The 71,219-nt window shown below is 46.8% G+C and overlaps 1 protein-coding gene across 1 annotated transcript; it reads right to left on the reverse strand.

Moving 5' to 3' along the window:
• Window positions 1–20,872: 20,872 nt before the first annotated feature.
• Window positions 20,873–40,303, reverse strand: LOC144487567 (synaptojanin-2-binding protein-like; the record flags this gene model as incomplete). The annotated part of the gene is made up of 5 exons (XM_078205650.1): window positions 40,251–40,303; window positions 30,845–30,918; window positions 27,221–27,316; window positions 23,672–23,741; window positions 20,873–20,947 (listed from the first exon to the last, which is right to left on the reverse strand). Coding segments are annotated over exons 2-5 (308 nt in total), but the record flags the coding sequence as incomplete, so codon positions are not given.
• Window positions 40,304–71,219: the final 30,916 nt, after the last annotated feature.

Below are 71,219 nucleotides of genomic sequence, written 5' to 3' on the forward strand. Positions count from 1 at the left end.
GATAAGGAGTATAGTAGTACAGGTGGATAAGGAGTATAGTAGTACAGGTGGATAAGGAGTATAGTAGTGTAGGTGGATAAGGAGTATAGTAGTATAGGTGGATAAGGAGTATAGTAGTACAGGTGGATAAGGGGTATAGTAGTATAGGTGGATAAGGAGTATAGTAGTACAGGTGGATAAGGAGTATAGTAGTATAGGTGGATAAGGAGTATAGTAGTATAGGTGGATAAGGAGTATAGTAGTGTAGGTGGATAAGGAGTATAGTAGTACAGGTGGACAAGGAGTATAGTAGTATAGGTGGATAAGGAGTATAGTAGTACAGGTGGATAAGGAGTATAGTAGTACAGGTGGATAAGGAGTATAGTAGTACAGGTGGATAAGGAGTATAGTAGTACAGGTGGATAAGGAGTATAGTAGTATAGGTGGATAAGGAGTATAGTAGTACAGGTGGATAAGGAGTATAGTAGTGTAGGTGGATAAGGAGTATAGTAGTATAGGTGGATAAGGAGTATAGTAGTACAGGTGGATAAGGAGTATAGTAGTACAGGTGGATAAGGAGTATAGTAGTATAGGTGGATAAGGAGTATAGTAGTACAGGTGGATAAGGAGTATAGTAGTACAGGTGGATAAGGAGTATAGTAGTACAGGTGGATAAGAAGTATAGTAGTACAGGTGGATAAGGAGTATAGTAGTGTAGGTGGATAAGGAGTATAGTAGTATAGGTGGATAAGGAGTATAGTAGTACAGGTGGATAAGGAGTATAGTAGTACAGGTGGATAAGGAGTATAGTAGTATAGGTGGATAAGGAGTATAGTAGTGTAGGTGGATAAGGAGTATAGTAGTGTAGGTGGATAAGGAGTATAGTAGTATAGGTGGATAAGGAGTATAGTAGTATAGGTGGATAAGGAGTATAGTAGTGTAGGTGGATAAGGAGTATAGTAGTGTAGGTGGATAAGGAGTATAGTAGTGTAGGTGGATAAGGAGTATAGTAGTATAGGTGGATAAGGAGTATAGTAGGAAAGGTGGATAAGGAGTATAGTAGTACAGGTGGATAAGGAGTATAGTAGGAAAGGTGGATAAGGAGTATAGTAGTACAGGTGGATAAGGAGTATAGTAGTATAGGTGGATAAGGAGTATAGTAGTGTAGGTGGATAAGGAGTATAGTAGTACAGGTGGATAAGGAGTATAGTAGTACAGGTGGATAAGGAGTATAGTAGTATAGGTGGATAAGGAGTATAGTAGTGTAGGTGGATAAGGAGTATAGTAGTATAGGTGGATAAGGAGTATAGTAGTACAGGTGGATAAGGAGTATAGTAGTATAGGTGGATAAGGAGTATAGTAGTATAGGTGGATAAGGAGTATAGTAGTATAGGTGGATAAGGAGTATAGTAGTATAGGTGGATAAGGAGTATAGTAGTATAGGTGGATAAGGAGTATAGTAGTATAGGTGGATAAGGAGTATAGTAGTATAGGTGGATAAGGAGTATAGTAGTATAGGTGGATAAGGAGTATAGTAGTATAGGTGGATAAGGAGTATAGTAGTGTAGGTGGATAAGGAGTATAGTAGTATAGGTGGATAAGGAGTATAGTAGTACAGGTGGATAAGGAGTATAGTAGTACAGGTGGATAAGGAGTATAGTAGTACAGGTGGATAAGGAGTATAGTAGTACAGGTGGATAAGGAGTATAGTAGTACAGGTGGATAAGGAGTATAGTAGTGTAGGTGGATAAGGAGTATAGTAGTGTAGGTGGATAAGGAGTATAGTAGTATAGGTGGATAAGGAGTATAGTAGTATAGGTGGATAAGGAGTATAGTAGTACAGGTGGATAAGGAGTATAGTAGTACAGGTGGATAAGGAGTATAGTAGTACAGGTGGATAAGGAGTATAGTAGTATAGGTGGATAAGGAGTATAGTAGTATAGGTGGATAAGGAGTATAGTAGCGTAGGTGGATAAGGAGTATAGTAGTATAGGTGGATAAGGAGTATAGTAGCGTAGGTGGATAAGGAGTATAGTAGTACAGGTGGATAAGGAGTATAGTAGTACAGGTGGATAAGGAGTATAGTAGTATAGGTGGATAAGGAGTATAGTAGCGTAGGTGGATAAGGAGTATAGTAGTACAGGTGGATAAGGAGTATAGTAGGTAGGTGGATAAGGAGTATAGTAGTACAGGTGGATAAGGAGTATAGTAGTACAGGTGGATAAGGAGTATAGTAGTACAGGTGGATAAGGAGTATAGTAGTACAGGTGGATAAGGAGTATAGTAGTATAGGTGGATAAGGAGTATAGTAGTATAGGTGGATAAGGAGTATAGTAGTATAGGTGGATAAGGAGTATAGTAGTGTAGGTGGATAAGGAGTATAGTAGTATAGGTGGATAAGGAGTATAGTAGTATAGGTGGATAAGGAGTATAGTAGTATAGGTGGATAAGGAGTATAGTAGTGTAGGTGGATAAGGAGTATAGTAGTATAGGTGGATAAGGAGTATAGTAGTATAGGTGGATAAGGAGTATAGTAGTACAGGTGGATAAGGAGTATAGTAGTATAGGTGGATAAGGAGTATAGTAGTACAGGTGGATAAGGAGTATAGTAGTATAGGTGGATAAGGAGTATAGTAGTATAGGTGGATAAGGAGTATAGTAGTACAGGTGGATAAGGAGTATAGTAGTATAGGTGGATAAGGAGTATAGTAGTACAGGTGGATAAGGAGTATAGTAGTACAGGTGGATAAGGAGTATAGTAGTACAGGTGGATAAGGAGTATAGTAGTATAGGTGGATAAGGAGTATAGTAGTGTAGGTGGATAAGGAGTATAGTAGTACAGGTGGATAAGGAGTATAGTAGTATAGGTGGATAAGGAGTATAGTAGTACAGGTGGATAAGGAGTATAGTAGTACAGGTGGATAAGGAGTATAGTAGTACAGGTGGATAAGGAGTATAGTAGTACAGGTGGATAAGGAGTATAGTAGTACAGGTGGATAAGGAGTATAGTAGTACAGGTGGATAAGGAGTATAGTAGTATAGGTGGATAAGGAGTATAGTAGTACAGGTGGATAAGGAGTATAGTAGTACAGGTGGATAAGGAGTATAGTAGTACAGGTGGATAAGGAGTATAGTAGTACAGGTGGATAAGGAGTATAGTAGTATAGGTGGATAAGGAGTATAGTAGTATAGGTGGATAAGGAGTATAGTAGTACAGGTGGATAAGGAGTATAGTAGTATAGGTGGATAAGGAGTATAGTAGTACAGGTGGATAAGGAGTATAGTAGTGTAGGTGGATAAGGAGTATAGTAGTACAGGTGGATAAGGAGTATAGTAGTATAGGTGGATAAGGAGTATAGTAGTACAGGTGGATAAGGAGTATAGTAGTATAGGTGGATAAGGAGTATAGTAGTATAGGTGGATAAGGAGTATAGTAGTATAGGTGGATAAGGAGTATAGTAGTATAGGTGGATAAGGAGTATAGTAGTATAGGTGGATAAGGAGTATAGTAGTATAGGTGGATAAGGAGTATAGTAGTATAGGTGGATAAGGAGTATAGTAGTATAGGTGGATAAGGAGTATAGTAGTATAGGTGGATAAGGAGTATAGTAGGAAAGGTGGATAAGGAGTATAGTAGTACAGGTGGATAAGGAGTATAGTAGTATAGGTGGATAAGGAGTATAGTAGTATAGGTGGATAAGGAGTATAGTAGTATAGGTGGATAAGGAGTATAGTAGTATAGGTGGATAAGGAGTATAGTAGTATAGGTGGATAAGGAGTATATAGTAGGAAAGGTGGATAAGGAGTATAGTAGTACAGGTGGATAAGGAGTATAGTAGTATAGGTGGATAAGGAGTATAGTAGTATAGTGATAAGGAGTATAGTAGTAAGGTGGATAAGGAGTATAGTAGTACAGGTGGATAAGGAGTATAGTAGTACAGGTGGATAAGGAGTATAGTAGTATAGGTGGATAAGGAGTATAGTAGTATAGGTGGATAAGGAGTATAGTAGTATAGGTGGATAAGGAGTATAGTAGTATAGGTGGATAAGGAGTATAGTAGTACAGGTGGATAAGGAGTATAGTAGTACAGGTGGATAAGGAGTATAGTAGTATAGGTGGATAAGGAGTATAGTAGTATAGGTGGATAAGGAGTATAGTAGTGTAGGTGGATAAGGAGTATAGTAGGAAAGGTGGATAAGGAGTATAGTAGTACAGGTGGATAAGGAGTATAGTAGTACAGGTGGATAAGGAGTATAGTAGTACAGGTGGATAAGGAGTATAGTAGTACAGGTGGATAAGGAGTATAGTAGTACAGGTGGATAAGGAGTATAGTAGTGTAGGTGGATAAGGAGTATAGTAGGAAAGGTGGATAAGGAGTATAGTAGTACAGGTGGATAAGGAGTATAGTAGTATAGGTGGATAAGGAGTATAGTAGTGTAGGTGGATAAGGAGTATAGTAGGAAAGGTGGATAAGGAGTATAGTAGTACAGGTGGATAAGGAGTATAGTAGTACAGGTGGATAAGGAGTATAGTAGTATAGGTGGATAAGGAGTATAGTAGTGTAGGTGGATAAGGAGTATAGTAGGAAAGGTGGATAAGGAGTATAGTAGTACAGGTGGATAAGGAGTATAGTAGTACAGGTGGATAAGGAGTATAGTAGTACAGGTGGATAAGGAGTATAGTAGTATAGGTGGATAAGGAGTATAGTAGTACAGGTGGATAAGGAGTATAGTAGTGTAGGTGGATAAGGAGTATAGTAGGAAAGGTGGATAAGGAGTATAGTAGTACAGGTGGATAAGGAGTATAGTAGTACAGGTGGATAAGGAGTATAGTAGTACAGGTGGATAAGGAGTATAGTAGTATAGGTGGATAAGGAGTATAGTAGTATAGGTGGATAAGGAGTATAGTAGTACAGGTGGATAAGGAGTATAGTAGTATAGGTGGATAAGGAGTATAGTAGTACAGGTGGATAAGGAGTATAGTAGTACAGGTGGATAAGGAGTATAGTAGTACAGGTGGATAAGGAGTATAGTAGTACAGGTGGATAAGGAGTATAGTAGTACAGGTGGATAAGGAGTATAGTAGTATAGGTGGATAAGGAGTATAGTAGTATAGGTGGATAAGGAGTATAGTAGTACAGGTGGATAAGGAGTATAGTAGTGTAGGTGGATAAGGAGTATAGTAGTACAGGTGGATAAGGAGTATAGTAGTGTAGGTGGATAAGGAGTATAGTAGTACAGGTGGATAAGGAGTATAGTAGTACAGGTGGATAAGGAGTATAGTAGTATAGGTGGATAAGGAGTATAGTAGTACAGGTGGATAAGGAGTATAGTAGTACAGGTGGATAAGGAGTATAGTAGTACAGGTGGATAAGGAGTATAGTAGTACAGGTGGATAAGGAGTATAGTAGTATAGGTGGATAAGGAGTATAGTAGTATAGGTGGATAAGGAGTATAGTAGTACAGGTGGATAAGGAGTATAGTAGTGTAGGTGGATAAGGAGTATAGTAGTATAGGTGGATAAGGAGTATAGTAGTACAGGTGGATAAGGAGTATAGTAGTGTAGGTGGATAAGGAGTATAGTAGTATAGGTGGATAAGGAGTATAGTAGTACAGGTGGATAAGGAGTATAGTAGTATAGGTGGATAAGGAGTATAGTAGTATAGGTGGATAAGGAGTATAGTAGTATAGGTGGATAAGGAGTATAGTAGTATAGGTGGATAAGGAGTATAGTAGTATAGGTGGATAAGGAGTATAGTAGTACAGGTGGATAAGGAGTATAGTAGTATAGGTGGATAAGGAGTATAGTAGTGTAGGTGGATAAGGAGTATAGTAGTATAGGTGGATAAGGAGTATAGTAGTACAGGTGGATAAGGAGTATAGTAGTGTCGGTGGATAAGGAGTATAGTAGTATAGGTGGATAAGGAGTATAGTAGTATAGGTGGATAAGGAGTATAGTAGTACAGGTGGATAAGGAGTATAGTAGTACAGGTGGATAAGGAGTATAGTAGTACAGGTGGATAAGGAGTATAGTAGTACAGGTGGATAAGATGAGGCGCTTCCGTGCCTTCAGCAAAGTTTCCTCAGCTATTCCACTTGCTTCCACTCGGAAAGTATTTCCCAAGTGCAGGATTGGCAGTTCCGGTCCTGTAGGAGATGATTGGGAAATGAGTTCGGAACTTGTGAGATTTTTGTTTCAGCCGCAGTTCGAGCTCTTTGTTGGAATCCACTTTCGGAAAAAGAGAGGGTGTTCCCGTTTCCAGTCATAACTCCCGCCCCTCTTTCCCTTCAACAAAGCTGCAGGGAAGCGAAATGCCGCCTGTTTCTGCGGAGTTACAATGAGTGATTGGGGCAACCCACCCCTGTGTCATGTTCCCGCTCGAATCCTGCATCACATTTCTTCCTAATCTGACAATAAAAAAGTTTGTTTATTAGTGTCACAAGTAGGCTTACATTGACACTGCAATGAAGTTAGTGTGAAAATCCCTTACTTGCCACACTCTGGCGCCTGTTCGGATACACTGCAGGAGAATGTAGCATGGCCAATATCCCTTATCTAAACATTGCAAACTATGTTCGCATCCGTGTTCTTGTGACATGGGCTCCACTTCTTACTGAGTAGAAATCGAATTGCCACAATGCCACCCTATATCTTTCAGAAGTGGGACGTACTGTAAACATTGTAGATAATGCTGAAGACAGTTAGGACCACTTTGTTACTCTCTCTGCTCTCTCCCCGAGCTGTCAGTTGGAGTTTATTGAAAGTGTATTTCACATGTAGCCAAGGGCTGCTATTCATGAACGTTTATCTATCATCAGCTCGGGTTAATAACCAAATCTTCAGCTAATGGGTCCACAGTAGATGGTTTTATTCACAATGTCCGAAGATCCATTCAAAACTCCAAAGTCATGGTTTGACAGAGAAAGAGGACACATTGATTGTTCGATCAGTTAATGCAACTTTTTATCTAAAAAAACAAATTACCCAAGTGATGACTTGGGCAGAGCAGGAGCCCATACCAAGCTGTGATACAACCAGAAAGAATGCTTTCTGTGGTGCATCTGTAAAAGTTGGTGAGAGGCATCGCTGACATGCCAAATTTCCTTAGTCTTCCAGAAAGTCGAGGTGTTGGTGGGGCTTTCTTAACTATAGTGTCGGCATGGGGGGGACCAGGACAGGTTGTTGGTGATCTGGACACCTAAAAACTTGAAGCTCTCGACCCTTTCCACTTCATCCCCGTTGATGTAGACAGGGGTACGTTCGGTTTTGTTAACACAAGGGGCAGCATTCTTTGGCCACACTCTCAAAACCGGAAAATCTTGCCAGAGTGCAATTGACCTTTGCGTGGTCTGCACCCCCCCCCCCCCCCCGCAGCCCCCCCCCCCCCCCCCGCCCCCTCACCCCCCCCCCCCCCCCCCCCGCCACCCGCCCACTACGATCCCTTTGGCGGGCGGGACGGGAGGTGTTTCACAGATGCGGTTTCCTGTAAGGTCGTGGTTGTCTTGTTACTTTTCTCCTCCTGTTTGAATTGTAATCCTGAGTGTTTTACCCCGACATGAACACGGGTTAAAAACATGGGCGGCATGGACAAGTTGGGCTGCTTCCATGCTGTAAATCTCTGTGACTGATGCGAGGCAGGAGAAAAGGGTGAGCAGTTTCCACCTTCACTGTCTCAGACGTATGTTTGGCATCTCTCAGCAGGACAAGGTCACCAGCTCAGGGCCTTAAAGCCTGCTAATCTTGGCAGCATCTTCTGATCCCACTGTCCTCTGCAGCTGAAGCCGCAGAGACTGCCATGCCAGGGACAGGACTCCTGAACTGCATTTGACAATGTTTAACACAGAGCTCAATACCAAGGCACAAACCATCATCTTAAAGGACAGAAGGTTGCCACTTATTTACCAAGTTAACTGTCATGGGGAACTGCCTTCGAGTGGTCATGCTAACATCACAAAGCCAGGACTGGTGGCTGAGAGGGTTTAGAGTTAATATGCTTTGGACAGATTGATAAAGCTGTTTCATAAAAGCACACAAACCATCAGTTTAATTTCCCTTCACTTTTTATTCTCCGCTTCCCATTTTAATCCCATAAATCGAGAAATAATCCGACAACAGTAAAACGATGAGTAAAATAAATGGCTGCAGAGTAAAGGCAACATCTTCTTCAGTTTCAAATCACTAACAGGTTAACATGATCATTGGACAGGCAGAATTAAAACCCAAGGACAGCTGGGATAGTGACTTAGTATAAAATGTTTCAAACTCCTTCCCAATCACTCCCATTGTCCACAATCCCAATGGATCAAACACATTCCCATTCGCTCCCATTCTACACAATCACAATGGATCAAACCCCTTCCCATTCACTCCCGCTGTACACCATCCAGGACAAAGCAGCCCCGCTTGATTGGCACCACGTCTACAAACATCCACTCCCTCCACCACCGACGCTCAGTAGCAGCAGTGTGTACTATCTACAAGATGCATTGCAGCAATTCACCAAAGATCCTTAGACAGCACCTTCCAAACGCATGACTACTTCCATTTAGGACAAGGGCAACAGATACATGGGAACATCACCACCTGCAAGTTCCCCTCCAAGCCACTCACGGTCCTGACTTTGAAAAAATATTACCGTTCCTTTGCACTCGCTGGGTGAAAATCCTGGAATTCCCTCCCTAACGGCATTGTGGGTCAACCCACAGCACGTGGACTGCAGCGATTCAAGGAAGCAGCTCACCACCACCTTCTGAAGGCAACCCGGGATGGGGAGTAAATGCTGGCCAACCAGAGATACCCATGTCCCACGAATTTCCTCCGGGTGCTCTGGTTTCCTCCCACAGTCCGAAAGGCGTACTGGTTAGGTGCATTGGCCGTGCTAAATTCTCCCTCAGTGTACCCGAACAGCCGCCTAAGTGTGGCGACTAGGGGATTTTCACAGTAACTTCATTGCAGTTTTAATGTAAGTCTACTTGCGACATTAATAAATAAACTTTTAAACCATGCTGCACCTGTCCTGGGAGTGATTGATGGAGTAAGAAGTCTCACAACATCAGGTTAAAGTCCAACAGGTTTATTTGGTAGCAAAAGCCACTAGCTTTCGGAGCGCTTGCTGCCCCTTCATCAGGTGAGTGGGAGTTCTGTTCACAAACAGGGCATATAAAGACACAAACTCAATTTACAAAATAATGGTTGGAATGCGAGTCTTCACAGGTAATCAAGTCTTAAAGGTACAGACAATGTGAGTGGAGAGAGGGTTAAGCACAGGTTAAAGAGATGTGTATTGTCTCCAGCCAGGACAGTTAGTGAGATTTTGCAAGCCCAGGCAAGTCGTGGGGGTTACAGATAGTGAGACATGAACCCAAGATCCCGGTTGAGGCCGTCCTCATGTGTGCGGAACTTGGCTATCAGTCTCTGCTCAGCGATTCTGCGCTGTCGTGTGATTGATGGAGACAGTGTCGAGGGAGCTTTACTCTGTACCTAACCCCATACTGTACCTCTCCTGGGAGTGTTGATGGGGACAGTGCAGAGGGAGCATTATTCTGTATCTAACCCCATGCTGTACCTGACCTGGGAGTGTTTGATGGGGAAGATTGTAGAGGGAGCTTTATTCTGTATCTAACCCCATGCTGTACTTGCCCTAAGAGTGTTTGGTGGGGATAGTGTAGAGGGAGCTTTACTCTGTATCTAACCCCATGCTGTATCTATCCTGGGAGTGTTTGATGGGGACAGTGTCGAGGGAGCTCTAACCCCGTATCTAACCCCATGCTGTACCTGTCCTGGGAGTGTTTGATGGGGGACAGTGTAGAGGGAGCTTTACTCTGTATCTGACCCCGTGTTGTACCTGTCCTGGGAGTGTTTGATGGGGACAGTGTAGAGGGAGCTTTACTCTGTATCTAACCTCGTGCTGTACCTGTCCTGGGAGTGTTTGATGGGGACAGTGTAGAGGGAGCTTTACTCTGTATCTAACCCCGTGCTGTACCTGTCCTGGGAGTGTTTGATGTGGATAAAAATACAGAAAAAGTAAAGCACGCCAAATGCTTGAAACATTCAACAATTAGTCAGCCTGAGTGAAGTGGAACAGAGGGCAGGATTTTTTGGATGTCAGGGTTTCCTGGCCCCCCACAAAGTCCCACTGTCAACGTCACACCCCTGTTGTCACCGAACGCTCCGTGGAGTATAAACTGACGAGAGACAGGAACTGATTAACCTGCAGACCAGCAGCCTCAGGCACACCAGCTGGGACAGCAGCCAGTGCTGTGGAAGGATGTGCCCTTGCAGCCTGCAGTAGGTAGGCCGCAGATTAATAAGACCTGTTCACTCCCTTACTCACCATCAGTAAAATCCCCCAATGTCAGGATATAGTCTCCACTTCCCCCCCCACCTCCTTCCCAAGCTTTGCAGGCTGGGAAAATTCTCCCTTCGGGTAAAACCGGTTTGGGTGTAACCCTTAATTTGTTAGCTCTTCCCACAGATACCAACTGAGCTGCTAGGAGTTTCCAGTTTTTGTGTGAATTATGCTAAAGTAAAGTTTGTTTATTAGTCACAAGTAAGGCTTACATTAACACTGCAATGAAGTTATTGTGAAATTCCCCTAGTCGCCACAGTCCGGCGCCTGTTCAGGTTAATGCACCCTAACCAGCACATCTTTCAGAATGTGGGAGGAAACCGGAGCACCCGGAAGAAACCCCCACGGGGAGAACGTGCAGACTCCGCACAGACAGAGACCCAAGCTGGGAATCGAACCCAGGTCTCTGACGCTGTGAAGCAGCAGTGCTAACCACTGTGCTACCGTGCTGCCCAGAACCCTTAGGAACATTAACATACAGAGGGATCTGGGTATGCAGGGTCCATAGTTCCCTAAAACTGACAAGGTGATTAAGGAAGCATACGGCATGCTCGCCTTCATCAGCCGGGGCATTGAGTACAAGAGTTGGGAAATCATGTTGCAGCTATATAAAACCTTGGTTAGGCCGCATTTGGAGTATTGCGTGCAGTTCTGGTCACCACACCACCAGAAGGAAGTGGAAGCTTTGCAGAGAGTGCAAAGGAGGTTCACCAGGATGTTGCCTGGTCTCGAGGGTGTTGGTTATGAGGAGAGGTTGAATAAACTAGGATTGTTTTCACTGGAAAGACGGAGGCTGAGGGGAGACCTGAGAGAGGTTTACAAAATGATGAGAGGCACAGACAGGGTGGATAGTCAGAGGCTTTTCCCCAGGGTGGAAGTGTCAGTTACAAGGGGGGCACAGGTTCAAGGTGAGAGGGGGAGAGTTTAAGGGAGATGTGCGGGGGAAGTTTTTCACACAGAGAGTGGTGGGTGCCTGGAACGCACTGCCAGAGGAGGTGGTAGAAGCAGACACATTAGCAACATTTAAGAGGCATCTGGATGGGTCCATGAATAGGGAGGCAAAGGAGGGATATGGACGGAGAAAGGGCAGAAGGCATTTTTTAGTTTAGTTCGGGCATCATGATTGGCACAGGTTGGAGGGCCGAAGGGCCTGTTCCTGTGCTGTACTTTTCTTTGTTTGGAACACAGTAACCAGGTCTGGAGTGGATCCAGGAAATTCCAATTTCTGACACCAGTCTGTGAGTGCAGTCAGCAGAGAAACCTGTTTGTACTGATTTAAACACCTGCCTACTCATGTAAAACTCTTGTTTTTGATAAGGATTAAAGGAGATTCAGCGTCACACTGTATTCCTATCATGATGTGGAGATGCCGGCGTTGGACTGGGGTAAGCACAGTAAGATGTCTCACAACACCAGGTTAAAGTCCAACAAATTTATTTGGTATCATGAGCTTTCGGATCGCTGCTCCTTCCTCAGGTGATGAAGGGGCGGCGCTCCGAAAGCTTGTGCTACCAAATAAACCTGTTGGACTTTAACCTGGTGTTGTGAGACTTCTTACTGTGTATTCCTATCAAGCTTTCCATTAGAACCAGAACTGGTTAAAGATGCCCGGGGGGTTAAATCAATTGGATGATAATTTGATTTAATTAGAGTTTAATCAAAGGCACCATGCTACTCAACAGCAACAACAACTTTCATTTATATAGCAACTTTAGCCAAGTAAAAAAATCCCCAAGGTGTTTCACAGAATCATTGTTAAACACAGTAGACACCAAGCCACATGAATAGGTACCAGGCAGCGTCTGAAACCTGAGTCAAGAGGTAAGTTACTAAGAATATCCTAAAAGGAGAGAGATATAGACAGAGTAAGGGAGGGAATTCCAGAGCTTAGGATAGTTAGGGACACAATTGGCAATGTCGGAACGATGGAATTCAGGGTTGTGTGTGAGGCTAAAATTGACAGGAGTGCAGAGAGCTCAGAGGGTAAACACGGACACTCTGGTCAATGGGTCCAGTGTCCTTAAACTGCCTTTTAATCCCATTTCTCGATCGGCAGCCGGAGATAAATCAGCCTCTCGGCTATTAGGGATCAGCATTCACATAAGCCAATCGAGATGTTTGGCTTGATTAAGCATTAGGAATGTGCTCCTGCAGTTGATCAGCGTTTGGCCGGGAATGTCGGGGCACAGCCTGGAAACGGAGGATACTGTTCCCTGTGCTACACCTGCCGGGTGTATTGTTGCCAATATTGTAAATGACACAAGGTGGGAAGGCAAGTGGGGAGGATGACACAAAGGCCGGAATTTTACCGCCCCACCCCCCCCCCGGCCACAGGAATCGGAGTGGGCGAGGGGCGGATAATGGAAAGGCCCGTTGACCTCGGGCAAACTTCTCGTTGACCTTCCTTTCTCTAAGGAAAGATATACTGGCATTGGGGGCAGTCCAGAGAAGGTTCACTAGGTTGTTCCCGGGTGTGGAGGGATTTTCTTATGAGGAGAGATTGAGAAGGATGGGCCTGTACTCATTGTGTGTGTGTGTGTGTGTGTCAGTGTGTATGTGTATGAGTATGCGTGTGTGTGTGAGAGAGTATGTATGTGTCAGTGTGTGTCAGTGTGTGTTTGTGTGTCAGTTTTTCAATCCATCACACAAACCAGCCTCCCATCCATTGACTTTGTCTACACTTCCCGCTGCCTCGGCAAAGCAGCCAGCATAATTAAGGACCCCACACACCCCGGACATTCTCTCTTCCATCTTCTTCCGTCGGGAAAAATATACAAAAGTCTGAGGTCACGTACCAACCGGCTCAAGAACAGCTTCTTCCCTGCTGCTGTCAGACTTTTGAATGGACCTACCTCGCATTAAGCTGATCTTTCTCTACACCCTAGCTATGACTGTAACACTACATTCTGCACTCTCTCTTTTCCTTCTCTATGAACAGTATGCTTTGTCTGTGTAGAGTGCAAGAAACAATACTTTTCACTGTATACTAATACAGGTGACAATAATAAATCAAATCAAAATCAAAATCAGTGTGTGTGTGAGAGCGTGTGTGTCAGTGCTTGTGTGTGAGTGAGTGTGAGTGTGTGTCAGTGTGTGTGTGTGTGTGAGTGTGTGAGTGTGTGTGTGTGAGAGCGTGTGTGTGTGAGAGAGTGTGTGTGAGTGTGTGTGTCAGTGTGTGTGTGTGTGAGTGTGTGTGAGTGTGTGTGTGAGTGTGTGTGTCAGTGTGTGTGAGTGTGTGAGTCAGTGTGTGTGAGTGTGTGTGAGTGTGTGTGTGTGTGTGTGTCCAGGTTGGGAAGGGGGTGTGGGGGGGTGGGGGGTGATTGGGGATTGGATGGGGTGTAATGAGGAAGGACAGCTAGGCTGCAGTGGGATCACGAGCAGGCCAGTGTTTCAAAGGCAGAACCAGACGCTGCCAATAAAGGGGCAGTGAGTGGATTCACACGGGAGGCCTGGAGACAGCAGAAGCAAAACGTTAACCTGATGAAGGGGACTGATAAGATAAACAGGGTTCAAACAGAGAAACAACAGTGACGGTACAGAGCTGGGGACCTGAGGTGTGGTGCAGAGTTAGATCAGGTTTGCTACAGCCTTTCTGCTTATTAAACACAATTACGCAGCTTTTAGAGCACAGGCACAGGCCATTCGGCCCAACAGATCACTGCTGATGCCTATGCAAATCTTGGCCCTTCATCCCATCGAATCATAGAATCCCTACAATGCAGGAGGCCGCCATTTGGCCCATCGAGCCTGCACAGACTTTCCAACAGAGCAACTTGCCCAGGCCCTATCCCCGTAACCCACCACGTTAATTCCCTAACCTACACATGCTGTGACACCAAGGGGCAGGTTACCATGGCCAATGCACCGCACCCGCACATCTTTGGACTGTGGGAGGAAACCGGAGCACCCGGAGGAAACCCACGCAGACACGGGGAGAATGTGCAAACTCCACACAGACAGTGACCCGAGCCGGGAATCGAACCCGGGTCCCTGGCGCGGTGAGACAGCTGTGCTGACCACTGTGCCACCGTGCCGCCCTGGTTCAGGTAACGAGGCTGAGCTTTTGTTCCTGTCCTCAGAGAGAGACCGCCTGCCGGCCGGCGTGCCGAGAGTTTCCAGCAGCTTCTGTTGTGATTTCCAGTTTCCAGCAGGCAAGGTATTATCCAGCAGTTTATCTCATCACTTTAGTAGGATATATATTTGCTCGCTGCTCCTGATTAGATTGTGCTCAACGCGATGATTAAACAAGTTGTGGGACAGAGATTTGCAGACGGGCTATTTTTATCCAGAGTTTACAGAAATCCTCATCCTGATTTAATCCAGTCGAACACACCCAAATGAAAAGGTTACTGTTTTGTCAAGATCGAGTGGGACTCCAGTAATAATGAGAGGTTTCATTGGTACAGGGTGAAAACAGTATCGCAGGTCACTGGAAATTCAGGACCTTTCTGTGGCTGGAGACCAGCCAAACACTGATGGACTTGGAATCCCATTTGGCTGATGAAAATTCCAGGGGGAACTGGTTAGGCCTGGATGACTCTTTGGACCAATAGGATGCCAGCCTATTTAAAAATTCATTTATGGGATGTAGGTGTTGCTGGCTAGACCAGCATCCACTGTCCACCCCTAATTACCCTTGAGAAGGTGGTGGTGAGCTGCCATCTTGAATCACTGCACTCCATGTGGTGTAGGTACACCCACAGTGCTGTTAGAGAAGGGAGTTCCAGGATTGTGATCCAGCAGCCTCGAAGGAAGAGACTCTATCGGAGATTCGGTACAGACCCAACGGACTGAATGGCCTTCTTCTGCACTGTACGTATCCTAGGATTCTATGATAAGTCGTGCATTTGTATAGCGCCCCTCAAAATCTCAAGACATCCCAAAGAGATTTACAGGCAATGTAGTACTTTCAAAGGATAGTTACTGTTGCAATGTATGAAATGTAGCAGCCAATTTGCACAGAGCAAGATCCCATGAACAGTGATATGATAATGACCAGATCATCTGATTTTCGTGGTATTATCTGAGGGACGAATATTTGCCAGAATATCAGCAAGAATCCTCCCTGCTCTTCTTCCAAATATTAGCCATAGGATCTTTTACACCCACCTGTGAGAGCAGATGGGCCTTAGTTTCATATTTCATCTGAAAAACAGCACCTCTGACAGTGCAGCAGTCCCTCAGGGCTGCACGGGGAGTGTCAGACTGGATTATATATTTCTGAACCTCAAACCTACAACCTTCAGATACAGAGGTGAGTGTCCGATCTACTGAGCCTTGGTTGAGATAGAATCACAGAATCCCTACAGTGCAGAAGGAGCCCATTCAACCCATCGAGTCTGCACTGACTCTTCAACAGAGTATCTTCCCCAGACCCTATCCCTGTAACCCCAAATATTTATCCCACTAATCCTGTTGACCTATATATTTTGGAACATGAATGGGTAATTTAGCATGGCCACTCCACCTAACCTGCACATCGTTGGACTGTGGGGGGAAACCGGAAACGTCCACTGTGCAGAGGGAGAGGAACACTGGAAAAACACTGTGCAGAGGGACAGGAACACTGGAACCAACACTGTGCAGACGGAAAGGAACACTGGAACCAACACTGTGTCCAGAGGGAGAGGAACACTGGAACTAACACTGTGCAGAGGGAGAGGAACACTGGAACTAAAACTGTGCAGAGGGGGAGGAACACTGGAACTAACACTGTGCAGATCAAGAGGAACACTTCACCCAAGACTGTGCAGAGGGAGAGGAACACTGGAACCAACACTGTGCAGCAGGAGAGAAACACTGGAACCAACACTGTGCAGAGGGGAGGAACACTGAACTAACACTGTGCAGAGGGATAGGAACACTGGAACTAACACTGTGCAGAGGGAGAGGAACACTGGAACTAACACTGTCCAGAGGGAGAGAAACACTGGAAGCCAACACTGTGCAGAGGGATTGGAACACTGGAACCAACAAATGGCAAATGGAGTTTAATGCGGAAAAGTGTGAGGTGATTCACTTTGGAAGGAGTAACAGGAATACAGAGTACTGGGCTAATGGTAAGATACTTGGTAGTGTGGATGAACAGAGGGATCTGGGTGTCCATGTGCATAGATCCCTGAAAGTTGGCACCCAGGTTGATAGGGTTGTTAAGAAGGCGTACGGTGTGTTAGCTTTTATTGGTAGAGGGATTGAGTTTCGGAGCCAGGAGGTCATGCTGCAACTGTACAAAACTCTGGTGCGGCCGCATTTGTAGTATTGCGTACAGTTCTGGTCGCCGCATTATAGGAAAGATGTGGAAGTGTTGGAAAGGGTGCAGAGGAGATTTACCAGGATGTTGCCTGGTATGGTGGGAAAACCGTATGAGGAAAGGCTGAGGGGCTTGAGGTTGTTTTCGTTAGAGAGAAGAAGGTTAAGAGGTGCCTTAATAGAGGCATACAAGATGATCAGAGGATTAGACAGGGTGGATAGTGAGAGCCTTTTTCCTCGGATGGTGTTGGCTAGCACGAGGGGACATAGCTTTAAATTGAGGGGTGAGAGATATAGGACAGATGTTAGAGGTAGGTTCTTTACTCAGAGAGTAGTAAGGGTGTGGAATGCCCTGCCTGCAGCAGTAGCGGACTCGTCAACATTAAGAGCATTCAAATGGTTATTGGATAAACATATGGATGATATTGGAATAGTGTAGATTAGAGGGGCTTTAGATTGGTTTCACTGGTCGGCGCAACATCGAGGTCCCAAGGGCCTGTACTGCGCTGTATTGTTCTATGTTCTATGTTCTAACACCGTGCAGAGGGAGAGGAAGACTGGAATTAAGACTGTGCAGAGGGAGAGGAACACTGGAACCAACACTGTGCAGAGGGAGAGGAACACTGGAACTAACACTGTGCAGCAGGAGAGAAACACTGGAACTAACACTGTGCAGAGGTGGAGGAACACTGGAACTAACACTGTGCAGAGGGAGAGGAACTCTGCAATTAACAATGTGTAGAAGGAGAGAAACACTGGAAACAACACTGTATGCAGAGGGAGAGGAACACTGGAAGCCAACACTGTGCAGAGGGGAGCGACTCTGGAATCAACACTGTGCAGAGGGAGAGGAACACTGGAACTAAAAATTTGCCGAGGGAGAGGAACACTGGAGCCAACACTGTGCACAGGGAGAGGAACACTGGAACTAACACTGTGCAGAAGGAGAGGAACACTTCAACCAACACTGTGCACAGGGAGAGGAACACTGGAAGTAACACCGTGGAGAGGGAGAGGAACACTAGAACTGACACTGTGCAGAGGGAGAGGACACTGCAACTGACACTGTGCAGGGGGAGAGGAACACTGGAACCAACACTGTGCAGAGGGAGAGGAACACTATAACCAACACTGTGCAGAGGAAGAGGAACACTGGAACTGACACTGTGCAGAGGGAGAGGAACACTGGAATTAAGACTGTGCAGAGGGAGAGGAACCCTTCAACCAACACGGTGCAGAGGAAGAGGAACACTGGAACCAACACTGTGCAGAGGAAGAGGAACACTTGAACCAACACTGTGCAGAAGGAGAGGAACACTGGAACTAACACTGTGCCGAAGGGGGAGGAACACTGGAACTGACACTGTGCAGAGGGAGAGGAACACTTCAAGTAACACTGTGCACAGGGAGAGGAACACTGGAAGTAACACCGTGGAGAGGGAGAGGAACACTAGAACTGACACTGTGCAGAGGGAGAGGAACACTGGAACTGACACTGTGCAGAGGGAGAGGAACACTGGAACTGACACTGTGCAGAGGGAGAGGAACACTTCAGCCAACACTGTGCACAGGGAGAGGAACACTGGAACTGACACTGTGCAGAGGGAGAGGAACACTTCAGCCAACACTGTGCACAGGGAGAGGAACACTGGAACTGACACTGTGCAGAGGGAGAGGAACACTGGAATTAAGACTGTGCAGAGGGAGAGGAACCCTTCAACCAACACAGTGCAGAGGAAGAGGAACACTGGAACCAACACTGTGCAGAGGGAGAGGAACACTGGAACTAACACTGTGCAGCAGGAGAGAAACACTGGAACCAACACTGTGCAGAGGGAGAGAAACACTGGAACCAACACTGTGCAGAGGGAGAGGAACACTGGAACCAACACTGTGCAGAGGGAGAGGAACACTGGAACTAGCACTGTGCAGAGGGAGAGGAACACTGGAACCAACACTGTGCAGACAGAGAGGAACACTGGACCCAACACTGTGCAGAGGAAGAGGAACTCTGGAACACTGTGTGCAGAGGTAAAGGAACACTGGAACAACACTGTGTCGAGGGAGAGAAACACTGGAACCAACACCGTGCAGAGGGAGAGGAACATTGGAACAACACTGTGCAGAGGGAAAGGAACACTGGGATTCACACTGCGCAGAGGGAGAGGAACACTGAAACTAACACTCTGCAGAGGGACAGGAACACTGGAATTCACAATGTGCAGAGGGAGAGAAACACTGGAACCAACAATGTGCAGAGGGAGAGAAACACTGGAACCAACACTGTGCAGAGGGAGAGGAACACTGGAATTAACAATGTGCAGAGGGAGAGGAACACTGGAAGCCAACACTGTGTAGAGGGAGAGGAACACTGGAAGCAACACTGTGCAGCAGGGGTGAAACACTGGAACCAACACTGTGCAGAGGGGGGGGGACTCTGGAACCAACACTGTGCAGAGGGAGAGGAAGACTGGAACATAACACTGTGCAAAGGGAGAGGAACACTGGAACCAACACTGTGCAGAGGGAGAGGAACACTGGAACAACACTGTGCAGAGGGAGAGGAACACTGGAACTAACAATGTGCAAAGGGAGAGAAACACTGGAACCAACACTGAGCAGAGGGAGAGGAACACTGGAACTAACAATGTGCAAAGGGAGAGAAACACTGGAACCAACACTGAGCAGAGGGAGAGGAACACTGGAAGTGACACCCTGGTGAGGGAGAGGAACACTGAAAATAACACTGTGCAGAGGGGAGGAACACTGGAAGCAACACAGTGCAGAGGGAGAGGAACACTGGAGCAACACTGTGCAGAGGAGAGGAACACTGGAGCTAACACTGTGCAGAGGGACAGGAACACTGGAGCAACTCTGTGCAGAGGAGAGGAACACGCGAAGCAACACTGTACAGAGGGAGGAACACTGGAACCCAACACTGTGCAGAGGGAGAGGAACACTGGAACCAACACTGTGTACAGAGGGAGAGGAACACTGGAACCAACACTGTGCAGGGGGAGAGGAACACTGGAACCAACACTCTACAGAGGGAGAGGAACACTGGAGCTACACTGTGTCGAGGGAGAGGAACACTGGAACCAACACTGTGTGCAGAGGGAGAGGAACACTGGAATTAACAGTGTACAGAGGGAGAGGAACACTGGAATTAACAGTGTACAGGGGGAGAGGAACACTGGAACCAACACTCTACAGAGGGAGAGGAACACTGGAGCTACACTGTGTCGAGGGAGAGGAACACTGGAACCAACACTGTGTGCAAAGGGAGAGGATCACTGGAACTAACATTGTTCAGAGGGAGAGGAACACTGAAGCAACACTGTGCAGAGGGAGAGGAACACTGGAACTAACACTGCAGAGGGAGAGGAACACTGGAACTAACACTGTGCAGAGGGATAGGAACACTGGAACTAACACTGCAGAGGGAGAGGAACACTGGAACTAACACTGTGCAGAGGGAGAGGAACACTGGAGCAACACTGTGCAGAGGGAGAGGAATACTGGAACTAACACTGTGCAGAGGGAGAGGAACACTGGAACTAACACTGTGCAGAGGGAGAGGAACACTGGAACTAACACTGTGCGGAGGGAGAGAAAGACTTTGGGACTATTCCACCATTCACTTTGATCACAACTCTTGTGCGCTTCAATTTCTTTTGCCCGCCTTTGGTTCCACTCCCTCATCCCCCTTGCTGTGGACTCGTTATGATGAATTAATCATTCTTCCGTTGCTGTTAAATTTGGTTCGGGGGGAGATGTGAGACGTGGGAAAAAGATAACTCCCTCCTCTTTGAAAAGTGTGAGGGGATTCCTTAAACCCAGCAGAGCAGGTCGTCCTGTACTCAAGAGGGCAGAATGATTTTGCTGCCGCACACAGCAAGCCTCTCTCTTCCCACCACAACACCACTGTTTAATCCGATTTAAACTGTATTAGTGAGCTTCAGCTTAGAAGGAATGGAATAAAGACAGACAGTGAAGCTTTAGCACACTAATCAGCTTAACTGGTAAACTGATTTCTAATTAATTAATTATTAAGGTGGAGGCTGGGGCTGGAACCAAGGTTTGTTCTGTTTGTCTGGTTTGGAGTTAGAACTGAGAAGCTGTGTGATCGAACAACGTTATTCTTTGTCCTCCTCACAGGTGGGACATGACGAGTGGTTGGATTTAAAATGGCAACAGATCTCACACAATACTTACCTCTCATCATCCCCGTCACAAATCCCGGTATTAAAACACTGACCCGCTCAAGAGGGGCGGACAGAAGCTGCCCTTCTTACCTGGCTTCATCATCCCGAGCGATCAGCAAGGACATGTGGTTGGATGCTGAGGCCATGCGAAGGATATCGACAGCCCTGTAACAGATCAGAACACAGCTCACTGCAAGGGGGGCCTCTAGAAGCTGTTCCGTCTTAGACAGTCTGCTGGCCCCGGGGGGGTTGGAATTGGCAATAACTCAGCAAACCAGCCTCCCATCCATTGACTCTGTCTACACTTCCCGCTGCCTCGGCAAAGCAGCCAGCTTAATCAAGGACCCCAGGCACCCCGGACATACTCTCTTCCACCTTCTTCCGTCGGGAAAAAGATACAAAAGTCTGAGGTCATGTACCAACCGACTCAAGTTTCTTCCCTGCTGCCATCAGAATTTTGAATGGACTTACCTCGCACTAAGTTGATCTTTCTCTCCATCCTAGCTATGACTTAACACTACATTCTGCACCCTCTCCTTTCCTTCTCTATGAATGGTATGCTTTACCTGTACAGCACACAAGAAACAACACTTTTCACTGTATACTAATACATGTGACAATAATAAATCAAATCAAATCAAAAAGTTCCATCAAGGCAGCTTTTCTAAGTTTGGCAGGTGGGATTGCGATGAAGATGGTGCTGAAAGTGACTAGAATGGTTGACGAGGGAAGGGCTGTGTTTGTGTCCACATGGACTTTAGTAAAGCGTTTGACAAAGTCCCTCATGGTAGGGCAATAGGTTGGATCTCATGGGATAAAGGGGGAGGTGGCTAGATGGGTGGAGAACTGGCTTGGTCACAGAAGACAGAGGGTAGTGGAAGGGTCTTTTTCCGGCTGGAGGCCTGTGACTAGTGGTGTTCCGCAGGGCTCTGTATTGGGACCTCTGCTGTTCGTGCTTTATATAAACGATCTGGAAGAAGGTGTAACTGGGGTGATCAGTAAGTTTGCAGACGACACGAAAATGGCTGGACTTGCAGATAGTGAGGAACATTGTCAGAGGCTACGGAAGGATATAGATAGGCTGGAAATTTGGGCAAAGAAATGGCAGATGGAGTTCAATCCAGATAAATGCGAAGTGATGCATTTTGGTAGAACTAACATAGGGAGGAGCTATACGATAAATGGCAGAACCATAAAGGGTGTAGATACGCAGAGGGACTGGGTGTGCAAGTCCACAGATCCTTGAAGGTGACGTCACAGGTGGAGAAGGTGGTGAATAAGGCATATGGCATGCTTGCCTTTATAGACGGGGCATAGAGTATAAAAGTTGGGGTCTGCTGTTGCAGTTGTATAGAACGTTGGTTCGACCGCATTTGGAATACTGCGCCCAGTTCTGGTCGCCACACTACCAGAAGGACGTGGAGGCTTTAGAGAGAGTGCAGAGGAGGTTTACCAGGATGTTGCCTGGTATGGAAGGGCTTAGTTATGAGGAGAGATTGGGTAAACTGGAGTTGTTCTCACTGGAAAGACGGAGGATGAGGGGTGACCTAATAGAGGTGTATAAAATTATGAAAGGCAAAGATAGGGTGAACAGTGGGATGCTTTTTCCCAGATCGGTGGTGACGTTCACGTGGGGTCATAGGTTCAAGGTGAGGGGGGGGGAGGTTTAACACAGATATCAGAAGGACGTATTTTACACAGAGGGTGGTGGGGGCCTGGAATGCGCTGCCGGGCAAGGTGGTGGAGGCGGACACACTGGGAATGTTTAAGACTTATCTAGATAGCCACATGAACGGAGTGGGAATGGAGGGATACAAAAGAATGGTCTAGTTTGGACCAGGGAGCGGCACGGGCTTGGAGGGCCGAAGGGCCTGTTCCTGTGCTGTATTGTTCTTTGTTCAAAAGGAAACAGTCTCTCTGTATCCACTCCATCAAAACCTTTCATAATTTTAAAGACCACTATTAGGCCTTCCTTCTTCCAGAGAGGAGAGACCCAGCCTGTCAATGTCAAACCTTTCCTGATATATAAACCCTCACATTTCTGATATCATCCTTGTCATTCTCCGCTCCCACTCCAGTGCCTCCATGTCCTTTTTATAATGTAGTGTCCAGAACTGCACACTGTACTCTAAGTGTAACCGAATGAAGGTTCGACACAGGTTCAGCAATAACTTCCCTACTTTTCAATTCTATCCCACTCGAAATAAGGCCAGGAGTTTGGTTCATTTTGTGGGTAACCCGTGGCATGATTTCCAGTGATTGAATTGTAATGGTGTTCTGTTTGCTGAACACCATCATCGCTTTGGTCATTTACTCTATCTGGCTTTCCCTCCCTTCACAGGCCTTCCCTTTTGTTCTTCCTCCATTCTATCCCCCTTCCCTCCCTCTGATCTTGCTTAAAACCTGTTTCCTTCATGGCTTTTTTCCGGTTCTGATGATAGATCATTGACCTGCAATGTTCACTGCGTTTCTCTCTCCACAGTTGCCGCCTGACCTGCTGAGTATTTCGGGCATTTTCTGTTTTAATTTTCAGCTTTCCAGCTTTTGCTTTTGTAACAACAACCTGATATTGGGTTGGGCTATTTATCAGGCGTCACAGCCCCTGACTGTAACAATTTGCCTTTCTGTAGCGCCTTTAATGTCGCGAGCCCGGGATCCTTCACAGGAGTGTTGCCAACAAAATTTGACCCTGAGACACAAAAGGAGATATTAGGGTAGGTGACCAAAGCCTGGTCAAAGAAGTTGGTTTGAGGAATCTCTTGAGGGAGGAAAGTGAGGTAGAGAGAGCGAGACAGAGAGGTTTCGGGAGAGAATTCCAGAGCTTAGGGTCCAGGCAGCTGAAAGCACAGCTACCAATGGTGGAGGAAAGTTTAGCTCTAGGTTATATACCTCTCATTTGTAACTCCCGCCAGATCCTCTCCATTCACTTCCAGGATTAAGTCACCAGCCTGCAAGCGACCTGAAACAGAAACACGTATTGGAACTGGGGTGTGACTGACAGCAGCTTTGTTCCATGTTACCATGAGTTCTCTCAGTCCCAATGTTTCTCCTATCCAGAGTTGGGGCCATTCATCTGGACACAGATTTGTTCTGTCCTCGTGGCATCCATACCCGGAACAGGATTTTTGCAGTTAATCCCCACTGAGCGAAAATGAAAACATTCCTCATCATAACTCAGATTCAACCCGCTGCACCCCCCCCCCCCCCCCCCCCCCCCCCACCCCCTCAACAGACTTAGATCTGGACCCAACTCTCTCAGTTCAGAAGCTAGGCCTGGGCCCAACACCTTCAAGTCTTGAGTCAGATCCAGGTACCGAACACTTTCACCTCGTCAGTCAAACCTCCTCATAGCTGGAACAACATGGCGTGCATGTCTGATCCACATTGGATAATGGTGGACAGTTGGATTACGGGCGGCATGGTGGCACAGCGGTTAGCACTGCTGCCTCACAGCGCCAGGGACCTGGGTTCAATTCTGGCCTCAGGTCACTGTCTGTGTGGAGTTTGCACATTCTCCCCGTGTCTGCATAGGTTTCCTCCGGGTGCTCCAGTTTCCTCCCACACTCCAAAGATAAGAACATAAGAAATAGGAGCAGGAGTAGGCCATCTAGCCCCTCGAGCCTGCCCCGCCATTCAATAAGATCATGGCTGATCTGATAGTGGTTCAGTTCCACTTACCCGCCCACTCCCCATAACCCTTAATTCCCTTGTTGATCAGAAATCTATCTACCTGTGACTTAAACATATTTAACGAGGTAGCCTCCACTGCTTCAATGGGCAGAGAATTCCAGAGATTCACTACCCTCTGAGAGAAGAAGTTCCTCCTCAACTCTGTTCTAAACTGACTCCCCCTTATTTTGAGGCTGTGTCCTCTGGTTCTTGTTTCCTTTCTGAGTGGAAAGAATCTCTCTGCTTCTACCCTGTCGAGCCCCTTCATTATCTTATATGTCTCTATGTGTGGGTTAGGTGGATTGGCCATGCTAAATTGCCCCTTAGTGTCAGGGGGATTAGTAGGGTAAATACATGGGGTTACGGGGATAGGGCCTGGGTGGGATTGTTGTCAGTGCAGGTTCGATGGGCTGAATGGACTGTAGGGATTCTATGATTCTATTCTGTGAATGGGTGCAATGCACTGTATTACGGTGGCAGGGTCACAGTGTTGTGAATCGCTGATCGCTGTGCTTTCAGACTCCATTGAAGGCGATCTTGAGTTGAGTGACCACATCAGACACATATATGGGTGTCAGTGTGATTGGAGGCTCCTCAGCTAAGTGAGCTCTAGGACCAGAAAAAAAAGTAGCAAAGGCCGAATGAGGAGCAATTACGTGGCTCATAATGGGACAACTCAGTCGAACGCACTGTCTCTATAAGCTTGGAAGGCGGTGAAATCTATAACACCAGTGAATCACTTCATTCTCCTTCGGCCCCAACAATTGGCCTTTAATGTGTGTCACTCAGCACCTTCTATAAAATTTACACAAACCGGCCGTTCAGTCCAACAGCTCTGTGTCAGTGTTTAAACTCAACCTGCTCTACTTCATTTCGTCCTATCAACATATCCTCCTGTTCCTGTCTCCCACGTGTTTATCCAGCTCCCCCTCAACTCCTTCACCTCAACCACTCCATAATGGCAGCGAGTCCCACAATCTCACCACTGCTACAGCTTGATTTTCCAGTGGATATTCTCACTGTGCAGTGTGTGACTGGGGCATCGCACTGGGAGGCTGCATTCCCTGTAGGTGCTGTGTTAGGTCTCAGTCCGCACAGACATGGGGAAGCTACACCCTGTTTTTTGCTGCATCTGGGCCAGGGTTCCTGCCCCTGATCGCTGGCCAATGATCACTGGTAGGAACGGCCAGTGCCCCCAGGTATCAGGTGTGGAGAGGTTTCCAACAGTCTGTTCTGTTGATGTGGGGTAGGTTTCATCACCGGCTTCCATTAACCATCCCTCAAACATTCAAAACTGCACCCAGGTAAGACGAGGATTCCTGTGGATCCCTGTGCCTTTGGGGCACTGAGAGAAACGTGGGATGGGAAATATGGGCCGATGTCCCTGAGCCAGAGGATTCTGCCAATGAAGAGCGGCACTGGGGACAAGGGACTTCCGTTATGTAGAGAGATTGGAGAAGCTGCGATTGCTCTCGTTTGAATAGAGAAGATTAAGGGGAGATTTGATCGAGGTGTTCGAAATCAGATAGAGTAAATAATGAGAAATGGTTTCAACTGGCAGGACAGTTGTTAACCAGAGAATGCAGATTTAAGGAATTCGCAGAAATAAGCAGGAGAGAGATGAGGAGAGATAATTTTATAGTGAGTTGTGATCTGGAAGGTGCTACCTGAAAGGGCAGTGGAAGCAGATTCAATAGTAACATGCAAAAGAAAACTGGATAGGGGAAATTTCCAAAGCTCTGGAAAGGGAGACGAGGGTGGAGTGAGATTAATCAGATACCTCTTTGAAAGAGCCAGCACATACACGATGGGACGAATGGCCTCCACCTATGCTGTATGATTCATTAATTAGAGCGCCTTCAGTGGAGTGGGTCACTGACCAAAAGATGTCCTGGATGGAGAGCTTGTTGCTGACAGCAGACCCACTGGGCAGACCAGAAAAAGATTCCGGGATTCATCCAGGTGGGATATAGTTTTGTGTCAGATTGACTTCAATAACTTGGGGCGGCACGGTGGCACAGTGGGTTAGCACTGCTGCCTCACAGCGCAAGGGACCCGGGTTCGGTTCCCAGCTTGGGTCACTGTCTGTGTGAAGTTTGCACATTCTCCCCGTGTCTGCGTGGGTTTTCTCCGGGTGCTCCGGTTTCCTCCCACAGTCCAAAGATGTGCGGGTTAGGTGGATTGGCCAGGCTAAATTGCCCCTTAGTGTCAGGGGGTCTAGCTAGGGTAAATGCATAGGGTTATGGGGATAGGGCCCGGGTGGGATTGTGGTCGGTGCAGACTTGATGGGCCGAATGGCCTGCTTCTACACTGTAGGGATTCTATGACCAGTCTGCACACGTCCAAAGCACTTGGTGCTGAAGTCTCTCCACTGGATCAAGAGATTTGAGGAAAGTACATCCTCAGATTGCCACAGCAAAGCGGCATCATAGGAAGGAGCGTGTGGCAGTCACCCTGTAACCATGACAACCATAACTACCTCACTGCAGCCGACACAGCCAGGCTCGAATTGGACTGGACTCCCACCGGAACACTAACAACAGCCGGGCAGTAAATGTGAGTCATCAGCAACGGCGCAAAGTCGAAGATGAAGGTACGTTAATGTGGCAATGCTGGAGGACTGATATAACCCCGTTATTGCAGAAAGCAGCTGACTGACTGCGCCCCAGTACAGATACGTACTGCACAGGTTTGAAAAGTTGCTGCTGAATTCATAGCCAGTAAAATATTTCAAGGATGAGATTGTTGCCCCAAAGACTTTTCACCTACCATCGCTTGCGGCTATTCCTTGCTGCAAAATGCGCTTGACGTAGATTCCATATTCCTCACCCGTTTGTTCTTTGAATCCACCAATTATTTTAATACCTAAAACAGAGAAAGAACGATTATTTATTCTGCTGAGGTGACGAGGCTGAAAACTTCATTTGTTCCCTCCAAACTCAACTACCCTCCTGCTCTTTGGGCTTGCCCCTCACCCACTACACCTCGTCTCTAATATCTATATCCTGACACACACCGAGTCTCATTCACTCCTGTGCTCACTGACCTACACTGCCGCCCAGCCCTGCAATCCTCAAACTCAAATTCTCAGCCTCATGCTCTAATCTGTCTATTGTGTTACCCTCTCCCCATCTCTCCAACCTCCTCCAGTCCCACCATCCTCCATCGCTGGTCTCTTCAGCACCCTCAATTTTAATCGCTCCTCCACTGGTGGCCGTGCCATCAGTCGCCTGAACCCTACGCACTGGAATTTCCTCCCTAGGACGGCACGGTGACACAGTGGTTAGCACTGCTGCCTCACAGCGCCAGGGACCCGGGTTCAATTCCAGCCTCGGGTCACTGTCTGTGTGGAGTTTGAACATTCTCCTCGTGTCTGCGTGGGGTTTCCTCCGGGTGCTCCGGTTTCCTCCCACAGTCCAAAGATGTGCGGGTTAGGTTGATTGGCCATGCTAAATTAACCCTACTGTTAGGGGGATTAGCAAGGTAAATGTGTGGGCATACGGAAATAGGGCCTGGATGGGATTGTGGTCGGTGTAGACTTGATAGGCCGAATGGCTTCCTTTTGTACGGTAGGGATTCTATTCTATGATTCTCCAAACCTTTCCACCTCCTTTCCTGTCTCTTCTCAGTTAAGATGTGGAGATGCCGGCATTGGACTGGGGTGAACACAGTAAGTAGTCTCACAACACCAGGTTAAAGTCCAACAGGTTTATTTGGTAGCACAAGCTTTCGGAGCGCTGCTCCTTCATCAGGTGAGTTCACTCCGAAAGCTCGTGCTACCAAAATAAACCTGTTGGACTTTAACCTGGGGTTGTGAGACTTCTTACTCTTCTCATTTAAGACACTCCCTAAAACCTGTTCAAGTGAACCCAGCGCAAACTGAAGGAACAGCACCTCATCTTCCGATTGGACACTTTACAGCCTTCTGGACTGAACATTGAGTTCAACAACTTCAGAGTGTGAACTCTCCCCCTCCACCTTCCCCCCATTTCCATGGATTTTATTTCATTTCTTCTTTTCATCGCATTCATCCATTTTTTATTACTTTTTACTCTTATTTTTATTCCTCCTCTTCTGAAATCTCGCTCTCCATCTTGTCTCCAAACCAACCCCACTCCGCTTTCTCGGACCAACTGCCACATTCCTCAGGCAGTCCTTTAACAATCTGTACCTTTGTGCTGCCATTCACACATTCTGATCACTTAGAGGACACTTTCAGCACCTTTCTCAGCCCCCATCATCACCAGTTACATTCCCTTTGTTCAATTACAGCAACCCTGTCCCTACAAGTGGGTTCACTTGAACAGGTTTTAGGGAGTGTCTTAAATGAGAAGAGTAAGAAGTCTCACAACCCCAGGTTAAAGTCCAACAGGTTTATTTTGGTAGCACGAGCTTTCGGAGTGAACTCACCTGATGAAGAAACAGCACTCCGAAAGCTCGTGCTACCAAATAAACCTGTTGGACTTTAACCTGGTGTTGTGAGACTTCTTACTGTGCTTACCCTCATAGCATAAATCTTGTCTGACTTTCTTTGCCTTCAGCTCTGAAGAAGGGTCATCCAGACTCGAAACGTTGGCTCTGTTCTCTCTCCACAGATGCTGTCAGACCTGCTGAAATTTTCCAGCATTTTCTGTTTTTGTTGCTCTCGAAAAGCTATCTCCCTGACCAAGATTTTGGTCACCTGACTTGTGTGAACCTGTGACAATATTTGTCCAATTATGTGAAATCCGTTGGGATATTTTATGTTAAAGGTGCTATACAAATGCAGGTATTGAGTACAATGTATTAGGTGAGATACAATGTATTAGGAGATTGTCATCAACTTCAGGAAGCATAAAGGGGAACATGCCTCTGTCTACATCAATGGGGACAAAGTAGAAAGGGTCGAGAGCTTCATGTTTTTAGGTGTCCAGATCACTAACAACCTGTCCTGGTCCTCCCATGCCGACACTATAGTTAAGATAGCCCACCAATGCCTCTACTTTCTCAGTAAGGAAATTTGGCATGTCAGCTACGACGCTCACCAACTTTTACAGATGTAACATAGAAAGCATTCTTTCTGGTTGTATCACAGCTTGGTATGGCTCCTGTTCTGCCCAAGACCGCAAGGAACTACAAAAGGCCGTGAATGAAGCCCAGTCCATCACGCAAACCAGCCTCCCATCCATTGATTCTGTCTACACTTCCCGCTGCCTCGGCAAAGCAGCCAGCATAATTAAGAACCCCCCACGCACCCCGGACATTCTCTCTTCCACCTTCTTCCTTCAGGAAAAAGATACAGAAGTCTGAGGTCACGTACCAACCGACTCAAGAACAGTTTCTTCCCTGCTGCCGTCAGACTTTTGAATGGACCTACCTTGCATTAAGTTGATCTTTCTCTACACCCTAGCTATGACTGTAACACTACATTCTGCACTCCTTTCCTTCTCTATGAACGGTATGCTTTGTCTGAATGGCTCCCAAGAAACAATATTTTTCACTGTATGTTAATACAGGTGACAATAATAAATCAAATCAAGTCAAAATCAATAGAGGAAATGGTTGTGGACCTTGTTCGGTTGAAGCTCACTTGCTGAAAGGGTACAAAATCGCGCTGGACTTTCTAACTGATACCTAAAGCCAGACGGAACTCGGACTGGTTATGGATGTGAGTAAACATTATTTTCCATCTATAATTCTCAATGCATCGCATCTTCCAAGACCAGTGCCTTGATGGTGGTAAATCCCAGTCCAACAACAATATTCTTGTTGCTCCAGCCAACATGCTCTGTAACAGCCATGATCGTAATGAATGGCAGAGCAGGCTCGAAGGGCCGAATGGCCTCCTCCTGCTGCGTTTCTATGTAACCCCTTCCCACAGTTATCTCTTCAGCATTAACTACACTAGTGTCTGCCTTCATCCGCTGAGCCAGATAGTGTAGGTCTCACTCCCACTCGGCTGACACTCGCAGTACTGTACTGAGGGGGGCGGGGGGAATACTACATTGTTTCTTGGCCCTGTTTGCTCTCATAGACAAATGTAAGAGATCCCGTGGCACTACTGGAGGAAGAGCTAGGGCATTCTCCCTGGTGTCCGAGCCAGTGTTCAACCATTGTCATTAAAATCAGGTTATCTGATCATCCATCTCGCTCGGGACTTTGCTGCGCATAAATTGGCTGAATTCTTTTCCACATTACAAACGGGACTGTGTTTAAAAAGGTAGATCATCGGTTGTGACCGTGTTGAAGCTGTGGAAGGTGTTATATAAATGCAAGTTATTTATTTTACTCTGAAAGCAAACTGCATGATGCTGAATAACTATAGAAAGGGACAGGTTGGAGTAGGGTGAACTGTGTCTTAGTTACTGGGAAACCTGGGCTCGACCTGGTACTGGAGAGAGAGGTTACACTTACCCAGACCATTCTCACAGTCAGAGAACTCAACACGGTGAATGACTCGATTGATTCCATAGGGACCCATAATCGTCCTAAAGGAAAGTACAGAGAAATGTTAAAGACACCATACATATGCAAGGGCCTCGGTTAAAAATGCTGTGGGAAAAACTAGCGAGATAATCTTTAAGACTCGATGGGCCAGATGGTCTCTTCCTGCATTGTAGGGATTCTATGATTTTATATGTTCCAATACTTTCACAATGATGAGATGCTCGACAACGTCCAGGACAAAGCAGCCCGCTTAATTGGCACCCCATCCACAAAACATTCACTCCCTCTAGCAGTGACGCACAGCGGCAGCCGTGTGTGTACCATCTACAAGATGCACTGCAGCAACTCACCAAGGCTTCTTCCAAAGCACCTCCCAAATCCACAACCTCTACCAACTGGAAGGACAAAGGAGGCAGACACATAGGAACACCACTACCTGCAAGTTCTCCTCTGAGTCAGATATCCATCGAGCCATAGAATCCCGGCAGTGCTGAAAGAGGCCAGGCAGTCCATAGAGTCTGCGCTGAGTCTCCAAAAGAGCATGCCACCCAGGCCCTCCCCTGCACCCTATCCCTGTAACCCTGTGCATTTCGCATGACCAATCCACCTCACCTGCACATCTTTGGAGTGTGGGAGGAAACCGGAGCACCCGGAGGAAACCCACGCAGACACGGGGAGAACGTGCAAACTCCACACAGACAGTGACCCAAGCCGGGAATCGAACCCGGGTCCCTGGCGCTGTGAGGCAGCAGTGCTAACCACTGTGCCACCGTGCCGCTCTGACTTGGAAAGGTATCAGCCATTCCTTCCCTTCTCCTGAACTCCCCCTGCTATGTGAAAGTACCAGTATCACAATCACTGCAGTGGTTGAAGAAGGCCCACCACTATCTTCACTCGGGAGGGACAATAAATACCAGCCTCACCAGTGCTGCCTGCACCATCAGAATAAATTAAAAGAATGCTTCCTACACCTTTACCTCAGACTGCATCCCCTGCCTGAGCTATTCTGGGTGGCTACTGGATTTGGCAAGTGCACTAGCTTCCCTTTTTGGAGGTATAGTGGCAACTTCCAGTCAGAACTCCTCCGACCACAATCCCATTCCACCTTACTGGCTGTCTTTCCATCCCGCCCTCCTCCACTTTTCTTCCCTGAATCCAGCTATTAATGCCAGGGTTTTCCAGGTGCTAGGATGGCAGGGAATGAACACAGACTGGTACAAACCCCTCTTGCTGATCACACCGGCTCCTGTCATTCCTGGCACTGACAACAGACAGATCAGCACTTAGTGAGGCTGCATTTGGAATATAGTGTTCAATTCTGGTCATCACACTACCAGAAGGATGTGGAGGCTTTGGAGAGGGCACAGAAAGGATTCACCAGGATGTTGCCTGGTATGGGGGGCATTAGCTATGAGGAGAGGTTGGAGAAACTTGGTTTGTTCTCACTGGAGTGACGAGGGTTGAGGGGCAACCTGATAGAAGTCTACAAGATTACGAGGGGCATGGACAGAGTGGATAGTCGGAAGTTTTTTCCCAGGGTGGAAGAGTCAATTACTAGGGGGCATAGGTTTAAGATGTGAGGGGCAAGGTTTAAAGGAGATGTACGAGGCAGGTCTTTTTACACAGAGGGTGGTGGGTGCCTGGAACTCGCTGCTGGGGAGGTAGTGGAAGCAGATACAGTAGTGAGTTTTAAGGGGCATCTGGATAAATACATGAATAGGATGGGAACAGAGGGATATGGTCCCCGGAAGGGTAGAGGCTTTTAGTTCAGTTGGGCAGCATGGTCGGTGCAGGCTTGGAGGGCCGAAGGGCCTGTTCCTGTAATAAAGGCTGTAATTTTATTTGTTCTTTTGTCAGTACATCATTCTGAAGTCTGTAACGCTGGAACTGGCCTGGGGAGCAGAATGCTGCATCAGGCTGTGGGAATTGAAAGGTTCTATTTACTTAATCGTGCACAGAAATGGTAAATGCAATCAGCCACAAGCCTTCCATACACCGAGCAGGTCCAACCCTTCTGGCTTAATGCTTAACTGCAGAGTTGGCCAAGTTTGTCACTTCCCATCAGTGTTACCAACTAACTTGTTGCTACAATTATAATGATACAAGATAGGAATAGATGGGGAATGCCGTCGTTCAAAACAAGGCCAGAGTATCCCTGTGACATAAGAACATAAGAACTAGGAGCAGGAGTAGGCCATCTGGCCCCTCGAGCCTGCTCCACCATTCAATAAGATCATGGCTGATCTTTTCGTGGACTCAGCTCCACTTACCCGCCCGCTCACCATAACCCTTAATTCCTTTACTGTTCAAAAATCTACCTATCCTTGCCTGAAAAACTTTCAATAAGGTAGCCTCGACTGTTTCACTGGGCAGGGAATTCCACAGATTCACAACCCTTTGTGTGAAGAAGTTCCTCCTCAACTCAGTCCTAAATCTGCTCCCCCTTATTTTGAGGCCATGCCCCCTAGTTCTAGTTTCACCCACCAGTGGGAACAACTTTCCTGCTTCGGTCTTATTTATTCCTTTCATTATTTTATCTATTTCTATCAGATCTCCCCTCATTCTTCTGAATTCCAATGAGTATAGCCCCAGTCTACTCAGTCTCTCCTCATAAGCCAACCCTCAACTCTAGAATCAACTAGTGAATTCCCTCCAGTGCCAGTATATCCTTTCTCAAGTAAGGAGACCAAAACTGTACACAGTACTCCAGGTGTGGCCTCACCAGCACCTTATACAGCTGCAACATAACCTCCCTGTTTTTAAACTCCATCCCTCTAGCAATAAAGAACAGAATTCCATTTGCCTTCTTAATTACCTGCTGCACCTGCAAACCAACATTTTGTGATTTTGGTGATGACAGTGAACCTTTTTGAAAAGTAGGTTTGTGCCTCCAGTATCTAACCACGAGTCCACTCCTTGTCTTTCTCACACTGTGTCTGCGTGCAAAGATTCTCAATCAAGTGACTCCCTCAAGGGCCTCTCCCAGAATGCTGCAACCCACTGCACAGACTGCGGGGCTGCTCCCATTGCTGCCTCACTAACCTGGACCCCAAGCTGAGCAGAAGCCAATGAGAGGAGCAAATGCTATCGAACCAGTTGCCCTCTTTAAATCGGATTCTTTCACTCTCTGCGATGGCTTCCTGATAGAATTCCATTGCTGTAGACAGAGAGCAGCACTCAATCGCAGCTTGCTCAATGCACAGCCAAGCTGTGAAGAGAGTGGGTGAGAGCTGAGGATGACAATGTACATGTTTCCTCTGTCTATACATGGATGGGACAGACAATGCACACATCTCCTCTGTCTAGACAGACAATGCACACATCTCCTCTGTCTAGACAGACAATGCACATGCTCATCTCTGATTTCCTGTAGCTCATTTTTCCTGGAACAGGTCACTAGGCTGAAGCCAGGAGCTTACAGCTGGAAGGGCAGCACTCTTTTTCAAGCATAGCTGACCAGCAGTCTCTCCTGCTCTTACTGCCTCTCAGAGCCCTGTTGGAAGGATTTACAGGCTGATAATCAACCTGTTTGACCACATTATAGATGCACCTTCTGTCGGCATCAAATCCTAGAGTGGGACTCGAACCTGGAGTTTCTGACTCAGAGGCAGGGACACTGCCCACTGCACCTCAAGCACGCTCCCCTTTCCCTTCCCACCCTCTCAATTCCTTTAACTATCATAAACACACCATCAGATCTCCCTCCAACCTTCCATACTCAACAAGATACAAGTCCAGCCTAAGCAACCTGTCCTCATGCTTTTAATACTTTAAGTCTCGGTACCATTGCTAAATAACAAAAGGCTGCTGCTCCAGAAAATTCTGAACTCAAAGATGTTTATTACTGGATTTGGAGCAAGTCGAAGAGAATTCGAAATATTTAAAATTTAAATTCAGATGATGGTGCTGATAATGGGGATCAAATCAGTGAGATTGTTGGACCTACACAACAGGCCCATCAGCAAAAGGGCTCTGCCTCGAAACAAGGGTCGCCACCCAAAACATTAACCTCTTCAAAAGCTGACAGGGAATGTATAACACGGTTCAATACTGGGACCCTTACTGTTTGTTATATACATAAATGATATCGATGAAAATGTGGGGGGAATGTTAAGCAAGTTTGCAGACGACACCAAGATTGGGACGGTGGTTAACAGAGAAGAAGGAGGTTGGAGGTTTCAGGAAGATATAGCTGGGTTGGTCAGCTGGGCAGAGCAGTGGCAGATGGGATTTAACCCTGATAAGTGCCAGGTGATGCACTTTGGTAGAAGTAACAAGACGAGGGAGTATTTAATGAATGGCAGGACGCTGGGAAGCTCGGAGGGACAGAGGGATCTGGGGTAATTATTCACTGATCCCTGAAGGAGGCAGAGCGGGTGCATAGGGTAATTAAGAAGGTATATGGTACATTTGCGTTTATCAGTTATGGTATAGAGTATAAGAGCAAGAAGGTAATGTTGGAGTTGTACAGAGCGTTGGTGAGGCCACAGCTGGAGCAGTGTGTGCAGTTCTGGTCACCTCACTATAGGAAGGATGTGATAGCATAGAGGGGGTACAGAGCAGATTCACCAGGGTGTTGCCTAGGATGGAACATTTGAGCTATAAGGAGAGACTGGATAGGCTTGGATTGTTTTCTCTAGAGCAGAGAAGGCTGAGGGGGGACGTGATTGAGGTGTATAAGATCCTGAGAGGTATTGACAGGGTGAGTAGGGAGCAGCTGTTCTCCTTGGTTGAGGAGTTAATCATGAGGGGGCATAAGTTTGAGGGTGAGGGGCAGGAGATTCAGAGAGGATTTGAGATAAAATCTTTTTCACTCAGAGGGTGATGGGAATCGGGAATGCGCTGCCTGGGAAGGTAGTGGAGGGCGGAAACCTCACAATTTAAAAAAAATGTTTGGATGAACACTTGAAATATCAGAACATTCAAGGATATGGGACAAGCGCAGGAAAATGGGATTAGTGCGACTTCAGTGGTAGTTATTAGAGTGATAGAGATTTACAGCATGGAAACAGGCCCTTCGGCCCAACTTGTCCATGCCGCCCTTTTTTTTAAACCCCTAAGTGAATCCCAATTGCCCGCATTTGGCCCATATCCCTCTATACCCATCTTACCCATGTAACTGTCTAAACGCTTTTTAAAAGACAAAATTGTACCCGCCTCCACTACTACCTCTGGCAGCTTGTTCCAGACACTCACCACCCTCTGTTTGAAAGAACTGCCCCTCTGGACACTTTTGTATCTCTCCCCTCTCACCTTAAACTTATGCCCTCTAGTTTTAGACTCCCCTACCTTTGGGAAAAGATATTGACTTTCTAGCTGATCTATGCCCCTCTATTTTATAGACCTCTATAAGATCACCCCACAGCCTTCTACGCTCCAGAGAAAAAAGTCCCAGTCTATCAAGTCTCTCCTTATAACTCAAACCATCAAGTCCTGGTAGCATCCGCGTAAATCTCTTCTGCATTCTTTCTAGTTTAATAATATCCTTTCTATAATAGGGTGACCAGAACTGTACACAGTATTCCAAGTGTGGCCTTACCAATGTCTTGTACAACTTCAACAAGACGTCCCAACTCCTGTATTCAATGTTCTGACCAATGAAACCAAGCATGCTGAATGCCTTCTTCACCACTCTGTCCACCTGTGACTCCACTTTCAAGGAACCATGAACCTGTACCCCTAGATCCTTTTGTTCTGTAACTCTCCCCAACGCCCTACCATTAACTGAGTAAGTCCTGCCCTGGTTCAATCTATCTAAATGCATCACCTCGCATTTATCTAAATTAAACTCCATCTGCCATTCGTCAGCCCACTGGCCCAATTGATCAAGATCTGTTGCAATCTGAGATAACCTTCTTCACTGTCCAATATGCCACCAATCTTGGTGTCATCTGCAAACTTACGAACCATGCCTCCTAAATTCTCATCCAAATCATTAACATAAATGATAAATAACAGTGGACTCAGCATCGATCCCTGAGGCACACCGCTGGTCACAGGTCTCCAGTTTGAAAAACAACCCTCTGCAACCACCCTCTGGCTTCTGTCAAGGAACCAATTTTGTATCCATTTAGCTACCTCACCCTGGATCCTGTGAGATTTAACCTATGCAACAACCTACATGCGGTACCTTGTCAAAGGCCTTGCTAAAGTCCATGTCGACAACATCAACTGCACTGCCCTCTTCTACCTTCTTGGTTACCCCTTCAAAAAACTCAATTAAATTTGTGAGACATGATTTTCCACTAACAAAGCCATGCTGACTGTCCCTAATCAGTCCTTGCATCTCTAAATGCCTCTAGATCCTGTCTCTTAAAATACCTTCCAACAATTTACCCACTGCAGACGTGAGGCTCACTGGCCTGTAGTTCCCAGGCTTTTCCCTGCAGCCCTTCTTAAACAAAGGCACAACATTTGCCACCCTCCAATCTTCAGGCACCTCACCCGTGACTATCAATGATTCAAATATCTCTGCTAGGGGACCCACAATTTCCTCCCTAGCCCCCACAATGTCCTGGGATACACTTCATCAGGTCCCGGGGATTTATCTACCTTGATGCGCTTTAAGACTTCCAGCACCTCCTTCTCTGTAATATGTACACTCCTCAAGACATCACTATTTATATCCCCAAGTTCCCTAACATCCATGCTTTTCTCAACAGTAAGTACTGATGAGAAATATTCATTTAGGATCTCACCCATCTCTTGTGGATCCGCACATAGATGACCTTGTTGATCCTTAAGAGGCCCTACTCTCTCCCTAGTTACCCATTTGCCCATTATGTATTTGTAGAAGCTCTTTGGATTCTCCTTTGTCTTATCTGCCAAAACAATCTCGAGTCCCCTTTTTTGCCCTCCTGATTTCTCTCTCAACTCTATTCCTACACTGCTATACTCTTCAAAGGATTCACTTGATCCCAGTTGCCTATGCATGTCATGTGTCTCTTTCTTCTTCTTGACCAGGGCCTCAATATTCTGAGTAATCCAGGGTTCCCTACTTCTACCAGCCTTGCCCTTCACTCTAAGACGAATGTGCTTACCCTGAACCCTTGTTAACACACTTTGAAAGCCTCCCACTTACCAGACATCCCTTTGCCTTCCCACAGACTCCCCCAATTAACTTTTGACAGTTCTTGCCTGATACCATCAAAATTGGCCTTGCCCCAATTTAGAATTTTAACTTTTGGGCCAGACCTATCATTCTCCATAGCTATCTTAAAACTAATAGAATTATGGTCACTGGTCCCAAAGTGATCCCTCACTAACACTTCTATCACCTGCCCTTCCTTCTTTCCCAAGAGGAGGTCAGGTTTTGCCCCCTCTCTAGTCGGGCCATCCACACACTGAATGAGAAATTCCTCCTGAATACACTCAACAAATTTCTCTCCATCCAACCCTCTAATACTATGGCTGTCCCAGACGGTGCAGGACAAAGAACAAAGAAAATTACAACACAGGAACAGGTCTTTCGGCCCTCCAAGCCTGCACCGATCATGCTGCCCGACTTAACTAAAACCTCCTACCCTTCCGGGGACCATATCCCTCTATTCCCATCCTATTCATGTACTTGTCAAGACGCCCCTTAAAAGTCACTGCCGTATCCGCTTCCACTACCTCCCCCAGCAACGAGTTCCAGGCCCCCACCACTCTCTGTGTAAAAAATCTGCCTCGTACATCTCTTTGAAACGTTGCCCCTCGCACCTTAAACCTGTGCCCCCTAGTAATTGACTCTTCCACCCTGGGGAAAAAGCTTCTGACTATCCACTCTGTCCATGCCCCTCATAATCTTGTAGACTTCTATCAGGTGTCCAGATCTCTATCAGAGTCGATAGACCGAAGGGCTTTTTCTGCACTGTATGACTCTATGGTTCTTTCAATGATTAGATGAGAGAGTGGCTTTGTCTAAACCCAATTGTACTGAATCATGTAGATTTTATAACACATTGAAGTACATCTGTGTGTGAAAATGCTGGAAAGTCTCAGCAGAACTGGCAGCATCTGTCGAGAGAGAAAATAGAGTTAATGTTTTGAGTCCGTGTGACTCTTCTCGAGCTCGAAACATTAACTCTGTTCCTCTCTCCACCGACACTGACGGATCTCGTGCAGTTCCTTCTCCCTGTGCAGCCTCAATCTCCCTGAGCAGACCCCCCTCTCCCCCTGAAGCCCCCCGCCTCCCCACTGACGGGAAGTGAAAGATTTACTGGAAGCCAGACTGAGCTGTATTTCAAAAGGAGACACAAGCAATCCAGATGCAGTTGGAAAATTCTACCCGGTAAGTTCAAAATCTGGGTGAAAACAGAAGAACGGTCGCTCAACTTTCTTTGCCCAGGCTCCTGAACATTTTAACTCTTTCCACGCCAGAACTTATCCTGGCGGTAGTGGAAGCTGTAAATCGGGTTTCCATTGGTTGGGACAGAGCAGAGCTGTGGTGTGAATGAATTTTCAGCTGACTCAAACTCTAATGTTTAATGTGAGCAGTTAAACCTGTCACTAACTCCATCCTTGAGACTGAGACAGAGAGATACACATGCTCCTCAGAGCCAGATACACATAAAATACACATATACACAGAGATAGATACCCAATCCATACAGATATACACAGATAGATACACAATCCTTACAGATATACACAGAGATAGATACACAATCCATGCAGATATACACAGAGATAGATACACAAATCGATACAGATATACGCAGATATAGATACACAATCCATACAGATATACAGAGATAAATACACAATCCATGCAGATATACACAGAGAGATAGATACACAATCCATACAGATATACACTGATACACAATCCATACAAATATACACACAGATAGATACACAATCCATACAGATATACAGAGATAAATACACAATCCATACAGATATACACAGATAGATACACAATCCATACAGATATACACAGATAGATACACAATCCATACAGATATACACAGATAGATACACAATCCATACAAATATACACACAGATAGATACACAATCCATACAGATATACACAGATAGATACACAATCCATACAGATATACACAGATAGATACACAATCCATACAAATATACACACAGATAGATACACAATCCATACAGATATACACACAGATAGATACACAATCCATACAGATATACACAGAGATAAATACACAATCCATACAGATATACAGATAGATACACGATCCATACAAATATACAGAGATAAATACAAAATCCATACAGACATACACAGAGATAGACACACAACTCATACAGATATACGGAGATAGACACACAATCCATACAGATATACACAAAGATACACTATCCATACAGTGATACAGACAGGCAGGGAGCTCTCTCTCTCACACACACACACAGACGTACCAGTATAAGAGGGACAAGCCATCAAAGTGCTCCGCTTCCTCGGACTGTGGCAGTAGGGACATGATTTGATGGGCTGCCCGCTGACACTCAGCCCCAGGGGATAGGAATCAGCCTGCAGGCAATCCGGTGTCTCAGAGCCCGGCTCCTGCCTCCGGCATGGCACAGGGTTGTGGAGCAGGGGGATTACAGGGCGATATCGCCAGGGCAGAGCAGCGACCTGGCTGCGGATGGGGAGGGAGAGAGGGAGGGACAGCAGCCCTGACGACAGCCGCACACTTCGTGCAACATGAGCCGCCCCTGATCCAGGACAATCCTCCCATCTTCCGGACTCGCCAGCAAGCAGAGCCTCAACCAACTGCAACCCCTCAGAAAGGACTTGCATTGATATAGCGCCTACACTACCCATTGCTATAGGATACCTGGACTCACCCTCAGACAGCTCAAAGAAAGGACTTTCATTGATATAGCGCCTACACTACCCATTGCTGTGGGATACCTGGACCCTACCCCATCCCCAGACAGCTCAAAGAAAGGACTTGCATTGATATAGCACCTTTCACAACCCATTGCTGTGAAATACCTGGACCTCTCCCCCCCACCCCCTTCAGGCAGCTGATAGAAAAGACTTTACTTGCATTGATGTAGCGCCTTTCACAATCCATTGCTGTGGGTTACCTGGATGCCCCCACCCCCGACAGCTCAAGAAAAGGACTTGCGTTGATATAGTGCCTACACAACCCATTGCTGTGGGATACTTGGACTCCCCCCCGCCCCAGGCAGCTGATAGAAAGGACTTTACTTGCATTGATATAGTGCCTTTCACAACCCATCGCTGTGGGATACCTGCCCCACCCCCCCCCCACCCCCCCGCCGTAGTTCAAAGAAAGGATTTGCATTGATATAGCGCCTTTCACAACTCGGGGCACTTCAAAGCATTTGGCAGCCAGTGCAGTAATGTTGGAGGGTAGTCAGTGTTGTAATGTGGGAGAGATGGCAGCCCAGTTGTGCACAGCAAGCTCCCACAGACTGCCTGTCCCAGTGAAAAGCGGAATACAGCGGCGACTGGAAATCTGAAATAAAAACAGGAAATGCTGGAAAATCTCAGCCGATCAGGCAGCGTCTGTGACGCTGACGCAACCGGATTCTGAGGAGCCTTGACAGGGTGGATGCTGAGAGAGTGTTTCCCCTTGCGGAAGAGACTGGAACCAGCGAAACGCCACTTTAAAAATAAGGCGCGGGATTTTCCGTGCAGGAGGCAGCCCTGCCATTGGCCAGTGGTGGGATCTGCTGGTCCCGTCTTATCCGCGGGGTTCCCCATTGAAACGGCCCTCGCTGCTGTGAGCCCTGCAGCAGGGGGGTGCACCATTGGCAGGGCTGGACGATCCCGTTGGCAGGAACAGCTGGAAAGTTCCGGTCTGGGGTTCTCTCGACTGAGAGAAGAATTATTTTTCTCTCAGAGGCGGGATGTCAACCTGTGGATTCTCTTCCCCAGAGAGCAGTTGGGAGGGGTGGTGGGCGGGGGCTGGGTCATCAAATGTAATAAATGTTACACAAAGATTCTTGATTGATGAGGGAATCAAAAGGTGTGGAATTGGAGGGGTGAATATACAGGAAAATGGAGTTGAGGTCACCATCAGATTAACCATGATCTTATTGAATGGCAGAACAGGTTTGAGAGGCCGAATGGCCTCTTCCTGTTGCAGATCATGGAATCATACAGCACAGAAGAGGCCCTTCGGCCCACCGAGTCCTCACTGGCACATTCGAAACTCCTGAATTCCCACCTAATCCCATCTGCCAGCACTTGGCCCATAGCCCTGAATGTTATGATGCGCCAAGTGCTCATCCAGGTACTTTTTAAAGGATATGAGGCATCCCGCCCCCACCACCCTCCCAGGCAGCACATTCCAGACCCTCACCACCCTCTGGGTAAAAACGTTTTTCTTCACACTCCCCCCACCCCCCCCCCCCCCCCCCCCGCCCCTAAACCTTCTGCTCCTCACCCAGAACCTATGTCAACTAAAGGGAACAGCTACTCCTTATCCACTGTCCATGCCCCTCATAATCTTGTACACCTCGATCAGGTCTTCTCTGCTTCACCAAAAACAACCCAAGCCTACCCAACCGCTCCTCATAACTTAAATGTTCCATCCCAGGCAGCATCCTGGTGAATCTCCTCTGCACTCCCTCCAGCGCAATCACACTCTCCTGATAATGTGGCGACCAGAACTGCACACAGTACTCTAGCTGTGTCCTTATCAAAGTTCTACACATCTCCAACATGACTTCCTTGCTTTTGTAATCTATGTAAGAAGTCTCACAACACCAGCCTTCACGACACATGACAGCGCAGAGTCGCTGAGCAGAGACTGATAGCCAAGTTCCGCACACATGAGGACGTCCTCAACCGGGATCTTGGGTTCATGTCACACTATCTGTAACCCCCATGACTTGCCTGGGCTTGCAAAATCTCACTAAATGTCCTGGCTGGAGACAATACACATCTCTTTAACCTGTGCTTAACCCTCTCGCCACTCACATTGTCTGTACCTTTAAGACTTGATTACATGTAAAGACTTGCATTCCAACCATTATTTTGTAAATTGAGTTTGTGTCTTTATATGCCCTGTTTGTGAACAGAACTCCCACTTACCTGACGAAGGAGCAGCGCTCCGTAAGCTAGTGGCTTGTGCTACCAAATAAACCTGTTGGACTTTAACCTATTGTTGGGAGACTTCTTACTGTGTTTAAACATAGAAAGACAGTAAGAAGTTTAACAACACCAGGTTAAAGTCCAACAGGTTTATTTGGTAGCAAAAGCCACAAGCTTTCGGAGCCTTAAGCTCCTTCTTCAGGTGAGTGGGAATTCTGTTCACAAACAGGGCATATAAAGACACAAACTCAATTTACAGAATAATGGTTGGACTGCGAATACTTACAGCTAATCAAGTCTTAAAGGTACAAACAATGTGTGTGTATTGAAACATAGAAACATAGAACAGTACAGCACAGTACAGGCCCTTCGGCCCTCGATGTTGTGCCGAGCTTTGACCAAAACCAGGATCAAGCTATCCCACTCCCTATCATCCTGGTGTGCTCCAATAATCGCTTGAAAGTTCCTAAAGTGTCTGACTCCACTATCACAGCAGGCAGTCCATTCCACACCCCAACCACTCTCTGAGTAAAGAACCTACCTCGGACATTCCTCCTATATCTCCCACCATGAACCTTATAGTTATGCCCCCTAGTAACAGCTACATCCACCCGAGGAAATAGTCTCTGAACGCCCACTCTATCATCTTATAAACCTCTATTAAGTCACCTCTCATCCTCCTCCGCTCTAAAGAGAAAAGCCCTAGCTCCCTCAACCTTTCCTCATAAGACCTACCCGCCAAACCAGGCAGAATCCTGGTAAATCTCCTTTGCACTCTCTCCAATGCTTCCACATCCTTCTTATAGTGAGGTGACCAGAACTGCACACAATATTCCAAATGTGGTCTCACCAAGGTCCTGTACAGTTGCAGCATAACCCCACAGCTCTTAAACTCAAACCCCCTGTTAATAAATGCTAACACACTATAGGCTTTCTTCACAGATCTATCCAGTTGAGTGGCAACCTTCAGAGATCTGTGGATATGAACCCCAAGATCTCTCTGTTCCTCCACATTCCTCAGAACCCTACCGTTGACCCTGTAATCCGCATTCAAATTTGTCCTACCAAAATGAATCACCTCGCATTTATCAGGGTTAAACTCCATCTGCCATTTTTCGGCCCAGCTCTGCATCCTATCAATGTCTCTTTGCAGCCTACAACAGCCCTCCACCTCATCCACTGCTCCACCAATCTTGGTGTCATCAGCAAATTTACTGATCCACCCTCCAACCCCCTCCTCCAAGTCATTGATAAAAATCACAAATAGCAGAGGACCCAGCACTGATCCCTGTGGTATACCGCTGGTAACTGGTCTCCAGTCTGAAAATTTTCCATCCACCACCATCCTCTGTCTTCTATGAGATAGCCAGTTACTTATCCAATCGGCCAAATTACTCTCTATCCCACACCTCCTTACTTTCTTCATGAGCCGACCATGGGGGACTTTATCAAATGCCTTACTAAAATCCATGTATATGACATCAACTGCTCTACCTTAGTTACCTCCTCAAAGAATTCAATCAAATTTGTGAGGCAAGACTTACCCTTCACGAATCCATGTTGACTATCCCGGATTAAGCTGCATCTTTCTAAATGGCCATAAATCCTATCCCTCAGGACCTTTTCCATTAACTTACCGACCACCGAAGTAAGACCAACCGGCTTATAATTACCAGGGTCATTCCTATTTCCTTTCTTGAACAGAGGAACAACATTTGCCACTCTCCAGTCCTCTGGCACTATCCCCGTGGACAGTGAGGACCCAAAGATCAAAGCCAAAGGCTCTGCAATCTCATCCCTTGCCTCCCAAAGAATCCTAGGATATATCTCATCTGGCCCAGGGGACTTATCGACCCTCAGGTTTTTCAAAATTGATAATACATCTTCCCTCAGAACATCTGCCTCCCCCAGCCTATTAGCCTGTAACACCTTCTCAACCTCAAAAACATGGCTCCTTGCCTTGGCGAACACTGAAGAAAAGTATTCATTCATCGCCTCTCCTATCTCTTCTGACTCCATGCACAAGTTCCCACTACTGTCCTTGACCGGCCCTAACCTCACCCTGGTCATTCTTTTATTTCTCACATAAGAGTAAAAAGCCTTGGCGTTTTCCTTGATCCGACCCGCCAAGGACTTCTCATGCTCCCTCCTAGCTCTCCTAAGCCCTTTTTTTTTAGCTCATTCCTTGCTAACTTGTAACCCTCAATCGACCCAACTGAACCTTGTTTTCTCATTCTTACATACGCTTCCTTCTTCCTCTTGACAAGACATCCAACCTCTTTTGTGAACCATGGTTCCCTCACTCGGCCATTTCCTCCCTGCCTGACAGGGACATACCTATCAAGGACACGCAGTATTTGTTCCTTGAACCAGCTCCACTTTTCATTTGTGCCTTTCCCTGACAGTTTCTGTTCCCATCTTATGCTCCCTAATTCTTGCCTAATTGTTTACCCCAGTCCAACGCCAGCATCTCCACATCATTTGTAATCTATGCCTCAATTGATAAAGGCGAATGTCCCATGTGCCGTTTTCACCACCCTACTAACATGCCCTTCCGCCTTCAGAGATCTGTGGACAAGGTCCCTTTGTTCCACAGAACTTCCTAGTGTCCTACCATTCATTGAATGCTTTCTTCTCAAATTACTCCTGCCAAAGTGTATCACCTCACACTTTTCAGGGCTAAATTCCATCTGCCACCTATCTGCCCATTTGACCATTCCGTCTATATCTTCTTGATACATACAGAGACCTTAAAGAGGCAGATACACAGACAGACATACAGAAACATGTACCAATATAACAGGGACAAGCCGTCAAAATGTTCGGGTTCCGCATCCTCAGACTGTGGCAATAAGGACATGATGAGACAACTGCTGAGATGCAGGTGCTGTCTGAGCTGCTGAGTATTTCCAGCATTTTCTGTTTTTATTTGTTTCAATGATAATGACTGAGGGATAAGTTCGATTCAATATTGGCCGTGGATAGGATCACGCCGGCTTTATTAGGCTCTGTATCTGAAATTTGAAAGGATTTGAACTGCTTCATATTTAATAATTTGCTAAATCCTTTCCATGAACTCCACATGACTCCAGTTACTGGATTTAATATTTTTCCAGACACTGGTCTATCGGTGCAGTGTAGTGTGAGGGTAAGCTCTCATTTGAGTTTCAGCGAACATTAATCTGATTCTGTAGACGATAAAATAAGAATGTAGCTTTCACATCCTGCACGCCCAGAGAAGGATTCACTTCTGCCTGGAGCTGTGTGTCTTAGTACACTCTCCGCAGTACATCACAAGGACTCACAATTGCACATTATCACATAAGAACATAAGAAATAGGAGCAGGAGTAGGCCATCTAGCCCCTCAAGCCTGCTCCACCATTCAATAAGATCATGGCTGATCTGATAGTGTCCTGAACATCTTCACAGCTAATAAATTGTTTTGGAGGTGCTGGCCCTATTCTGGAGGCTTTAAGACAGGGCACATTTCAGTCCTGTCTGGTATGACAAGGTTAGTGTGTGTCTTCCAGCACCACCTTGTCCACATATGAAAAGGAACAGTGTATTCCTGTCTGGTACTAACATAGAAACATAGAAGGTAGGAGCAGGAGGAGGCCATTCGGCCCTTCAAGCCTGCTCCGCCATTCATCACGATCATGGCTGATCATCCAACTCAATAGCCTAATCCTGCTTTCTCCCCATAACCTTTGATCCCATTCGCCCCAAGTGCTATATCCAGCCGCCTCTTGAATACATTCAATGTTTTGGCATCAACTACTTCCTGTGGTAATGAATTCCACAGGCTCACCATTCTTTGGGTGAAGAACTGTCTCCTCACCTCCATCCTAAATGGTCTACCCCGAATCCTCAGACTGTGATCCCTGGTTCTGGATTCCCCCACCATCGGGAATATCCTCCCTGCATCTACCCTGTCTAGTCCTGTTAGAATTTTATAAGTCTCTATGAGATCCCCCCTCATTCGTCTGAACTCCAGTGAAAACAATCCTAACCTAGTCAATCTCTCCTCATACATCAGTCCCGCCATCCCCGGAATCAGCCTGGTAAACCTTCGCTGCACTCCCTCGAGAGGAAGAACATCCTTCCTCAGAAAAGGAGACTAAAACTACACACAATACTCTTGGTGTGACCTCACCAAGGCCCTGTATAATTGCAACAACACATCCCTGCTCCTGTACTCGAAACTTCTCGCAATGACGGCTAACATGCCATTTGCCTTCTTTACCGCCTGCTGCACCTGCATGCTTACCTTCAGTGACTGGTGCACAAGGACACCCAGGTCCCACTGCACACTCCCCTCTCCCAATTTACAGCCATTCAGGTAGCACTGAATGAATGTCTTCAGGAAAGATAGGGAAAAAAATACTTTCAAACATAAAACAAAGCACTGTTTGGATCAGGAATCCATTGATTCATCTCCTCTCATTTCACAGACTCCTGTGTCCCTTGAACCAATAGTCCTATGACACCCTTCTCTCCTAACAGAGATCCCTCCAGCCCTGACCCTGCTGCCATTTCCTGTAACTCTCTTTCTGGCACTACTCTTTCACCATTCTGCCGCCATTTTCACTGAACATAAATTCCCCAAATTCCCACGGTGGTTAGCACTGCTGCCACTCAGCGCCAAGGACTTGGGTTCAATTCCCGACTTGGGTCACTGTCTGTGCGGAGTCTGTACGTTCTCCCCGTGTCTGCGTGGGTTTCCTCCGGGTGCTTCGGTTTCTTCCCACAGTCCGAAAGACATGCTGGTTAGGTGCATTGGCCAGGCTAAATTCTCCCTCAGTGTACCCGCACAGATGCCACTGGAGTGTGGTGACATGGGGATTTTCACAGTAACTTCATTGCTGTGTTAACGTAAGCCTACTTGTGACTAATAAATAAACTTTAAACACTATACAACGAGTTCCTCAGTCCTCCACAGAAGAAAGTTTTTTCATCCAAATTTCCTGTATATGTTAAAAAACTTAAAGACTCTTTGACAATATCCCACCCACCATCCCCCTCATTCCGGTTTGGAAAATCCATGGGAAGAAGCGTCTCTTTCTCTGATGCTGAAAAATGTTGAGTCTTCCAGTGAAGGATAGAGAACTGGGAAGGACAATGAAAGTCAGAGGTGTGGAGTGGAAATAGCAGTGTCTTTTACAGTGAGAATCTTTACACTGCAGAGGCAGTTAACCTCAAGCAACAAGCCAAAGCTTTAATCAGGGCAATAAGATCAACATGGCTGGAAAGGGAAGTCAGGAAATGGAGAGAGAGTAACATACCAGAGTATCTACCAGAGTAACATACCAGAGTATCTACCAGAGTAACATACCAGAGTATCTACCAGAGTAACATACCAGAGTATCTACCAGAGTAACATACCAGAGTATCTACATCTACACAAACACCTCTTTTTCTGCACATTTAGCCAGCATTGCAATCAGCTAGTATTGTCTAGGTGTTGCTACAAGAACTTATATTTATATAGCGGCCTTAGCATAGTGAACTGATTCAAGGTGCTTCATAGTTAGCACAGGTGCAATTTCATAGTGCAGTAAGAAGTCTCACAACACCAGGTTAAATGTCCATCGGGTTTACCTGGTATCACGAGCTTTCAGAGTGCTGTTCCTTCATCAGGTGAGCCACTCACCTCCTTCTTCATTCACCTGATGAAGGAGCAGCGCTCCAAAAGCTCGTTCCACAGGACCAGGCTGAGGAGAAGGCAGTTGGTTTGTTCACTACATTTATTTATTTATTTTAAGTTAAATTTGTGTAAAAAAATCGGAGGTTTTTTTTAAAACAGGAAGTGGGCCCAGCAGGAGTCTGGGAAGGTTTTTGGAGGGTTTAAAAGTAGGCCGCACTTTTGAGCGGGCAGCGTCGTTAGCGGGCAGCAGAGTGAGCAGGAGGCAGAGTGAAAGCAGTAGGGCTTTGGCTCACAGGGCTTGGGCAGAAAGGGCGAGCAGGGGTGAGTTAATTCATTTTTTGCTGTTTCTACCTGGTACTGGCAAGGTATCTAGAGAGGATGGGTGTGAAGGCAGTGCAATGTTCCTCTTGCACTATGTTCGAGGTGAGGGACGACGACAGTGTCCCTGCTGATTATACCTGTGAGAAGTGCATCCATCTGCAGCTCCTCCAAAACCGTGTAAGGGAACTGGAGCTGGAGTTGGAGGAACTTAGGATCATTAGGGATGCAGAGATGGCCATAGACAGAAGCTTCAGGGATACAGTTACTCCGAGGAATGAAAATAGATGGGTGACGGTGAGAGGGGCTGGGAAGAAGCAGTCGGTGCAGGGATCCCCTGTGGTCGTTCCCCTTAGCAATAAGTATTCCGCTTTGGATACGGTTGAGGGGGACGACATACCAGTGGTGAGCCGCAGTGAGAGGATCTCCGGCACTGAGTCCGTCCCTGTGGCTCAGGAGGGTAAGGAGGAGAGCGGGAGGGCAATAGTTATTGGGGACTCGTTAGTTAGAGGGATAGATAGGAGGTTCTGTGGCAGCAAAAGAGACTCGAGGATGGTTTGTTGCCTAGCGGATGCCAGGGTCCGTGACGTCTCGGACCGTGTTTTCCGGATTCTTAAGGGGGAGGGGAAACAGTCACAAGTCGTGGTACACATTGGTACCAACGACATAGGTAAGAGAAGGGACGGGGATTTAAAACAGGAATTTCGGGAGCTCGGCTGGAAGCTGAGAGCAAAGACAAAACATGTGGTCATCTCTGGTACGCTACCGATGCCACGTGATAGCGAGTTGAGGAACAGGGAGAGAGTGCACTTAAACATGTGGTTGCAGGGATGGTGCAGGAGGGAGGGTTTCAGATACGTGGATAATTGGAACACGTTCTGGGGAAGGTGGGACCTCTACAAACAGGACGGGGTGCACCTGAACCAGAGGGGCACCAATATCCTCGGAGGGAAATTTGCTACGGCTCTTCAGGGGGATTTAAACTAATTTGTCAGGGGAGTGGGAAAAGGAGTTGTAGTCCGGAAGTCAGTGTTGAGGGTGGTGAGATATTGGGGAAGGTATCAAGGTCAAGGGTGGGTACCGGTAGACAGGAAGATGGGTTGAAGTGTGTCTACTTCAATGCAAGGAGCATCCGGAACAAGGTGGATGAACTTGGGGCGTGGATTGCTACTTGGGACTACGATGTTGTGGCCATTACGGAGACGTGGGTAGAACAAGGACAGGAATGGTTGTTGGACGTTCCGGGGTATAGATGTTTCAGTAAGTGTAGGGAAGCTGGTAAAAGAGGTGGAGGAGTAGCATTGTTAATCAAGGATAGTTTAACGGCTGCGGAAAAGCACTTTGAGGGGGATATGCACACTGAGGTAATATGGGTTGCAGTTAGAAACAGGAAAGGAGCGGTCACGTTGCTAGGAGTTTACTATAGGCCCCCAAATAGTAATAGAGATGTGGAGGAAGAAATTGCTAAGCAGATTATGGATACGTGTGGGGGTCACAGGGTAGTTGTCATGGGGGACTTTAACTTTCCAAATATTGATTGGAACCTTTGTAGGTCAAATAGTTTGGATGGGGCACTTTTTGTGCAGTGTGTGCAGGAGGGTTTCCTGACACAATATGTGGATAGGCCGACAAGGGGTGAGGCCACATTGGATTTGGTACTGGGAAATGAACCGGGCCAAGTGTTAGATTTGGTTGTGGGAGAGAACTTTGGAGATAGTGACCACAATTCGGTGTCTTTTGTTATTGCAATGGAGAGGGATAGGGCCGGACGGCAGGGCAAGGCTTACAATTGGGGGAGAGGTAATTATGATGCGATTAGGCAAGAATTAGGGGGCATAAGATGGGAACAGAAACTGTCAGGGAAAGGCACTGATGAAAAGTGGAACTTTTTCAAGGAACAAATACTGGGTGTCCTTGATAGGTATGTCCCTGTCAGGCAGGGAGGAAATGGCCGAGTGAGGGAACCGTGGTTCACAAAAGAGGTGGAATGTCTTGTGAAAAGGAAGAGGGAAGCTTATGTAGGGATGAGGAAACAAGGTTCAGATGGCTCGATTGAGGGTTACAAGTTAGCAAGGAATGAGCTGAAAAAGGGGCTTAGGAGAGCTAGGAGGGGACATGAGAAGTCCTTGGCGGGTCGGATCAAGGAAAACCCCAAGGCTTTTTACTCTTATGTGAGGAATAAAAGAATGACCAGGGTGAGGTTAGGGCCGGTCAAGGACAGTGGTGGGAACTTGTGTATGGAATCAGTAGAGATAGGCGAGGTGATGAATGAATACTTTTCTTCAGTGTTCACCAAGGAGAGGGGCCATGTTTTTCAGGAAGAGAAGGTGTTACAGGCTAATAGGCTGGAGGAAATAGATGTTCGGAGGGAGGATGTATTGGCAGTTTTGAATAAACTGAAGGTCGATAAGTCCCCTGGGCCTGATGAAATGTATCCTAGGATTCTTTGGGAGGCGAGGGATGAGATTGCAGAGCCTTTGGCTTTGATCTTTGGGTCCTCGCTGTCTGAAGAAGGGGCTCAGAGCCTCGAAAGCTTGTGTGGCTTTTGCTACCAAATAAACCTGTTGGACTTTAACCTGGTGTTGTTAAACTTCTTACGGGGATGGTGCCAGAGGACTGGAGAGTGGCGAATGTTGTTCCTCTGTTTAAGAAAGGGAATAGAAATGACCCTGGTAATTATAGAGCGGTTAGTCTGACTTCGGTGGTTGGTAAATTGATGGAAAAGGTCCTTAGGGATGGGATTTACGACCATTTAGAAAGATGCGGATTAATCCAGGATAGTCAGCACGGATTTGTGAAGGGCAAATCGTGCCTCACAAATTTGATAGAATTTTTTGAGGAGGTAACTAGGTGTGTTGATGAAGGTAGGGCGGTTGATGTCATATACATGGATTTTAGTAAGGCGTTTGATAAGGTCCCCCATGGTCGGCTTATGATGAAAGTAAGGAGGTGTGGGATAGAGGGAAAGTTGGCCGATTGGATAGGTAACTGGCTATCTGATCGAAGACAGAGGGTGGTGGTGGATGGAAAATTTTCGGACTGGAGGCAGGTTGCTAGCGGAGTGCCGCAGGGATCGGTGCTTGGTCCTCTGCACTTTGTGATTTTTATTAATGACTTAGAGGAGGGGGCTGAAGGGTGGATCAGTAAATTTGCTGATGACACCAAGATTGGTGGAGTAGTGGATGAGGTGGAGGGCTGTTGCAGGCTGCAAAGAGACATAGATAGGATGCAAAGCTGGGCTGAAAAATGGCAAATGGAGTTTAACCCTGATAAATGTGAGGTGATTCATTTTGGTAGGACTAATTTAAATGTGGATTACAGGGTCAAAGGTAGGGTTCTGAAGACTGTGGAGGAACAGAGAGATCTTGGGGTCCATATCCACAGATCTCTAAAGGTTGCCACTCAAGTGGATAGAGCTGTGAAGAAGGCATATAGTGTGTTAGCTTTTATTAACAGGGGGTTGGAGTTTAAGAGCCGTGGGGTTATGCTGCAACTGTACAGGACCTTGGTGAGACCGCATTTGGAATATTGCGTGCAGTTCTGGTCACCTCACTATAAGAAGGATGTGGAAGCGCTGGAAAGAGTGCAGAGGAGATTTACCAGGATGCTGCCTGGTTTGGAGTGTCGGTCTTATGAGGAAAGGTTGAGGGAGCTGGGGCTGTTCTCTCTGGAGCGGAGGAGATTGAGGGGAGACTTAATAGAGGTTTATAAAATGATGAAGGGGATAGATCGAGTGAACGTTCAAAGACTATTTCCTCGGGTGGATGGAGCTATTACAAGGGGGCATAACTATAGGGTTCATGGTGGGAGATATAGGAAGGATATCAGAGGTAGGTTCTTCACGCAGAGAGTGGTTGGGGTGTGGAATGGACTGCCTGCAGTGATAGTGGAGTCAGACACTTTAGGAACATTTAAGCGGTTATTGGATAGGCACATGGAGCACACCAGGATGGTAGGGAGTGGGATAGCTTGATCTTGGTTTCAGATGAAGGTCGGCACAACATCGTGGGCCGAAGGGCCTGTTCTGTGCTGTAATGTTCTATGTTCTATGATACCAGGTAAACTTGATGGACATTAACCTGGTGTTGTCAGACTTCTTACTGTGCCCACCCCAGTCCAACGCCGGCATCTCCGCATCACAACTTCATCGTGGTAACGTTACTGGAATAGGAATCTCGGGAGACTTTGGAATTCATAGAATCATAGAATGCCTACAGTGCAGATGGAAGCCATTCGATCCATCGAACCTGCACCGACAATAATCCCATCCAGGCCCTATCCCTGTAACCCCACATATTTACCCAGCTAATCCCCCATTAAGGGGCAATTCAGCATGTCCAATCCACCTAACCCGCACATCCCTGGGGTGATTGAAAATTAGTCTCAGTAATGGTGACCATGAAACCATTGTTGATTGTCGGGAAAGCCCCATCTGGTTCAGGAGTGTCCTTTAGGGAAGGAAATCTGCCGTCCTTACCTGGTCTGGCCTACATGTGACTCCAGACCCACAGCAATGTGGTTGACTCTCAATTGTATTCAAGAAGACAGCTCACCACCTTCTCAGGTGCAATGGGGGATGGACAATAAACGTTGACACCCAGATCCTGCGAAGGGTTAAATAAACCACTGCACCTCATAAAAGAACATAAGATGCAATGTAAAGGCTGATGTGATTTTTCCATGATCTCACATGCAAATACCTGGTCTGGGTGCAGTGGCAACGTCTCGACCGAAGGATCTGATCTCAGCACTTACCTTAATGAAGCTTGGCTAACAGCAATGTGGAAGGCACATCCTCCAGCCAATCAATTCAAAGGTCCTACAAAAGAAATACATTTGAATGGCTGGCAATATAATGGCACTTCCTGTATCCATTACAGCCAGCACAAGGAGCATGCACAGGTTGGAGCAGGGAATCTGGAACTTACCTTCACTCCTCCTGCCATAAAAGAAAAACCCTACTGTCTCTCTATATCTAGTAAGAAGTCTCACAACACCAGGTTAAAGTCCAACAGGTTTATTTGGTAGCAAAAACCATTAGCTTTCGGAGCACTGCTCCTTCGTCAGATGGAGTGGAAATCTGTGCTGTCAGATTTCCACTCCATCTGACGAAGGAGCTGTGCTCCGAAAGCTTATGGGTATTTGCTACCAAATAAACCTGTTGGACTTTAACCTGGTGTTGTGAGACTTCATACTGTGTTCACCCCAGTCCAACGCCGGCATCTCCACATCATGACTGCCATCTCTATATCTATCCATAGTATATTACAAATCTTACTTTTATGCGCATTTCCCATCTGCTTTTCCATTGTAAATTCTTATTTGGATGAGAATTTAGGAGGCATGGTTAGTAAGTTTGCAGATGACACCAAGATTGGTGGCATAATGGACAGTGAAGAAGGTTATCTAGGATTGCAACGAGGCACATGGAGTTTAATTTAGAAAAATGAGAGGTGATGCATTTTGGTAGATCGAATCGGGGCTGTACCTACTCAGTTAATATAAATGCAAAATACTGCAACGGGTCATCTAGTCTTGAAACATTGACTATTTTCTCTCCTCAGATGCTGTCAGATCTGCTGAGATTTTCCAGCATTTTTCTGTTTTTGTGCCTACTCAGTTAATGATAGGGCGTTGGGGAGAGTTATAAAACAAAGAGATCTAGGGGTACAGGTTCATAGCTCCTTGAAAGTGGAGGCACAGGTGGACAGGATGGTGAAGAAGGCATTCGGCATGCTTGGTTTCATTGGTCAGAACATTGAATACATGAGTTGGGACGTCTTGTTGAAGTTGTACAGGCCACATTTGGAATGCTGTGTATCGTTCTGGTCACCCTATTATTGAAAGGATATTATTAATCTAGAAAGAGTGCAGAAAAGATTTACTGGGACATTACCGGGACTTGATGGTTTGAGTTAAAAGGAGAGGTTGGGACTTTTTTCCCTGGAGCGTAGAAGGCTTAAGAATGATCTAATAGAGGTCTATAAAATAATGAGATGCGTACAATTTTGTCTTTTAAAAAGCATTTAGACAGTTACATGGGTAAGATGGGTATAGAGGGATATGGGTCAAATGTGGGCATTTGGGACTAGCTTAGAGGTAAAAACTGGGCGGCATGGACATGTTGGGCCGAAGGGCCTGTTTCCATGTTGTAAACCTCTGTGACTTTATGTCCTTTTGTTTGGGTGGCATGGTGGCACAGTGGTTAGCATTGCTGCCTCACAGCGCCAGGGTTCAATTCCTGGCTTGGTTCACTGTCTGTGCGGAGTCTGCGCATTCTTCCCGTGTCTGCATGGGTTTCCTCCGGGTGCTCCGGATTCCTCCTACAGTCCAAAAGACGTGCTGGTTAGGGTGCATTATGATGTGGAGATGCCGGCGTTGGACTGGGGTAAACACAGTAAGAAGTTTAACAACACCAGGTTAAAGTCCAACAGGTTTATTTGGTAGCAAAAGCCACACAAGCTTTCGAGGCTCTGAGCCCCTTCTTCAGGTGAGTGGGAATTCTGTTCACAAACAGTTTGTGAACTGTTTGTGAACAGAATTCCCACTCACCTGAAGAAGGGGCTCAGAGCCTCGAAAGCTTGTGTGGCTTTTGCTACCAAATAAACCCGTTGGACTTTAACCTGGTGTTGTTAAACTTCTTAGGGTGCATTAGCCACGCTAAATTCTCCCTCAGTGTACCCGAACAGGCGCCGGAGTGTGGCAACTAGGGGATTTTCACAGTAACTTCACTGCAGTGTTAATGTAAGCCTTGTGACAATAAAAAATAAACTGTTTGTTAGTAATTGTGTTGTCGCACACGTATTGATTTTCACAGCTCCTCAGCCCGCACTGTATCTCCAACCAGATCTACCCTCCTGCTTCTCCGGATAAGGGTAAACTTTACTTTGAACTATAAATAATACAATACAAATCAGAGAGCAGAGTGCTGACTAATTTCTTATCAGTTAGTTTAGGAATCGTGAGATGATGTAACACCAAGGTCCATCTAGCTCCCCTTCTACCATCCTAGTAGTCACATGAGTTTAAGTTTATTCATTAATGTCACAAGTATGCGTACATTAACACTGCAATGAAGTTACTGTGAAAATCCCCGAGTCACCACACTCCGGCACCTGTTTGGGTACACTGAGGGAGAATTTAGCACGGCCAATGTACCTAACCAGCATGTCTTTCAGACTGTGGGAGGAAACCGGAGCACCCGGAGGAAACCCACACAGACACAGGGAGAACATGCAGACTCCACACAGACAGTGACCTTGGTGCTGTGAGGCAGCAGTGCTAACCACTGTGCCGTCCATAGACACAATAAAGGTTGTCACTGGCTTTACAATGAGGAGTGATTTGATTTCCCCATTCTCGAATCCTGCATTAGCTGATGATCACACTCGGTGTAGGTAATGGTGTCGAGTGAGATAGGTTGTATGAAGATAACAAAGTGAAGGCCTGTTGTGGAAGGCTGAAAAGAGTAGCAGAGCAGACAAGAGAATGAAAAAGCTGTGGTTCGGTGACAGCAGGTTTCTGTTTTAATAACTTGTAGGTTAGAGAGGAAAGACAGAGAGTGATGAGGAGCTGTACAAGGTTGGAGTCCAAAGATAAAGTTTATTTATTAATGTCACAAATTGACTTACATTAACACTGCAATGAAGTTACTATGAAAATCCCCGAGTCGCCACACTTCGGCGCCTGTTTGGGTACACTGAGGGAGAATTTAGCCTGGCCAATGCACCCTAACCAGCACGTCTTTCGGACTGTGGGAGGAATCCGGAGCACCCGGAGGAAACCCACGCAGACACGGGGAGAACGTACAGACTCCACACAGACAGTGACTCAAGCCAGGAATTGAACCCGGGTCCCTGGTGCTGTGAGGCAGCAGTGCTGATCTCTGTGCCGCCTGCTGGTTAGGTGGATTGGCCATGCTAAATTGCCCCTCTGTGTCAGGGGGATTAGCGGGGTAAATGGGATTGGGGGTGATCTAGGAAATTGGGCCGAGAGGTGGCGGATGGAGTTTAATGCGGAGAAGTGTGAGGTAATTCACTTTGGTAGGAATAACAGATGTGTTGAGTATAGGGCTAACGGGAGGACTTTGAATAGTGTGGAGGAGCAGAGGGATCTAGGTGTATGTGTGCATAGATCCCTGAAAGTTGGGAATCAAGTAGATAAGGTTGTTAAGAAGGCATATGGTGTCTTGGCGTTTATTGGTAGGGGGATTGAATTTAGGAGTCGTAGCGTTATGTTGCAACTGTACACAACTCTGGTGCGGCCGCACTTGGAGTACTGTGTGCAGTTCTGGTCCCCACATTACAGGAAGGATGTGGAGGCTTTGGAGAGGGTGCAGAGGAGGTTTACCAGGATGTTGCCTGGTATGGAGGGGAAATCCTATGAGGAGAGGCTGAGGGATTTGGGATTGTTTTCGCTGGAAAGGCGGCGGCTAAGAGGGGATCTTATTGAAACATATAAGATGATTAGAGGTTTAGATAGGGTGGATAGTGATAGCCTTTTTCCTCTGATGGAGAAATCCAGCACGAAGGGGGAATGGCTTTAAATTGAGGGGGGGTAGTTATAGAACCGATGTCAGGGGTAGGTTCTTTACCCAGAGGGTGGTGAGGGATTGGAATGCCCTGCCAGCATCAGTTGTAAATGCGCCTAGTTTGGGGGCGTTTAAGAGATCCGTAGATAGGTTCATGGACGAAAAGAAATTGGTTTAGGTTGGAGGGTCACAGTTTTTTTTTAACTGGTCGGTGCAACATCGTGGGCCGAAGGGCCTGTTCTGCGCTGTAATGTTCTATGTTCTATGTTCTATGTTCTAAATACGTGCTGCTATAGTGATAGGACCTTCGCGGGATTGTTGTCGGTGCAGGCTCGATGGGCCAAAAGGCCTCCTTCTGCACTGTAGGATTCTATGATGTCACGGGGAAATAAGTGCCAGAATAGCAAGACATGATAATAACAACATATACTGATATAGCGCCCTTAAAATATCTCAGGACATTTCACAGGATTACAATCCGTTACAATTCACACAGACCACTGAAGGAGATTATGAGGAAATCCTGCTCAAAGAGGAGAATTATAAAGGGTGTTACCGTGTGTGACACACTCTATCCTGTGGACAATGAGGATCCAGCAGGTCCCAGCTGTACAATGGGGGTTCCAACAGATCCCAACTGGACAATGGGGTGAATTAGGAGATCCCAACTGGACAACAAAATCCAGCAGATCCCAGATGGACAATGAGGATCCAGCAGATCACAGATGGACAATGAGGTTTGGGCAGATCAATTGGACAATGAGATCCAGTTGGACAATGAGGATCCAATAGATTCCCGTTGGACAACGAAGATCAAGCAAATCCCAGACAGACAATGATGATCCAGTAGATCCCAGGTGGATAATAAGGATGCAGCAGATCCCGGGTGGACAATGAGGATCCAGCAGATCCCAGACAGACAATGACGATCCAGTAGATCCCAGGTGGATAATAATGATCCAGCAGATCCCAGGTGGACAATGAGGATCCAGTAGATCCCAGCTGGACATTGGTGTCCAAGGTTTTCCGGGGTTTTTTCCCGATCCTCTCACGCTAACACGGTTTGCTATCGGGTTTCGGTCCTTTCCCACCTGCGGCCTGTCACTCTGCTCCGAGCCTCGGCCTCGGGTAGTTCCCGCTCCCCGCCGCCGAGTGCCGGGAGTCGCTCCGCCCAGTGCGCAGGCGCCGCGCGGAGGCCGCTGGGAGTTGTAGTCCCAGCCCGGCAGAGCGCGCGCGCGCAGAACCGAGACAGGGCAGCAGTGACGTGATACTGGGAGATACAGGGTGTGGGGGAGATACGGGGAGTGGAGCGGGGATATGAGGAGTGGGGGGAGATATGGAGTGTGGAGGGAGATACGGAGTGTGTGGGGGGAGATACAGAGTGTGGCAGGAGATACGGAGTGTGGAGGGAGATTCGAGGCGGGGGAAGATACAGGGGAGGGGAGATATCGGGTTTGGGGGAGATATGGAGTGTGGGGGAGATACAGAGTGTGGAGGGAGATACGAAGGGTGGAGGGAGATATGAAGGGTGGAGGGAGATACAGAGTGTGGGGGCAGATACAGAGTACGGAGGGAGATCCGGAGTGTGGGGGGTAGATAAGGGATGTGGAGAGAGATACAGGGGATGGGGAAGATATGGGGGGAAGGGAGATACAGGGTGTGTGGGAGATACGGGGTGTTGGGGAGCTACAGGATGTGTACAAAATTCAGTATCTATCCCCAGTAATCAGTATCTGCCCCCCCCAAAAAAATCAAAAACAATTTGAAACATTTTGCTAACACAAATAGTAACATCAAAATTAGACAGGAGATATAATCTAATTTTATTTAATGATCATTTAAAAAATAATGACAGAAGCCATTAAGTTAATCTTAGTTCACCCGTCCAGGAACATCAGTCACCTAATTTCAGCATCCAATCGTTTCAGCTCCTTCCCTCAACTCCTTCCCTCAACTCCTCTCCATAGAACATAGAACATAGAAAGCCACAGCACAAACAGGCCCTTCGGCCCACAAGTTGCGCCGATCACATCCCCACCTCTAGTCCTATCTATAGCCCTCAATCCCATTAAATCCCATGTACTCATCCAGAAGTCTCTTAAAAGACCCCAACGAGTTTGCCTCCACCACCACCGACGTCAGCCGATTCCACTCACCCACCACCCTCTGAGTGAAAAACTTACCCCTGACATCTCCTCTGTACCTACCCCCCAGCACCTTAAACCTGTGTCCTCTCGTAGCAACCATTTCAGCCCTTGGAAATAGCCTCTGAGAGTCTACCCTATCCAGACCTCTCAACATCTTGTAAACCTCTATCAGGTCACCTCTCATCCTTCGTCTCTCCAGGGAGAAGAGACCAAGCTCCCTCAACCTATCCTCATAAGGCATGCCCCCCAATCTAGGCAACATCCTTGTAAATCTCCTCTGCACCCTTTCAATGGCTTCAACATCTTTCCTGTAATGAGGTGACCAGAACTGCGCGCAGTACTCCAAGTGGGGTCTAACCAGGGTCCTATAAAGCTGCAGCATTATCTCCCGACTCCTAAACTCAATCCCTCGATTAATGAAGGCCAGTACGCCGTACGCCTTCTTGACCGCATCCTCCACCTGCGAGGCCGATTTAAGAGTCCTATGGACCCGGACCCCAAGGTCCTTCTGATCCTCTACACTGCTAAGAATGGTACCCTTCATATTATACTGCTGCTTCATCCCATTGGATCTGCCAAAATGGATCACCACACACTTATCCGGGTTGAAGTCCATCTGCCACTTCTCCGCCCAGTCTTGCATTCTATCTATGTCTCGCTGCAACTTCTGACATCCCTCCAAACTATCCACAACACCACCTACCTTGGTGTCGTCAGCAAACTTACCAACCCATCCCTCCACTTCCTCATCCAGGTCATTTATGAAAATGACAAACAGCAAGGATCCCAGAACAGATCCCTGGGGCACTCCACTGGTCACTGACCTCCATGCAGAGAAAGACCCCTCCACAGCCACTCTCTGCCTTCTGCAGGCAAGCCAGTTCTGGATCCACAAGGCAACAGCCCCTTGGATCCCATGCCCTCTTACTTTCTCAAGAAGTCTTGCATGGGGGACCTTATCGAACGCCTTGCTGAAGTCCATATAGACCACATCCACCGCTCTTCCATGTCCGCGCTGTGTGAAAATATTATCAAAAAGAACTTTTCTTTACGCCAATTCTATTTAAAGTAACAACTTGCATTTCTATAGCAACTTTCACAACATCGGGATGTCCGAAAGTGCATCAAGTATTCTTTGACGTGTTGTCACTGTTGTAGGAAACACAGCAGGATCCCACAAACAGTAATATGATAATGGCTAGGTCATCTGCTTTGGTGATGTTAGTTGCGAGATAAATATCGGTCAGGGGGAAACACTGCTCTTCTTCAAATAAAACTATGGGGTTTCTTTTACATCCATGTCTGTTGCCTCACGCTGCCCATTTGTATCTTGACTGCCAGTTTATTTCAATCCCGGCTTTAAAAATGTAAAAAAAAAGTTTATTTATTAATCACAAATAAGGCTTACATTAACACTGCAACGAAGTTACTGTGAAATTCCCCTAGTCGCCACAGTCCAGCTCCTGTTCGGGTCAATGCACCCTAACCAGCACGTCTTTCAGAATGTGGGAGGAAACCGGAGCACCCGGAGGAAACCCATGCAGACACAGGGAGAACCTGCAGACTCCACACAGACAGTGACCCAAGCCAGGAATCGAACCTGGGTCCCTGGCGCTGTGAGGCAGCAGTGCAAACCACTGTGCCACCGTGCCGCCCCAGTTTTATTCAGAGGTACAAAATCACAAAATGCTGGAAAATCTCAGCAGGCCTGACGGCATCCATGGAGAGGGAGCAGAGACAATGTTCTGAGTCTGGATGGCCAAGGTTTGTGAATGCAGCCCAATCCATCACGCAAATCCATTGACTCTGTCTACACTTAGAGTCATAGAGGTTTACAGCATGGAAACAGGCCCTTCGGCCCAACTTGTCCATGCCGCCCTTATTTTTTTTAAAAAACCCCTAAGCTAGTCCCAATTGCCCGCATTTGGCCCATATCCCTCTATACCCATCTTACCCATGTAACTATCTAAATGCTTTTTACAAGACAAAATTGTACCCGCCTCTACTACTACCTCTGGCAGCTTGTTCCAGACACTCACCACCCTCTGTGTGAAAAAATTGCATCTCTGGACACTTTTGTATCTCTCCCCTCTCACCTTAAACCTATGCCCTCTAGTTTTAGATTCCCCTACCTTTGGGAAAAGATATTGACTATCTACCTTGTCTATGCCCCTCATTATTTTATAGACCTCTATAAGGTCACCCCTCAGCCTCCTACGCTCCAGAGAAAAAAGTCCCAGTCTATTCAGCCTCTCCTTATAACTCAATCCATTAAGTCCCGGTAGCATCCTAGTAAATCTTTTCTGCACTCTTTCTAGTTTAATATCCTTTCTATAATAGGGTGACCGGATCTGCACACAGTATTCCAAGTGTGGCCTTACCAACGTCTTGTACAACTTCAACAAGACGTCCCAACTCCTGTATTCAATGTTCTGACCGATGAAACCAAGCATGCCGAATGCCTTCTTCACCACTCTGTCCACCTGTGTCTCCACTTTCAAGGAGCTATGAACATGTACCCCTAGATCACTTTGTTCTGTAACTCTCCCCAACGCCCTACCATTAACTGAGTAAGTCCTGCCCTGGTTCAATCTACCAAAATGCATTACCTCGCATTTGTCCAAATTAAACTCCATCTGCCATTCGTCAGCCCACTGGCCCAATTGATCAAGATCCCATTGCAATTGGAGATAACCTTCCTCACTGTCCACCATGCCACCAATCTTGGTGTCATCTGCAAACTTACTAACCATGCCCTCTATATTCTCATCCAAATCATTCATATAAATGACAAATAACAGTCGGCCCAGCACTGATCCCTGAGGCACACCACTGGTCACAGCCTCCAGTTTGAAAAACAACCCTCTACAACCACCCTCTGGCTTCTGTCAAGAAGCCAATTTTGTATCCATTGAGATACCTCACCCTGGATCCCATGAGATTTAACCTTATGCAACAACCTACCATGCGGTACCTTGTCAAAGGCCTTGCTAAAGTCCATGTAGACAACATCAGCTGCACTGCCCTCATCTACCTTCTTGGTTACCCCTTCAAAAAACTCAATCAAATTCGTGAGACATGATTTTCCACTCACAAAACCATGCTGACTGTCCCTAATCAGTCCTTGCCTCTCTAAATGCCTGTAGATTCTGTCTCTCAAAATACCTTCCAACAATTTACCCATCACAGATGTGAGGCTCACTGGCCTGTAGTTCCCAGGCTTTTCCCTGCAGCCCTTTTTAAACAAAGACTCAACATTTGCCACTCTCCAATCTTCAGGCACCTCACCCGTGACTATCGATGATTCAAATATCTCGGCTCAGGGACCCGCAATTTCTTCCCTAGCTTCCCACACCCCCTGGGATACACCTCATCAGATCCCGCAGATTTATCTACCTTGATGCGCTTCAAAACTTCCAGCACCTCCTTCTCTGTAATATGTACATTCCTTAAGACATCAATATTTATTTCCTCAAGTTCCCTAACACTTCCCGCTGCCTCGGAAAAGCAGCCAGCATAATTAGGGACTCCATGCACCCTGGACATTCTCTCTTCCACCTTCTTCTGTCAGGATAAAGATACAAAAGTCTGAGGACACGTACCAACTGACTCAAGAACAGCTTCTTCCCTGCTGCTATCAGACTTTTGAATGGACCTATCATATATTAAGCTGATCTTTCTCTTCACCCTACCTGTAACTGCAACACTATATTCTGCACTCTCTCCTTCCCTTCTCCCCTATGTACTCTATGAACGGTATGTTTTGTCTGTATAGCTCGGAAGAAACAATACTTTTCACTGTATCCCAATACATGTGACAATAATAAATCAAATCAAATCCTTGGTCAGAGCAGCTCTGATGAAGGGTCATCTAGACTCGAAACGTTGGCTCTATTCTCTCTCAGTAAGAAGTTTAACAACACCAGGTTAAAGTCCAACAGGTTTATTTGGTAGCAAAAGCCACACAAGCTTTCGGAGCTGCAAGCCCCTTCTTCAGGTGAGTGGGAATTCTGTTCACAAACAGAGCATATAAAGACACAAACTCAATTTACATGAATAATGGTTGGAATGCGAATACTTACAACGAATCAAGTCTTTAAGAAATAAAACAATGTGAGTGGAGAGAGCATCAAGACAGGCTAAAAAGATGTGTATTGTCTCCAGACAAGACAGCCAGTGAAACTCTGTGGGGGTTACAAATAGTGGGACATGAACCCAATATCCCGGTTGAGGCCGTCCTCGTGTGTGCGGAACTTGGCTATCAGTTTCTGCTCAGCGACTCTGCGCCGTCGTGTGTCGCGAAGGCCGCCTTGGAGAACGCTTACCCGAATATCAGAGGCCGAATGCCCGTGACCGCTGAAGTGCTCCCCAACAGGAAGAGAACAGTCTTGCCTGGTGATTGTCGAGCAGTGTTCATTCATCCGTTGTCGCAGCGTCTGCATAGTTTCCCCAATGTACCATGCCTCGGGACATCCTTTCTTGCAGCGTATCAGGTAGACAACGTTGGCCGAGTTGCAAGAGTATGTACCGTGTACCTGGTGGATGGTGTTCTCACGTGAGATGATGGCATCTGTGTCGATGATCCGGCACGTCTTGCAGAGGTTGCTGTGGCAGGGTTGTGTGGTGTCATGGTCACTGTTCTCCTGAAGGCTGGGTAGTTTGCTGCGGACAATGGTCTGTTTGAGGTTGTGCGGTTGTTTGAAGGCAACTTCACTTCTTGCCTTCAAACAACCGCACAACCTCAAACAGACCATTGTCCGCAGCAAACTACCCGCCTTCAGGAGAACAGTGACCCCAATGATAAGGCGTAAGACATAGGAGCAGGATTAGGCTATTTGGCCCATCGAATCTGCTCCGTCATTCAATGAGATCATGGCTGATCTGATTTGATAATCCTCAATCTCACTTTCCTGCCTTTATCCCCATAACCTTCAATTCCCTTACTGATTAAAAGTCTGTCTATCTCAACCTCGAACATTTTTAATGGCCCAGCCTCTACACCCTCTATGGTAAAGAATTCCACTGATTCACTACCCTCAGAGAAAATAAATTCCTCCTAATCTCTGTCTTCAATGGGTGACCCCAATACTCTGAGATTATGCCCTCTGTCCTAGTCTCTCCCACAAGGGGAAACAGGCTCTCAGCGTCTACCCTGTGAAACCCCCTGAGAATCCTATAAATGTCAATAAAGTCGCCTCTCATTCTTCTAAACTCCAATGAGTACCGACCCAACCTACTCAATCTCTCCTCATCAGAAAATCTCTCCGTACCTGGGATCAACCTAGTGAATCTTCTCTGGACTGTCTCCAATGCCAGTATATCTTTCCTTAGATAAGGGAACCAAAACTGTTCACAGTATCCCAGGTGCGGTCTAACTAGTGCCTTGTGTAGTTTTAGCAACACTTCCCTATTTTTATATTCCGTTCCCTTTGAAATAAAGACTAACATTCCATTTGCCTTCCCAATTACCTGCTGAATTTGGATGCTAGTTTTGTGTGATTTGTGTACGAGGACCCCAAATCCCTTTGCTGCAGCTTTCTGCAGTCTTTCCCCATTTAAATAACATTCAGCTCCTTTATTCTTCCCACCAAAGTGCAGAACTCCACATTTTCCTGCATTATATTCCATCTGCCAAGTGTTTGCCCACTCACCGAACCTGTCTAGATCCCTCTGTCGACTATTTAGTGCAAATATTTCCATTCCGCCTGCCACGGGAATCGGAGCGGGCGAGGGGCGGACCCTGGAAAGATCCGTTGACCTCAGGTGGGATTTTACAGTTTTGGGACGAGCGAGACCATAAAATCCCATCCTTTGTGTCATTGACAAACTTGGCAATAATAGATTCACTTCCCTCGTCCAAGTCATTAATATATACTGTAAATAATTGTGGCCCCAGCACTGATCGCTGTGGCACTCCACTAGTTACAGGTCGCCATCCTGAAAATGTCCCTCTTATCCCAACTCTCTGTCTTATATCAGTTAGCCAATCCTCTATCCATACTAATATACTGCCCCTAACACCATGGGCTCTTGTTAAATAGCCTTTTGTGCGATACTTTATTGTACACTTTTTGGAAATCCAAGCACATTACATCTACAGGTTCCCCTTAATCTATCCTGCTCGTTACCCCTCCAGATTTCCACTCCACCTGATGAAGGGGCAGCGCTCCGAAAGCTAGTGGCATTTGCTACCAAATAAACCTGTTGGACTTTAACCTGGTGTTGTTAAACTTCTTACTGGATCCACAACACCACAGTGAGGTTGACTTGGACAGGCTGATAGTTCTCCCAGGGCGGGGTGCTGGAACCAGCTGTGAAGTTGCCCCCACCGCTGCCCAGTTTGGTCGGCTAACACAGCACAAGTGTAGGTGTACGGTAAATATTACATGGATCACAATCGTATTGAAGCACCTCAGAGTGCAGCTTGATCGATGTAGACAACTGAAATGCCATTGGAATTTTTTTTTAAAGTTTAGTCACAAGTAGTCTTACATTAACGCTGCAATGAAGTTACTGTGAAAATCCCCCAGTCGCCACACTCCGGCACCTGTTCGGGTACACCGAGGGAGAATCTAACATGGCCAATCCACCTAACCAGCACATACGATAGTGACTTTTAAGCGGTGTCTGGACAAATACATGAATAGGATTGGAATAGGGGGATATGGTCCCCGGAAGGGTAGGGGGTTTTAGTTCAGTTGGGCAGCGTGGTCAGTGCAGGCTTGGAGGCCTGTTTCAGTGCTGTAATTTTCTTTGTTCTTTGATCTTTGGACTGTGGGAGGAAACCAGAGCACCCGGGAGAAACCCATGCTGACACAGGGAGAATGTGCAAACTCCACACAGACAGTGACCCGAGGCTGGAATTGAACCCGGGTCCCTGACGCTGTGAGGCAGCAGTGCTAACCACTGTGCCACCCTCTTTGTAAGGACCATTTTGTAATGTTTCTTTAACTGTATTGAAGAACCTCAGACTGCAACAGGATGGATGGAGGGAAATTTATCATTGCACTCTCTGTGAGGGCCATTTTGAAATATTTGTAATGTTCTTTCAGATAATTTATGAATAAAGTATATTTCTGCAACTAAAAAATCACAGTACAAGAACAGGAATGAGCAATGACCTCTCTCAACCTCCACATCATCTCTCTCAATCTGATTGACTCAGTCACAGCGGTTTACAGCATGGAAACAGGCCCTTCGGCCCAACTTGTCCATGCCACCCAGTTTTTACCACTAAGCTAGTCCCAATTGCCCACGTTTGGCCAATATCCCTCCATACCCAGCTTACCCAGAGAAATGTCCAAATGCTTTTTAAAAGACAAAATTGTACCCACCTCTACTCCTACCTCTGGCAGCTTGTTCCAGACACTCACCACCCTCTGTGTGAAAAAAGCTGCCTCTCTCAACCCTTTTGTATCTCTCCCCTCTCACCTTAAACCTATGCCCTCTGGTTTTAGACTCCCCTACCTTTGGGAAAAGATATTGACTATCCAGCTGATCTGTGCCCCTCATTGTTTTATAGACCTCTATAAGATCACCCCCTCAGCCTCCTACACTCCGGCCTCAGTAGATGAACTCAGTGAACTATCAGCAAAGTCCTGAAATAAACAATGTTATTCAAACACAGACAGGATATGATGTACAACAGACTATTCATATATTCATTGGTACAAATACTCCACTGCTGTTTAAAATGTCTCTTTGAATTTCAGATCACCACGCCACATCGATGCATACAGAACTGGGGCAATGGAACAGTTACACTAAACTAATTCATTCCTTCGAAACCACTTCATGATGTTCCAAGCGAATGGAAGGCACTTTATAAAAACAAGCTTTTTTTTCTATGCATTTAGCAGTTGGACTGCTCTGTCAACGGCTTCATGTAGTCCTTGCTTTTTAATACCCAGGCAGATTGTACCCCAGTGAGAGTCAGTGTGTGTGGAACTGTACCTCAGTGAGAGTCAGTGTGTGTGGAACCCGTATCCCAGTGAGAGTCAGTGTGTGTGGAACTGTATCCCAGTGAGAGTCAGTGTGTGTGGGACCCGTACCCCAGTGAAAGTCAGTGTGTGTGGAACTGTATCCCAGTGAGAGTCAGTGTGTGGAACCCGTACCCCAGTGAGAGTCAGTGTGTGTGGGACTGTACCCCAGTGAGAGTCAGTGTGTGTGGAACCCGTACCCCAGTGAGAGTCAGTGTGTGTGGGACCCGTACCCCAGTGAGAGTCAGTGTGTGTGGGACTGTACCCCAGTGAGAGTCAGTGTGTGTGGGACTGTACCCCAGTGAGAGTCAGTGTGTGTGGAACCCGTACCCCAGTGAGAGTCAGTGTGTGTGGGACTGAACCCCAGTGAGAGTCAGTGTGTGTGGAACCCGTACCCCAGTGAGAGTCAGTGTGTGTGGGACCCGTACCCCAGTGAGAGTCAGTGTGTGTGGGACTGTACCCCAGTGAGAGTCAGTGTGTGTGGGACTGTACCCCAGTGAGAGTCAGTGTGTGTGGGACTGAACCCCAGTGAGAGTCAGTGTGTGTGGAACCCGTACCCCAGTGAGAGTCAGTGTGTGTGGGACCCGTACCCCAGTGAGAGTCAGTGTGTGTGGGACTGTACCCCAGTGAGAGTCAGTGTGTGTGGGACTGTACCCCAGTGAGAGTCAGTGTGTGTGGGACTGTACCCCAGTGAGAGTCAGTGTGTGTGGAACCCGTACCCCAGTGAGAGTCAGTGTGTGTGGGACCCGTACCCCAGTGAGAGTCAGTGTGTGTGGGACTGTACCCCAGTGAGAGTCAGTGTGTGTGGGACCCGTACCCCAGTGAGAGCCGGTGATTCACTGAATGTTATTTCTTTAATTTGTTTCAGGCTTTAACTTCACCATTAACGCCCCGCCCCTACTGCAAACCTCTTCCCTCCTGTTTGTTGTTGACATCTTCCCCTTCCTGTTTCCCCCGTCCTCTCACCCTGCCGTACCCGGATCCCCCGATAGTTACAAAACATGTCTTCTTTAAGAAGTTGGGGATTTGTAACTGAATAGGAGCTGAAATGTTATGGGAGCCACATGTACGACATCAATAAAGTTCATTTTCTGGTCTTTGTTGGAAGTGGGAATATTGGTGATGGGGCGAGGTTGAGACGATGGTGAATCTTGGCATTCAGCAGAGGAACAGCCGTGTCTCCCAACAATGTCTCCATGAGGTTTTACAGAACCTTGCTCCTGTAAGGAATGGCTGCACTGGGAGCTTCCGTCTGGGTCTGTGTGGACTGTGACCTGACTTCATTGTGTGCTGCAGAGACACCCTGTATCGCCAGGATTAACATCACCGAGCATCTTCGAGGTAGAACTGCCTGCATTTCTTCAAATGTCCTTGGAATTCCATTCGACCACAATCTCCGTTCGGCTGTTCAAAGGGGTAAAAACAACATCATTTCATTGATTCTTCCACGTCGGCTCAATGTCACATCCAGTACCCGTCCAGGTGAAGAGAATCCCCTGGCATTTAGCGGAATGGGAGGTGATTCCATTGACCATATAAAATTCGAGAGACAGATTGACAGGTTAAATGCTGGGAGATTGGTTTATGTGGTTGGAGAGTTTGGAACTGGAGTCACATCTCAGGATGAGGGGACAACCAGCTGGGATTGAGCTGATAATTTAACTCAAAAGGGTTGTGAATCTCTGGAATTCTCTACCGGCAGGGAGCTGTGAATGCTCAGACAATGAATATATTGAAGACTGAGATCAAGGGGTGTTTGGGCTTTTTAAGCGAATCGAGGGATGTGGAGATCGGGCAGGAAAATGGACCTGAGAAATCAGAGAAATCAGAGAAACCCTACAGTACAGAAAGAGGCCATTCAGCCCATCGAGTCTGCACCGACCACAATCCCACCCAGGCCCTACCCCCATATCCCTACATATTTTACCCACTAATCCCTCTAACCTACGCATCTCAGGGCACTAAGGGGCAATTTTAGTATGGCCAATCAACCTAACCTGCACATCTTTGGACTGTGGGAGGAAACCGGAGCACCTGGAGGAAACCCACGCAGACACGAGGAGAATGTGCAAACTCCACACAGACAGTGACCCAAGCCGGGAATCGAACCCAGGCCCCTGGAGCTGTGAAGCAGCAGTGCTAACCACTGTGCTACCGTGAGATTTAGGATCAGCCATGATCTTACTGACTGGTGGAGCAACTTCATGTGGGGACAGATGGCTAAACCTGCTTCTTACATGCCCAAACAACAAACAGAATCTAGATTTTGGATGGTACTTTCAGGTGGGGAGGTGGTGACCTCGTGGCATTATTGCTAGATTATTAATCCAGAAACTCAGCTAATGTTCTGGGGACCCGGGTTCAAATCCCATCACGGCAGATGGTGGAATTTGAATTCAATTAAAAGAAAAAACAGGGATTAAGAAGCTACTGGTGACCATGAAACCATTGTTGATTGTCGGAAAAAGCCATCTGGTTCACTAATGTCCTTTAGAGAAGGAAATCTGCCGTCCTTACCTGGTCTGGCCTACATTTAACTCCAGAGCCACAGCAATATGGTTGACTCTCAACTGCCATCCAAGGGCAACTAGGGATGGGCAATAAATGCTGACCAACCAGTGATGCCCATGTCCCATGAATGAATAAAAAATACTTGGGCCCTTTCATGAGTATACTTGGTGCTATAATTTTACAGGCACTGACCTTTCACCTCCAGGTTCTAAATTTCTTCTCTCCAGCTGGCTATAACTGTATAACCTCTTGGAAAAATGTGAACTTATTTAGAGCGATCATCTGTAATAATTTCACCCCAACACCTCTGAGAACCTTAGTGAGATTCCCTGCTTCTTTAAACAGCAAGTACGATTCTCACCTTGTCAAGGAAAGCGACTTACTATCTGGGTAACCCAACTGAAGGTCCATCTCCGTCTGGCCAAACCATTCCTGGTGTACTGGCACATTGACGTACTGATGAGCTGTGCTCCATGGAGAGGCGGAGACAGGGCCAGACCCAAACCAAAACATTGGCCCAGCAAGGCCCAGTTGTGGACCCAAATCAGGGTTCAGAGAGGCCTAGGCTCAGACCAAAGCCCAGGCCACAGGCCCAAGCCAGAGGCTGCAACCCCAGGCCTATAGATGGCAGGCTCATTGATACCCAGGCTCTGGGCCGGGGAGATAATAATTGCTGCTGCGTTTGTAACCAGCTTTCGTAAGCTGAAGATTCTAAAGTAAATACTGGAAGAGGAACCTGCAGGTGAGACTGAGGTGCAGCCAGTGAGAGTGGTCCCTGAGGTTCGCCTCCCAAGTTGTACAATGTGGTTTGGACAATAAAGAGGTCACATGCAGCCTGGACAGTGAGATGGAGTCTGAATGGGTTCAAAGAGCAGAGAGTTCTTGAAGTCGACAAGGTTAACAAATTCCAAAATGACAGAGGTTGGGAGAGCTTCATTTCAACAGGGAAAGAATTGAAAAGCAGAGAAATTATCTTCAGCTTCTACGGAACCCAAGTCAGAGTACTCTGTGCAGGAGGGGGCTGCCCGCGCAGGGTGGGGCACCCACAGCACAGCGTGCACACCCAGCCCAGTGTGCGCAGCACAGCCCAACGCACGCACACCAGCCCAGCACGCACAGCCCAGCCCAACGCACGCACACCAGCCCAGCGCCCACAGCCCAGCCCAACGCACGCACACCAGCCCAG

The sequence above is a fragment of the Mustelus asterias genome, unplaced genomic scaffold (assembly GCF_964213995.1).
Source record: "Mustelus asterias unplaced genomic scaffold, sMusAst1.hap1.1 HAP1_SCAFFOLD_881, whole genome shotgun sequence".
NCBI lineage: Eukaryota > Metazoa > Chordata > Chondrichthyes > Carcharhiniformes > Triakidae > Mustelus > Mustelus asterias.